This window comes from Dromiciops gliroides, chromosome X, assembly GCF_019393635.1.
Source record: "Dromiciops gliroides isolate mDroGli1 chromosome X, mDroGli1.pri, whole genome shotgun sequence".
Lineage (NCBI taxonomy): Eukaryota > Metazoa > Chordata > Mammalia > Microbiotheria > Microbiotheriidae > Dromiciops > Dromiciops gliroides.
Window position 1 is genome coordinate 58980874 of NC_057867.1, and position 72089 is coordinate 59052962.

A 72089-nucleotide genomic window follows, 5' to 3' on the forward strand; every position below is an offset into this window, starting at 1 on the left:
GGGGAGGTTGCCAAGGGAAAAGACTGGAAGAGAGAAGGCAGAAGAAAAGAGAGAGGAAGAGGAAGACAGAGAGAAGAGAGCACCTGACAGGATACAGTGAGCTAAGTCCGCAGGCCCTGGAGAGCTGTCCCAGGGTAGCATCCACCTCCCTAACACTGCTCCCATCTATCTCTATTTTTTTCCTCCACAGCCTTTACGTTCCTGCGGCCATTTCCTCCACTTGCCCTGCTCCCAGGACTGGTTGGTTGGACAGATAATGTAGTAGTGAAAATATGAGGTGATGGTGACAGGCAAAAAGGGGAGGGGAGGAGAGAGAGGGAGTGAGGAGAGGACTCAGGAATCAGTGAATTCAAGTCATCGACCAGCCCCAGGTGAAGACAACTTATTACTTTTGTGGCCTTGTGTAAGTCGTTTGTTAGAGGGGGAAGGAGTAGGAATAGAGAAAGATAACAATAAGGGGGGGGGAGAAGGAATGTGTGGGAGGGAGAGTACACAAGATACAGTGGCTGGAAGAGAGGGGCCAAAAGATGGGGAGAGGGTTGGGAAGAGAGACAGAGACAGAGAGAAACGCCTGACAAGACAGTGAGACATCAAGTCACCAGGCCTGGGGGGAGTTCCCTCTCAGGGAAGGTTCCACCTCCATAACAGCACCCAAGGATCCTCTCCTCTTTTCAGCAACAACCTTTACGATCCTGCTCCCCTTGCCTCCACTTTCCCTAGCTACAAGACTGACTAAAGTGGTGATAATGTAGTAGTGAAGATAAGAGGTGGTGGTGACCAAGTGAAGGTGGGAGATGAGAGGGAGGGAAAGGGAAGGAACTAGATGAAGGGGAGTGAAGAAGGGAAGAGGAGGGAAAGAGTCTAAGAGAGGTGAAGGAGACATGGGAAAGAGGGGGACAAAGAAAAGAAAGGGAAGAGGGAGGTGAAGAGAGAAGGGTTGGAGAGAGGGAGGGTGGAAGAGAGATAATGGAAGAGAAAGAGGGAGAGCAAAGGGCAATGCGTGGAAAAGAGAGGGAGAGGCAAAGAGGGGAAGAGACAGTAGAGAGAAGAGAGATTGGGGGAGAGAAAAGGAAAAGGGGAAATAGAAGAATGGGAAGAGGGAGAGAAAGAAGGAGGCATAGAAGAGAGAGTGGAGAAGCGGGGAAGTGATGGAGAAAAAGAGTTTGAAAAGGCTGTGGAAGAGACAGAGAGACAGACACAGAGAGATGTAGAATGAACACCTTACATGAATTAGGTTTCATGTCACCAGGTCTGGGTGAACTCCATCTCAACGGAGGTTCTGCCTCCCTGCCATGGCTCCCATGTCTCTCCTCTTTATTTTTGCCACAGCCTTTCTGTTTCTGCTCCCCTTTCCTCCACCTCCCCTGCCCACAGTACTGGCTCTAGTAGTGAAGATAGAAGGTATTGACAAAGAGACAGGGGGAAGATGGAGGAAGACAGAGAGGAAAGAGGCAAAGACAGAGTAGAAGAGAGATGGAGTGAGGTGGGAAGGGAGAGAGGGTCAAAGAGAAAGAGAGAATGGAAGATAGGAAGGAAAGAAAAGTAGGAAAGAGATGAGGGAAAAGTAGGAAAGGGATGGGGGGAAGAGAGACAGAGACAGATACAGAGACAGACAGGAAGAGAGAGGGTTGGGGGAGACAAGAGGATGAGAGAAAGAGAAGGACATTGCTCCTGACAAGATTCAATGAGTTCAATTGACCAGGGCTGGGTGAATTCCTTCTCAGGACAATGAGAAAATAGGCCAATTGGCCATCCCAGTCACCCTCATTGGGGGGGGGGGATGAAACAGGGAAACCCCCTGGTGAGTGGGAAAGGTGCCCTGGGCTAGAGTCCTGCCTGCAAATGGCCCATTTCCCCCAAAGGACTTGGAGAGGGCAGTGTCTGGACAGTATAAGCCAATGGGCTCCACTTCTCCCTGCCAACATTCTAGAACACATTCAAGGAGTTATGGAAAGTACTGGTCCCACCAGCAGGGTAAGCATACTTCTCTTCATTAAGCACAGGTCATGCCAGAGCATCCCTGGCCTCCCTGGCTTACTTCAAGTCCCTGCTTAACTCTTACCTTCTCCCAGGAAGCCTTTCTTCACTGTTTCTATCAGTCCCCAGTGCAACTTACTACCTTTTTGACCTTGTGTGAGTCACTTCTAAGAGACCTAGAGGAGGAAAGAGAGAGTGAGGGGGAATAGAGAGGTGAAGAGAGAGAGAAGATGAGAGGTGGGAAGAGGGGGAGAGAAAGGAAGGTAGGAGAGAATAGGAGGAGAAAGTCATAGGGAAGATTAGGGGAGAGTGAGATGGGGAAGTGAGAGAGGAAGAGTGTGAGGGAAAAGGAAAGGAGAGATAGGGTGGAAGGGAGAAAGGGGACAGAAGAGTCGGGGAAATTGAAGGGTAGAAAGGGTGAAGAGGGGAGAGCAGTAAGGAGAGAGAAGAGTAAAGGGAGAAAGTATAAGCGATAGAGGCAGAGAAGTAGGGTGGAGGAAGGAATAAATGAGGGGGAGAGATGGCAAAAGTGAGGTTCAAGGAAGAGGGGGATATGAAAGAAATGGCAGGGAAAGATGGGGAGAGAAACTCAGTGAATTCCTATCATCAGCCCCGAGGTAACTTCTCAGGATAATGAAAGAACAGACAGATGGTTACATCAGAGGCACTGCCAGTGAGGAATTGCTCAGTGGTTTCCCCTGGTCAATGAGAAAGGGGACACTGGGATCAAATATGGCTAATGAGTCATTTTTCCTAAAAGGGAGTAGACAGTTGAGGTTGGATGGTAAAAGTTAATGGCCTTGACTTTCCTCTCAAGATTGTAAAGCACATTAAAGGAATTATGGAAACTACTGGTCCCACAAGGAGGGTCAGCATAGTTAGCTTCATGTCAGAGTAGCTACCAGGGGCAGTGTAGTGGCACTGCTGTGGATAGAGTCACAGTAGCCTGGAGTCCGGAAGACCTGAGTTCATATGTGACCTCAGACACTAGCTGTGTGGCCCTAGCAAGTCACAACGCTGCTGGCCTCAGTTTCCTCATCTGTAAAATGAGCTGGAGAAGGAAAGGGCAAACCTCTCCAGTATCTCTGCCAAGAAATCCCCAAATGGGGTCACGAGGAGTCGGACATGAAACGACTGAACAACATGCCAGAGTAATCCGGCTTCCCTCCCTTGCTTCCTTCAAGTTCTAGCTAAAAAGGCATACTTCTAGGGGCGGCTAGGTGGCGCAGTGGATAAAGCACCGGCCCTGGATTCAGGAGTACCTCAGACACTTACTAGCTGTGTGACCCTGGGCAAGTCACTTAACCCCCATTGCCCCGCAAAAAAAAAGAAAAAAAAAGGCATACTTCTAGAGGAGACTCTTCATCAGTGCCATCATCAGTCTTCATTGTTATAATTTATGCAACTTACTACCTTTGTGACATTGTATGAGTCACTGAGGAGAGGGAGAGAGGGGAGAAGGGGAAAGAGTGGGAGGGATGGCTAGAAGAAGATTGAAGAGGGGGGCAGGGAGAAAGTGTGAGAGTAATGAGGAAGAACAATAGGCTGGGGGAAGAAAGATGGGAGGAGGTGTGAGGAGGTGAGAGAAATAGGAGTGTTAGTGAGGGTGTGAGAAGGAGAGTAGAAGATAGGAGAGGGAGGAGGGGAAGAGATTGGGAGAGGAAATAGAGAAAAAATGGTGGGAGACAGGAAAGAGGAGGGAGAGGGATGGGATGATCAGAAAGGAGGGGAGAGGAGAGAAGAGGAAGAGAGGAGAGCAAGGGAGTGGGAGAAAGGGAGAGGAAGAGAGAAGGTGTAGAAATGTGGGAAAGAGGAGAGATAGTAGGAAGGATGGAAGAGAGGTTTAGAAAAGGATGAAGAGAGAAATGGGGAGAGGGAGAAGAGAGATAATGGAGAGAAAGTCAGGGCTTGAGGGGAGAGGAGACCTGAAAAAAGGAAAGGAAGGAGTATCTGAAAGAGAGAGAGAGAGGCAGGGAGAGGAGGAACAAATGGGGGAGGGGGGAGAGAGAAGGGCGTGGGGAAGAGGGAGGTGTGGGGGAGAAAGGCCAAGGTAAGAGAGCTTCTGACAGGACTCAGTGAATTCAAGTCACCAGACCTGGGGGAACTCCTCAGTATAATCAAAGAACAGTCAGTTGGGACAGCTGAGTCACTACCAGTAAGGGATCAATCAGTGGACCGTTGAAGGGAAGGGAAAGGTGGCCCTGGGCTAGAATACTGAATGGCCCATTTTTCACGAAAGGGGTCATTGGTTAGAGTCTAGACATAACTCAGTGGGCTTGACTTCCCTCTTAGCCATGATTCTCTAATCCATTAAGGAGTTAGAGAAAACACTGGGGCTAAAGAGAGGGTGAGTATACTTAGCTTCATTAAGCACAGATCCTGCAAGGCTAATCCTGAGGGAGAGAGGAAGAGGACAAGGAGAAAGAATGGAGGAATAAAGAGGAAGAGACAGAGACTGAGACAGGGGAGAGAAAGAGATTGGAGACAGGAGAGAGATTGGAGACGGGAGAGAGACAAGAGACAAACAGAAAGGGGACAGAAACGGGAAAGACAGAGAGGAAAGAGAGGCTGAAACTGAGACACAGACACAGACACGGGAGAGAAAGGGGAGGGGATGCAGAAGAGCAAAATGGAGGAGAGACAGTGAGGAGAGATGGAGATTCAGAAAGGGAAGAGAGAGACAAAGGACACTGAGAAAGGAGAAACAAAGAGGAGAAAAGCGAGACAGAGACAGGAGAGAGAAGAGACAAAGGGGAGACTCAGGAGAGACAGCGATGGAAGTTAAAGATGGGAAACTGAGAGAGACAGAGGTGGGGGAGAGAGAGAGATTGAGAGACATACAGAAGAGGAAGGAGAGAACCTGCAGGACTCACATTACCAGGCCTGGGTGAACTCCCTACTCAGGTTAATGACAAAATAGGCAGATGGGACAGCCGAGTCACTGCCAGTGAGAGAGAGGTCAGCAAAATGCCCTGGTGCTTGGGAATGGGGACCCTGGACTAGGTTACTGCACTATGCATAGCCTGTGATACTATAGCCAGGCAAAGCTCACATTACCCCAGGGGCGTAGTGTCCTGAAACAGGATGATCAGACATCCCCCCCAAAGGCAAAGACAAATGAGGGGCGCTTCCAGGCCAGTAGGGATAGCTGGGGGCCGGGTAAAGGACTGCAAATGTTCAGACTTAAGAAGAAACCCTTGATATCTTCAAGTATTTGAAGGGCTGGGATGTGGTAAAGGATTAGGCAGTTCTGCTCTGCCTGAGAGGCCAGAACTAGGAGCAACGGGTCAGACATAGATAAATCTGTCACTTAATGCCAAGAGCAACTTCCTCCAATGTGCCAAGACACATTGTAACATGTCCAAAAGTTCATGGGCTGCTTGACTTGGGAACTAGCGAGTTCCTTCTCCGTGGTGGTCTTCAAGCAGAGCATGTGTAACCCTCTGTTCAAAATTCCTTTGAATTCCTAACATTGATTGGGGCTTGCTATGTGGCAGACACGGTATTAGGCAATGGAGAGAATATAGAAGGCATTTCTGTTCAGGTAGGCATCTTAAATTCTACGTGTCCAAAGCAGAATTTATTAGTCTTTTTTTCTTTAAGTTCTCTCCTCTTCCTACCTTCCCTGTATGACCCTGAGGGGCAGCTAGGTGGCGCAGTGGATAGAATACTGGCCCTGAAGTTGGGAGGACCTGAGTTCAAATGTCACCTTGGACACTTACTAGCTGTGTGACCCCAGGCAAGTCACTTAACCTTAATTGCCTTAAAATATATCCGAGGCCTCTCCAGTTGTCCTGATATCTATCTTGCCACTGGATCCAGATGGCTCTGGAGGAAAGAGTGAGGCTGGTGACTTTGCACAGTTATCCAGCCTCCCCAGCTGTCATCTTCTAACCCTAACTTGCTCACACCTCCCATTATCCAATCTGTCACTGTCACCTTGTCACCATCTCATGTATATACACCCATTTCTCTGACACAACCACCAGCCTGTGGCAGGCCCTCAGTACATCTTGACTGACTCAGTAGCCTTCTGGTTGATCTCCCTGTCTCAAATCTCTCCCCATTCCTCCTCACAGATGCCAAAGCATTTCCTAAAGCACAGTCCTGACTGGGTCAGCACCTCCAACCCTACCCTGCTCCCTAAACTCCAGTGGCTCCTTCTTACTACCTATATCAAATTAAAAAGCCTCTATTTGACATTTAGAGGGGTCTCCTTCCTTCTCACTCTCTACCATGTACTCCTCAACTCAGTTACATCTTCATGCTTGCTGTTTCTCCCACTTAATTTCACTCCTTCCTCCTGCAGAAGGTTTTTCCTAGTGTGTCTCCACCCCCATTCCCTTTCAGTGCCTTACATCTGAGATCACATCCTGTCTCCACTGTATGTATCTTGTACGGCCCTAGTTCTTTGGATGCTGTTTCTTCCTGAGGCAGGGACCATGTTTTGGCCTTTCTTTGTATCCCCAACACCTCAAAGAATGCCTGGCACATAGTAGGCACTTAAAGGCTTGTTGACTCACTGAAGTTAGGGTTCAACTAACTGGCCTTTGAGATCTCTTCCAGCGCTGGATTTCTGTGCTTAGTGAACAGAAAGACTGTTATAATAGTTAGATGTTGATTACAATGTAATTCTTTACATGTTATTAATTAAAAGGGTATCCTTGGTGCATAAGTGATGAAGAGAGGTCCAGAAATTGTTCCAGCCCCACAGTTACAATGGTACTTGCAATTTTCATTTTATGTATGATAGTCCTGACTTGAGTTATGAATTAATAACAAAGGAATTCATTTTTTAAGTGACAATTTTTTTTAAAATTTTTGGTGGGGCAATGAGGGTCAAGTGACTTGCCCAGGGTCACACAGCTAGTAAGTGTCAAGTGTCTGAGGCCGGATTTGAACTCAGGTCCTCCTGAATCCAGGGCTTGTGCTTTATCCACTGCGACACCTAGCTGCCCCCAACAAATTACTTTAATAATCAAAAAAATACCAAACATTTAGCTCTTTTTCCCCCCTTTCCTGCTCATTGGGTGCTGACTTTTCAACCTTTTCCACACTCTGCCAATATCTCTTATCTTCTCAGGGAGAAGGCAGTCAGTCTGCCCCCTTTACTGCCCCACTTGGGAAAAAGCAAGCAAAGGATGACCCTTCCCTTCCATCAATCTTGCCAAAGGCAAAGCCAACCCCTGTTTTGCCCTCTACTTGTCTTTTGCAGAATAATAAGCGTATATTGAGAGTCTCTGGGAAGACAAAGACAGAAACAAAACAATCCTTTCCCTCAAGAAACATACATTCTACTGGGAGAAAATAATGTGTATGCCAGCAATTGCATGTGTATGTGTGGATATAAATGCTAAATATGTGTATATATGTGTATATGCATGTATATCTATATTTGCATTCAAACATTCACATGCATGTGTATTAATAGTTGTATTATTGTATAAATATGGATGGGGAGAGAAATGTAAAATGTAATTTGGAAGGAGAACTTTGCAGGGTTCTACAAGGGGAGATGAAGAGCGAGAGCATTCTAGGCATGGAGGAGAGTGAAGACTGAATGCGATGTCTACAGAACAAGCAAATCAGTTTGGCTGTACTCTATACTTCTTTTTTTTTTTTGTGGGTCAATGGGGGTTAAGTGACTTGCCCAGGGTCACACAGCTAGTAAGTGTCAAGTGTCTGAGACCAGATTCGAACTCAGGTACTCCTGAATCAAGGGCCGGTGCTTTATCCACTGCACCACCTAGCTGCCCCTTGTACTCTAGACTTCTTGAAAGTCATCGAGATTGGTCAAGATATATAGGTTGGAGACAGGTTCTGAAGGGATTTAAATGCCAAATAGGAGTCAGTATCTATTTCTACTTGCTGGCCTTCCTGACCTCATTAACCACCTTGCAGTTCTGGCCCTTCTCCCCCTGACTCCCAATAGTGACTGCCTCTCTGTAACTACCATTTTGGGAAAGGCCTAACATCATTCTCTACTCTCTCCACATCTCCACACCACCACCTTGCTTCCCCATGCATACCTTTTCTTTCCTCCTCTTCCCACTAGTTCTGGAACCATGGACCATGATCCAAGAAATTCTGCCATTGGTTGTGGTTTGTGTATCAATCTACTCCTCTATGATCCCTCTCACCATTCCCGTAATTTTCTAGAGCAAAGTACTCCTCTCTAGGCACCACTCCCCTTCATGTGTTGTCTCCCCCAGTAGAATATTAGTTCTTTGAGGTCAGGAGTTCTCTTTGCATTTGCATTTGCATCTCCATTGTTTAGCATAATGCTTATAATAAATGCTTTTCCCTTCATTCATATTTTACAAGCAATATGGAGCCCATGAAGTTTCTGGAATAGGTGAGTGACATGGCCAGACCTGGTCTCCCATTCCATTTGTATTTATTTTTAAAGTTTTCTTCTTATGAATGCAACAAACATTTCAATATATAAAGTACAGGAAGAGTTTTATATGAAACTGCGAGTATCTTATAAATAGCTTATTTGAAGTGCATGTTAAATTTAACAATAGTATCAGCACAGTCTCCCTTGCTGATACCATCTTCTAAACTATTTTGAGTTCACATGTATATTTTCCAATATTTCACTAATACTTCTCTCTCTTGATTTTTCTTTCTGTTTTGTTTTTAAATTAAATTTTATTTTTCCCAATTGACAAGCATTTATTTTTTCTGCCTCCTACCTCCCTTGACCCAAAGGAAAACAAAACCCTTGTTTAAATTGTGTCTAGTCACATGAAATAGATCCCCACACTGGCCATGCCCCAAACCATGGGTGTGATTCTATATATTTATTCCGTCATTCTCCTCTATCATCAGTTCTCTCAAGTAACATTGGTATCTTATTTAAGTTGCTCTTTCTCTAGTTCTGTCCTCAGTGGAGATTATAACAGACAGGTCAGTCGTTTGCATTATAATAACCCTGTACCCAGGGAGACTTCAGGGTCACTCTGGCCAATCCCCATGCAGAGAATGTTCTCGCTCCTCACCTCGACCTTCCTTGGTTTCCTTCAAGACTCAGTACTAATCCCACTTTCTGCAAGAGGCCTTTCCTGATAGGTCATCTTCCCCATTCCTCCCACCAGGGCCTTTCCTCTGACATCTCCCTTTTCAAAATATATATCCCCTGTATGTATTTTGTGTGGACATAGTGGCTTGCACATTATCTCCCTTATTTGAATGTGAGCTCCTTGAGGGAAGGGGCTATACGTTTGCCTTTCTTTGTTATTTCCAGTGCTTAGCACAGTGCCTGGCACATAGTAGGTGATTAATAAATGCTTGATGACTGAGTGACTAGGACTGATTGAGGGTATATCCTCCACTATGGGTAGTATGGCTGGCCTTAAAGCCAGGAAGACCAGAATTCAGTCTTCTAACACTTTTTAGCTGTGTGGCCCTGGGCAACTCACTTGACCTCTCAGTGTGTAGGACAGATTTCAAATAGTATGAGTTATTGGCAGAGTCAATGATCAGCCTCAAGGGGGAGAGAATTTCCACACCAGGGGGTGTCCTGTATCAATAAAAATCACATCTAGACCAAAACCAAAACAAAACACCTTATAAAACCTGAAGCTAGCTATTAAACTTTTTAATCCAGGTTGGAATCTCAATGTTCACAGAGTCAGGATTTTAAAAGCAGTATCAACAGAAAGACCTTAATCATTGCAGGCATTTCAGAGTCTATAATGTTGTGATGGGGATCCTAATACAGTTATAGGGTTTATTTATGACCAGTCATCAGTGCTCAGCTTATATTGCATATTTGAGTTATCTTCACACATTACAAAACCATGTAGCCAATTATTTTTGTGCTATGTGGATTCTTCATGGGATGCAATCATCTTTCAATATCATGGATGCTGAGCATTAAAAGTCTAGCCGATATTTGGTACAAATATTGGCAACCGTGCTTTCCATTGGTGTATGCCAAAAGAAGTGTTCTGACATATTGTGTAATTAAATTTACAGATCCCAAGATTCAGAATGTTTAAAAGTAATACCATATTGTCTTGGTAACTTATCCCTTGCTCCTAAACAGGCCACTGCTTTTATTGAACAGTAAGATTGAACACAAGGTATACATATCTTTGGAGGTGACAGTTTAAAATATTGATTTGATGATAACCCAAGTTTAATTGTGCCTTGTGACCTTGTAAAATAAACCATTTTGAGCCTTAGAGAAAACATACTATGCTCCATGAGTAACTGTATGTTTCATATAGACCAAAATAACTTTTCTGTTTACTTATACAAGAAACTTGAAATAACAGTGCAAAATAGGACCAGTTCCCAGATCCATTTTCCTCTTGAGTCCAAGGGATAGAATGGAGTGATCAGAGACCTCTAAATTAATGGCAGAGAACAGGCCTCTAGAGTTAGGAAGACTTGAGTTCAAGTCCTTCTTCTGACATATTCTGGGTTTCATGATTATGCCACTTAACCCATCTAGTCTTCCTAAGAAGCTATGAGAATCTAAGTTGCTGATTGACATGGATTGAATGGAGTTTCCATCTAGATGTTCCCTCTGTGGATGAAATCAAAAGTCTAGGACAAAAAATCCCCAACAACCCCCCAAAAGATAACAGACAATTTGGAAAGAGTTTGTAGGGGAATCAAAATACTAACAACATTATTATTCGAAAAATAGTAGAAATAGGAGAAATGATACCTTAGATAGTGGTAAATCCTACCATGGAATGGAATGCTCTGAAAATTAGAATGACCAAACAGAAAATTTTAAAAGTATTAGACATAAAACATTAAAAACATTAGACAATAAATAATATTAAAACAAAATCAAAAGATTAAGTGGAAAAAATAACAAAATATAAGGAATATAACATAAAAACTGATATGGAAAACAGGTCAAGGAAAGATAATATAAGAATCATGGACGCCGGGGGCAGCTAGGTGGCACAGTGGAAAAAGCAATGGCCCTGGATTCAGGAGGACCTAAGTTCAAATCCAGTCTCAGACACTTGACACTAGCTGTGTGACCCTGGGCAAGTCACTTAACCCTCATTGCCCCCACAAAAAAACCAACCAAACAAACAACAACAACAACAACAAAAAACCCAATTCAAAAAGAATGATGGACTCCCTGAAAAGCATGCTCTCCTCCCCCCAATAAAGCTTAGATACTATATTACAAGGAATTATGAAAGATCTCTTATAACAAGAGGGCAAAGTAAAAATAGAAAGCATTCACTTATCACCTGAAAGAAATCACAAAATGTAAATTCCCAGGAACATCATAGCCCTAATCCAGAGCTTCCAATCACCTCCTGAAAGAGAACCCAAAATGAAAACTCCCAGGAATATCATAGCCAAATCCCAGAGCTCTCAGGTCAAGGAGAAAATATTGCAAGCAGCTAGAAAAAAACAATTCAAGGGGCAGCTAGGTGGCGCAGTGGATAGAGCACTGGCCCTGGAGTCAGGAGGACCTGAGTTCAAAGCCAGCCTCAGACGCTTAACACTTAGCTTTGTGACCTTGGGCAAGTCACTTAACCCCAATTGCCTCACCAAAAAAAAAAAAAAAAATCAAGTATTATGGAGCCATAGTCAGGATAAAACGAGATTTAGTAGCTTCTATATTAAAAGTTTGGAGGGATTTGAATATAATACTCCAGAAGGCGAAGGAACTAGGATTACAACCAAGAATAACCTTTCTAGCAAAACTAAGTATCATCCTTGGGGGTGGGGGGAGGAAATGAACATTTAATGAAAGATAGGACTTTCAAACATTCCTAATGAAAAGACCAGAGCTGAATGGAAAATCTGACTTTCAAATAGAAGACCCAAGAGAAGCATAAAAAGTAAACATGATGTATATCCAGCAGGTATGCAAAAGATATAAACATAACAGAACAGTGCATACTTGTCTTATTAAAAATACTGTAGTACCTTGTACACATTTTTGAATGTACAAAACTCACAAGTATATTTATATATTGTATAATGTGACACCTAATTTATGTAATCTGATGCATGAAGAATCAGAATTTTTATACTGCATACAAAAAGTATTGATTTACTATAGTTGATTAAAGTGTATAACCTTTAAAAAGTAAACATGAAAGAAAAATCAAAAGGGAATCAATAAGGTTAAAGTGTTTATATTCCTGTATGGGAAGATGATATGTGTAACTCCTAAGAACTTTATCATTATTAGGGAAATTAGAAGGAATATACATAGCAGAGGGCCCAGGTGTGAGTTGACCGTGATAGGATGACTTCAAAAAAAAAAAATTAAGGGGAGGAATGAGGGATGCACTAGGAGAAGGGGTAAGGGAGAGAAAGAATGGAGAAAATTATATCACATAAAAAAGGTACAAAAGGAAGAGCTTTTACAGTAGAAGGGAAAATGGGGATGGGTGGTGGCCAATGCTTGAACTTTACTCTCATTGGAATTCTCTCAAAGAGGGAATAACATCCACACTCAGTTGGGTATAGAAATATATCTTATCCTACAGGGAAGTAGGAAGGGAAGGGGATCAGAGAAGGGGGTGTTGAGGCTGGCATTACTGATAGAAGGGAGGGAGGATTAAGGGAGGCAATGGTCAAAAGCAAAACAGACTTTTGAGGAGGGACAGGGTGAAAAGAGAGAGAAGGATAAACAGGGAAGAACAGGATAGAGGGAATTACTCAATAATCATATCTATGAGTACGAATGGGATGAACTCACCCACAAGATAGAAGTAGATAGCAAAATGGATCAAAAATCAGAATCCAACAATATGTTGTCTATAAGAAACACACTTGAATCACAGTGCAACACAGAGAGTGAAAATAAGGGCCTGGAGCAGAATCTATAATGCTTCAGCTGAGGTTAAAAAAAACCAGTAAGGATAGCAGTCATGATCTCAGACAAAGAAAAAGCAAAAATAAACCTAATTAAAAGAGATAAACAAGGAAACTACATTTTTCTAAAAGGTACCACAGACAATGAAATAATATCAGTACCAAGTATATGCGCCAAATGGCATAGCATTCACATTCTTAAAGGAAAAGTTATATAACTTCCATGAGGAAACAGACTGTAAAACTATACTAGTGGGGGACCTCAACTTCCCCCTATCAGAACTAGATAAACTAGATAAATCTAACCATAAAATAAACAAAAAAGAAGTTAAGGAAATTAATAGAATTTTAGAAATTTAGATATGATAGAACTCTGGAGAAAATTGAATGGGAATAGAAAGGAATATACCTTTTCTCCTCAGCTGTACATGGAACCTTCACAAAAATTGAACATATGTTAGGGCATAAAAACCTCACAAACAAATGCAGAAAACCAGAAATATTAAATACATCCTTTTCAGACCACAATCCAATTAAAAATTACATTCAATAGAGGGCTGTGGAAACATAGGTTTAAAAACCAATTAAGGGGGCAGCTAGGTGGCGCAGTGGTGGGCAGCTAGGTGGTGCAGTGGTGGGCAGCTAGGTGGTGCAGTGGATAGAGCACCGGCCCAGGATTCAGGAGGACCTGAGTTCAAATCCGGCCTCTGAAACTTGACACTTACTAGCTGTGTAATCCTGGGCAAGTCACTTAAGCCCAATTGCCTCACTAAAAACAAACAAACAAACCAAAAAACAATTAAGGGGCAGCTAGGTAGTGCAGTGGATAAAGCACCGGCCCTGGATTCAGGAGGACTTGAGTTCAAATCCAGCTTCAGACACTTGACACTTACTAGCTGTGTGATCCTGGGCAAGTCACTTAACCCTCATTGCCCACTCTTCACACAAATACAGTCATATCTAAACAATTGAAGAAATATTAATTGCTTGTGGGTAGGCTGAGCCAGTATAATAAAAAATGACAATTCTACCTAAATTACTCATTCAGTGCCATACCAATAAAACTGCTAGAAAATATTTTATAGATCTAGAAACAATAACAAAATTAATCTAGAAGAACAAAAGTTTAAGAATATCAAGGGAATCACTGAAAAAAGTGAAAGAAGGTGGCCTGGCAGTTGTTCTTTGTCCTTTGTTCTCATAGAATACCTTGACAGATGTCATGACTTGCAATGAATTGGATTTAAGTGACGAAGGGCTGTGCAACATCACCAGCCTTACTCTCTCCTCCAGAGTCATCTGGGTCCAGTGGTAAGATATATTATCAGGATGACTGGAGATGACCCTGTATGTTTAAGGCAATTAGGGTTAAGTGACTTGCTCAGTTACATAGCTAGTAAGTGTCTGAGGTTAGATTTTAACTCAAGTACTCCTAACTTCAGGGCCAGTGCTCTATCCACTGGGCCACCTAGCTAGGCTTGGCAGTACCAGATATCCAAATGTATTACACAGCAGCAATCATCAAAACAATCTGGTACTGGCTAAGAAATAGAGCAGTGGATCAGTGGAATAAATTAGGTATACAATACACAGTCGTAAATGACCATGGTTATCTAGTGTTTGATAAACCCAAAGATCCCATCTTTTGGGGAAAGAACTCCCTATTTGATATTTAAATTACTGGGAAGACTGGAAAGCAGTTTGGAAGAAACTATAGACCAACATCTTGCACCATATACCAAGATAAGGTCAAAATACATTCATGATTTAGACATAAAGGATGATATCCATAAACAAATTATGGGAACATGGAAAATTTTACCTGTGAGATCTATGGATAAGGGAAGAATTTATGACCGAATGAGATAGAGCACATTGCAAGATATAAAATGGATAATTTTGATTATATTAAAAAGTTTTTTGCACAAAACCAATACAGTCAAGATTAGAAGGAAAGCAAGAAACTGGGAAACAAATTTATAAGCAAGTTTCTCTGATAAAGGACTAATTTCTCAATTATATATAGAACTGAGCCAAATTTATAATAATATATGCCATTCCCCAATTGATGGTCAAAGAATATGAACAGATAGTTTTCAGAAGAACAAATCTATCAGTATATAAAAATACTCTAACTTATTATTGATTAGAGAAATACAACTTAACACATCCCTGAGGTATCACCTTACACCTATCAAATTGGCTAATATGACAGGAAAGGAAAACAACAAATATTGGAGAAATGTCAAAAAGATAGGACACTAATGTACTCTTGGTGGAGTTATAAATGGATCCAACTATTTTGGAGAACAATCTGGAACTATACCCTAAGGGCTATAAAACTGTGCATACCCTTTGATCCAGCAATACCACTATTAGATCTGTATCCCAAAGAGATCAAAGGAAAGAGAAAAGAACCTATATGCACAAAAACATTCATAGAAGTTCTTGTTGTGGTAGTAAAGTATTGGAAATTGAAGGGATGCCCACTGATTGGAGAATAGCTGAACAAGTTGTGATATATGGTTGTGATGGAATAGTATTATGCTAGAAGAATGAGTAGTATTATTTTAGAAAATCTGGAAAAACAAATAAGCTGATGCAAAGCGAAGTGAACAGAACCAGACCATTGTATACAGTAACAGCAAAATTGTACTGTGATCAATGTTGAAAGACTTAGCTATTCTCAGCAATATAATGATCCAAGACAATTCTGAAAGACTTATGGTGAAAATTTCTATCCACCTCCAGAGAAAGAACTGATGGAGTCCGAATGCAGATCGAAGCATATGTTTTACTTTATTTTTCTTGTTTTTGTTTTATAGGGATTTTTGGTCAGTGTACTCTTTTGTAACATGGCTAATATGGAAATATGTTTTCAGTGAATTCACATATATAATTTATATTAAATTGCTTTCCTTTTCAAGTAGTGAGGAGGGGAGCAAGGGAGGGAGCTAATTAGAAACTCAATTTAAAAATATTAATTTTTTTACATATAACTGAGAAATATTTAATGAAATAAATAAAATATATTGGGAAAAATAAAATGCATTGTCCTGTCAAGAAAAGAAAAGAATCATCTGGTTCAACTCCCTGATTTCATAGATATGGAACTTGTGGCCCATAGAGAACAGGTGACTTGCCTGAGGTCATACTAGCTAAGTTAATGTCAGAATTGGGCCTGAGCCCTGTGAAAAAAAATGCAGCATGGCCCTAAGTGCAACCTGGGGAATCAAGTGACCATCATTCTGCTCCTGGCTGTGCTTTGAACTCACTGTGAGACTCTGGCAAGTCCTTTCCCTTCTCTAGGACTCAGTCTGCCCTGTCTGTCAAGGGGGAGGTGTAGACTACACAGTCTCTCAGACCCCTTCTATGGCTTTATGTGTCATTGCATAATAAGGTCAGTGTGAAGACAGTTGAGATGACCAGATTAGTCTTGTCCCAGACCAGTTTGCCAACTGAAAAATAGACCCAAGCTGTGCCTATGTGATGTCAAAACATCTAGTCAGCATGCTCATTTCTATTAAACAATGGCAGAAGCAGGTGAATCGGTAATCCTGTGTCTTGTAGACAACAAACATAGGTGGTTTTTACTACATTTTTCACTGGACCATTAGTTGTGTTCTCATGCTGTACCCAAAGCTATGTTCTGACTGGTTTGTCCAAGTCTGGGAGACAGAAAACCTGAGTTCTAACTCTAGCTCTGCCACTGCCCTACTGTGTACACTTGCTCAGGTAAGTTCGCCTGCAAAGGCAGTTGGACTAGATTACCCCTGAAGTCCTTTCTAGCTCTTTGATTCTATGAAATGATTTGGCAATACCTTACCTGTGATCTCTCCCATTCAGTCCTCAAGAGCTAAAAGCCATCAGGCCTGCTTTGCACTGATTGGTTTCATTGTTTCCGTGAACATTGAGCCCTAGACTATGTGGACTTTGGTCTCCCATCTGGTGTGACCCTCTGGGATTTATGCCCTCTGGATTCCTACTGCTCACTACCTTCTGACTTATTGTTGGCTCTGAGCCCCCACGTTTTTATATGGCCCTATTGGACTGACCTCTGGGGTTCCTTCTGCCTCATCTTGATCCCAACCTAATTCAGTCCTTCAAAAAAGCTATGATCTGATTGCACATGTATCAAATTGCTTACTGTCTCAGGAAGGGGGGAAAGGAGGGAAAGAATTTGGAACTCCAAATTTCAAAAAAACAAATGTTATAAATTATTTTACATATAATTGGGGAAAATTAAATATTATTCATTTGGGGAAAAATGTCATGATCTCCTTGCTATAGGTTTCCTGTTCACTCTATCTCCTTGCCTCATCTCTGTGGCCAAAGAAATCTCTAGGACATGAACCTCACTCATTTGAACTTCAGGAGGCAAATCAGTCAGCAAACTTTCAGTAAGCACTTAGCATGTGTGAGGCATTATACATATACAAAGAAAGGTAAAAACAGGAGCCTTGCCCTCAAGGAGCTCCCAGTCTAATGGAGGAGACAATATTCCCTTTTTGGTCTCCAGAAATCAAGGTATAGACAAATGACATGGTATTAGGCCCACAGTAAACAATGAGCAGATTTCTTATGTTTTGCTTATGTTGCATATGTTGGACATCAATTCTATTATCTCCCTGGCAAAATAAAGATGCTTTCTACACGAGCTAAGTGGTTCCACTATTCTCATTTAGTTCCTTTTACTTTGCAACCAGATTTGGAGTCTAAAATAGTCTTAAATAGGACCATTTGTGAAAAGGACAGACTTTGGGCCTTGGTTTTCAGAATCTCTCCTCCGTTTGCATAGGAGTTATGGCAAGACTTGGTGGAATGGGGGGAAGGCATTGCTTGTTATAGTCCATAACACTAAGCGGCAGGTCAAGAAGCAAGTATTAAGGCTTTGGAAGTCCTTTTGTCCCCACTACTCCATCACCCACCTCCACTGAAGGTTACCAGATTCATCACTTCAAACCTTTTCTCTTCAGTTGGAAGTAGCTAATAACCCAAGCAGAGTACTTTTGTGAGAAGAAATCAGCTCTCTTTCACAGAGATCAGCTGCTAATTTTTTTCATTTTTATAATCTTGAACAAGTTTCCCACCTCCAAAGATGAATGTTTTTGCTGACAACTTTTGGGGAAGATGCTATGTCATGCCTTGCAAAGTTCTAGCTCTGCCTATGACCCTCACTCAAAGTGTCAACTGAGATGAATTATTTCATCCCTCTAGGCCTCAGTTTACCAAACTGTAAAGTAAGTGAATTGATTAGATGAAGTCCAAGCTCCCTCCCCTACTGTACATTCTGTAGAATTTTTTTGCTATGTAATAATATTTAAGGCAGCTCATGTAGCAGTGGATAGAGCACTGTACCTGGAGTCAGGAAGACCTGAGTTCAAATCCTGTCTCAAACACTTACTTGCTCTGTGACCTGTTTGACTCAGTTTCCTCAATAGTGAAATGAAGATAATAATAGTACCTATTTCACAGAGTTAATATGAGAATCAAATGAGGTAATATAATATTTGTAAAAAGAAGGTAGCACCGTGCTTGGCACATAGGGAGAGCTTAATAATGATAATGATGATAATAATAATAATAATAACAATAACGATAATAAATAATAGCTAACATGTATATAGCACTTTGCGCCAGGCAATGTGCTACGTACTTTACAATTGTTATCTCATTTGATCTTTATGTCAACCTATATAAATAGCTATGCTAATACTTATTCCTCTTATTCTCCTTCCTGAATGTACTTTTGAGGGGGGTGGTTTTTTGTGTGTGAATTGAATTCGTTTTTCTTCTACTCAAGGTCTCCTTCTGGCATAGAGGTAGCTTTATGTTCTCAAAAGCTATGCCAGTAGAAATAAACTATAGAAAGGCTGCAATCTGCATCAGTGGAGGGACAATCCACTCATAAAATCACAGAGCTCTAAAATTATGAAATAAGCAATTTTTACCTGAGCCTTGAATTGCATTAACTATTAATTCTTAAAACTCTGTCTCCACACTGCCTATCCCTTTGTTTAGTTCACACTGGAATTGGGAATTCTATAGACTTCCCATTCACTCTGAGAAAGAGAACCCTTGATTTCTTTTAAGAATAGTGCTCCAGGGGCGGCTAGGTGGCGCAGTGGATAGAGCACCGGCCCTGGAGTCAGGAGTACCTGAGTTCAAATCCAGCCTCAGACACATAACACTTACTAGCTGTGTGACCCTGGGCAAGTCGCTTAATCCCAATTGCCTCACTAAAAAAAAAAAAAAAAAGCATAGTGCTCCAGGGGGCATCTAGGTGGCACAGTGGATAAAGCTCTGGATTCAGGAGGACCTGAGTTTAAATCACTTAACCCTTAACCCTCATTGTCCTGCAAAAAAAAAAAAAAGAATAATGCTCCATCCTCAGGTTATTTATTGATGCAAAGAAAGTGTGATTAGTTTTCAGGACACACACATCACCATCCAAGGGCAGCTCCTCACAAGGATTTTTTAATAAGGGCTGATCCTGGCTCCCCTCCAGTAAAGCTGAACTCCCTTCCATTGTTTCCCCACAGTCCTTTGCATCACCCCTGAAAAGTAAGAAATTGCCCTGGAATGGAACTGTACGAAAGAAGAGACACTACAAATTGCAGCCAATGTGGAAGAAAGTCCAGAGGCCTAAAGTGATGGAACAGGAGCCCGAAGAGACAAAGGTACCGTTACCCAGTCTACTCCAGTTTATGACTGAATCCTAGAACCAGTGACTAGTTCTGGTGGAATGAACCAATGGTGCCATCCATTCTAAGGGTTCTTAACTTGGTTGGTGTTCTAGACTCCTCTGGCAAGTGGATGATGCCTGTGGATCCCTTCTTGGAATAATGACATTAAATATCAAATATATGGGGTTACAAAGGAAGTCAAATATATGGAATTGTTATCATCAAAATATTTGTTTTTTAAAAATCACACACACACAAAAGAAGAAGAAACAATCACAATCCTAGGTTAAGAACCCCTGATCTAGTCTAAATTTTTTATTTTTCTTCTTTTTCTTCCTTCCTTCCTTCCTTCCTTCCTTTCTTTTTTTTTCAGGGCAATGAGGGTTAAGTGACTTGCCCAGGGTCTCACAGCTAGTAAGTGTCAAGTGTCTGAATCCAGATTTGAACTCAGGTCCTCCTGAATTCAGGGCCAGTGCTCTATCCACTGCGCCACCTAGCTGCCCTCTAACTTTTTCTTTTTATTTATTTATTTATTTATTTTTTTTAATGTATGAGGTATTTTATTTTTTCCATTACATGTAAAGATAGTTCTCAACTTTTGTTTATACAAGCTTTACAATTTCAGATTTTTCTCCCTCCCACCCCTCCCTCCCCCCCTCCCCTAGACAGCAGGTAATCTGATATAGGTTATATCTATATATCTCTATACATATACATATAGATATATACACATAATAACATTAATCCTATTTCTGCATTAATCCTGTTACAAGAGAAAGAATCAGAGCCGTGATGCAAAACCTCAAAATAGAAAGAAAAAAAAAAACAACAGCACCCAAAACAAAAGAAATAGTATGGTTCAATCAGCGTCTATACTCTACAGTTCTTTCTTTCTTTTTTTTTCTTGGATTTGGAGATCCTCTTCTATCATGAGTTCCCTGGAACTCTTCTGTACCATTGCATTGGTGAGAAGAATATAGTCCATCACAGTAGGTCAACACTCAATGTTGATAATACTGTGTACAATGTTCTTCTGGTTCTGCTCATCTCACTCATCATCAGCTCACGTAAGACCCTCCAGGTTTCTCTAAACTCTTCCTGCTCATCATTTCTTACAGCACAATAGTATTCCATTGTATTCATATACCACAACTTGTCCAGCCATTCCCCAATTGATGGGCACCCCCTCAACTTCCAATTCCTTGCTACCACGTAAAGAGCAGCTATAAATATTTTTGTACATGTGGGTCCCTTTCCCCCTTCCATGATTTCTTTGGGCAAAAGACCTAAAAGTGGGATTGCTGGGTCAAAGGGTATGCACAGCTTTATCGCCCTTTGGGCATAATTCCAAATTGCTCTCCAGAATGGTTGGATCAGCTCACAGCTCCACCAACAATGCATTAGTGTTCCAATTTTCCCACAGCCTCTCCAACATTTATTATCTTCCTTTTTTGTCATTTTAGCCAATCTGATAGGTGTCAGGTGGTACCTCAGAATTGTTTTAATTTGCATCTCTCTAATCATTAGAGATTTAGAGCATTTTTTCATATGGGAATAGATAGCTTTGGTTTCTTCATCAGAAAACTGCCTGTTCATATCCTTTGACCATTTCTCAATTGGGGAATGACTTGGATTCTTATAGATTTGATTTAATTCCCTATATATTTTAGAGATGAGGCCTTTATCAGAAGCACTGGCCTTAAAAATTGTTTCCCAGCTTTCTGCCTCCCTTCCAATTTTGGATGCATTGCTTCTGTTTGTACAAAAATTTTTTAATTTAATATAATCAAAATCATCCATTTTGCATTTTATAATATACTCTATCTCTTGTTTGGTCAAAAACTGTTCTCCTTTCCAAAGATCTGATAGGTACACTATTCCTTTCTCTCCTAATTTACCTATGGTATCACCTCTTATGTCTAAATCATGTATCCATTTTGACCTTATTTTAGTATAAGGTGTAAGATGTTGGTCTATGCCTAATTTCTGCCATACTATCTTCCAGTTTTCCCAGCAGTTTTTGTCAAATACTGAGTTCCTATCCCAGAAGCTGGAGTCTTTGGGTTTATCAAACACTACATTACTAGTGTCATTTACTACTGCATTTCCTGAGCCTAGCCTATTCCATTGATCTACCACTCTATTTTTTAGCCAGTACCAGATAGTTTTGATGACTGCAGCTTTATAGTAAAGCTCCAGGTTTGGTACCGCTAACCCACCTTCCTGTGAATTTTTTTTCATTATTTCCCTGGATATTCTTGATTTTTTGTTTTTCCAGATGAATTTTGTTATTATTTTTTCTAGCTGTATAAAATAATTTTTAGGTCGTCTGATTGGTATGGCACTGAATAAGTAAATTAATTTAGGCAGTATTGTCATTTTTACTATATTAGCTCTGCCTATCCATGAGCAATTGATATCTTTCCAATTATTTAGATCTGATTTGATTTGTGTGAAGAGTGTTTGGTAGTTGTGTTCATAGAGTTCCTGGGTTTGTCTTGGCAAGTAGACTCCCAAGTATTTTATATTATCTACCGTTACTTTAAATGGAATTTCTCTTTCTATCTCTTGCTGCTGGACTTTGTTGGTCATGTATAGAAATGCTGATGATTTATGTGGATTTATTTTATATCCTGCTACTTTGCTAAAGTTGTTAATTGTTTCAAGTAATTTTTGACTTGATTCTCGAGGATTCCTTAAGTATACCATCATATCATCTGCAAAGAGTGATAGTTTTGTTTCCTCCTTGCCTATTCTAATTCCTTTAATTCCCTTCTCTTCTCTGATTGCTAAAGCTAACATTTCTAGAACAATATTAAATAATAGGGGTGATAATGGACATCCCTGTTTCACCCCTGATCTTATTGGGAAGGCCTCTAATTTATCTCCATTGCATATAATACTTGCTGATGGCTTTAGGTAGATACTGTTTATTATTCTAAGGAAAGCTCCCCCTATTCCTAAACTCTCTAGTGTTTTTATTAGGAATGGGTGCTGTACTTTGTCAAAAGCTTTCTCTGCATCTGTTGAGATAATCATATGATTTTGGTTGGTTTTCTTATTGATGTGGTTGATTATGTTAATAGTTTTCCTAATGTTGAACCAGCCCTGCATTCCTGGTATAAATCCCACCTTGTCATAGTGTATTATCCTGGTGATCACTTGCTGTAATCTCCTTGCTAATATCTTATTTAAGATTTTAGCATCAATATTCATTAGGGAGATTGGTCTATAATTTTCTTTCTCTGTTTTTGCTTTGCCTGGTTTTGGTATCACCACCATATTTGTGTCATAAAACAAATTTGGTAGAACTCCTTCTTCACCTATTTTTCCAAATAATTTGTATAATATTGGAATTAATTGTTCTTTAAATGTTTGGTAAAATTCACCCGTAAACCCATCTGGCCCTGGGGATTTTTTCTTAGGGAGTTCATTAATAGCTTGTTCAATTTCTTTTTATGGGTTTATTTAAGGATTTTATTTCCTCTTCAGTTAACCTGGGCAGTTTGTATCTTTGTAAATATTCATCCATTTCATTTAGATTGTCAAATTTATTGGCATACAGTTGGGCAAAATATTTCCTAATTATTGCTTTAATTTCCACTTCATTGGTGGTAACATAACCCTTTTCATTTTTGATACTGGTAATTTGGTTTTCTTCTTTCTTTTTTTTAATCAAATTAACCAATATTTTATCTATTTTATTGGTTTTTTCATAAAACCAGCTCTTAGTTTTATTGATTAATTCTATAGTTTTTTTGCTTTCAATCTTATTAATTTCTCCATTAATTTTCAGGATCTCTAATTTAGTGTCTAATTGGGGATTTCTAATTTGTTCTTTTTCTAACTTTTTAAGTTGCATTCCCAATTCATTAATCTCCTCTTTCTCTTTTTTATTCATGTAAGCATTTAGAGCTATAAATTTTCCCCTAAGCACTGCTTTGGCTGCATCCCATAGATTTTGGTATGTTGTCTCATGATTGTCATTCTCTTGGATAAAGTTATTGATTGTTTCTATGATTTCTTGTTTGGCCCATTCATTCTTTAGAATGAAATTATTTAGTTTCCAATTGATTTTCATTCTACTTTTCCCTGGCTCTTTCTTACATGTAATTTTTATTGCATCATGATCTGAAAAGGATGCATTTACTATTTCTGCCTTTCTACATTTGACTATGATGTTTTTGTGCCCTAATACATGGTCAATTTTTGAAAATGTGCCATGTACTGCTGAGAAAAAGGTATATTCCTTTCTGTCCCCATTCAATTTTCTCCAGACATCTATCATGTCTAACTTTTCTAGTAATCTATTCACCTCTTTCACTTCTTTCTTATTTATTTTTTGGCTAGATTTATCTAATTCTGAGAGGGGGAGATTCAGATCCCCCACTAGTATAGTATTACTATCTAATTCCTCTTGTAACTCATTTAACTTCTCCTCTAAGAACTTGGATGCTATACCACTTGGCGCATACATATTTAATATTGATATTACTTCATTATCTATAGTACCTTTAAGTAAGATGTAATTTCCTTCCTTATCTCTTTTAATGAGATCTATTTTTGCCTGCACCTTGTCTGAGATAAGGATTGCTACCCCTGCCTTTTTTACTTTAGCTGAGGCATAATATATTCTGCTCCAGCCTTTTACCTTTACTCTGTGTGTATCTCTCTGCTTCAAATGTGTTTCTTGTAAACAGAATATTGTAGGGTTCTGGTTTTTAATCCACTCTGCAATTCGCTTCCGTTTTATAGCAGAGTTCATCCCATTCACATTCACAGTTATTATTACTGACTGTCTATTCCCCTCCATTCCATTTACCCCCTTTGTACTTTTCCCCCCTTCTTTCACCCTATTCCTCCTCACCGACGTTTTACTTCTTACCCCTGCCTCCCCCAATCTGCCCTCCCTTTTTATCACCCCCCTCTCTTTTCTTTACCCTTTTCTCCCTTGCTTTTGTCCTCCCTTCTATCAGTCCCCCCTTTCCCTTCCCCTTTTGTTTCCCTAAAGAATGAGTTAAGTTTCTTTATCCCAATGAACGTATATGTTATTCCCTCTTTGAGTCAAATCTAATGAGAATAGGGTTGAAACCATGTTCCCCCCTCCTTTCTTTCCCTCTATTGTAATAGGTTTTTTTCCACCTCTTCATATGATATAATTCATCCCATTCCACCTCCCCTTTCCTCTCCTCCCCATAGACTCCCTTTTTATCCCCTTAATTCTTTTGTATCATCACATCAAAGACAATTTATATTTATACCCTCTATATAAAGTCCTGCTCTCTGCCCAAATACATTTACAGTTCTTAAGAGTTATGAGTATTATCTTCCTGTATAGAGATATAAACAGTTTAACCTAATAGGGTAACTTTTTTTTTCCCTTCTGTTTACCTTTTTAAACTTCTCTTGAGTCTTGTATGTTGAGATCAAATTTTCTATTCAGTTCTGGTCTTTTCACCAGGAAAGATTGAAAGTCCCCAATGTCATTAAATGTCCATCTTTTCCCCTGACAGAAAATGCACATTTTTGCTGGGTAATAGATTCTCGGCTGCAATCCAAGCTCCTTTGCTTTCCGGAATATCATATTCCAAGCCTTGCGGTCCTTTAATGTTGAAGCTGCCAGGTCCTGAGCAATCCTGACTGTGGCTCCATGATATTTAAATTGCTTCTTTCTGGCTGCTTGGAGTATTTTCTCCTTCACCTGATAATTCTGGAATTTGGCTACAATATTCCTTGGAGTTTTCCTTTTGGGGTCTCTTTCAGGAGGTGATCGGTGGATTCTTTCAATGATGATTTTATCCTCTGATTCTATGATATCAGGGCAGTTCTCCTTAATAATTTCCTGGAATATGGTGTCTAGATTCTTTTTCTGGTCATGGCTTTCAGGCAGTCCAATGATTCTCAAATTGTCTCTCCTCGATCTGTTTTCCAGATCAGTTGTCTTTCCAATGAGGTATTTCACATTTTCTTCTATTTTTTTCATTTTTTTTTATTCTGCTTGACTGATTCTTGGTGTCTCATGGATTCCTTATCTTCCAACTGTCCCACTTTAATTTTTAAGGCATTGTTTTCTTCAGTGAGATTATGCACCTTTTTTTCCATTTGGCTAAGTGAATTTTTTAAGGTATTGTTTTCTTCAGTGAGATTATGCACCTTTTTTTCCATTTGGCCAAATGAATTTTTTAAGGTATTGTTTTTTTCAGTGAGATTATGCAGCTTTTTTTCCATTTGGCCAAATGAATTTTTTAAGGCTTTGTTTTCTTCAGCTTCCTTTTCCAAGCTGCTGATTCTTTTTTCATAGTTTTTTTGTTTTGCTTTCATTTCTCTCCCCATTTTTTCTTCTACCTCTTGCAATTGATTTTTAAAATCCTTTTTGAGCTCTTCCAGGAAGGCTTTTTGTTCTTGCGACCAATTCACCTTCCCTTGTGAGGCTTCAGATGTAGCCAATTTGAGGCTATTGTCCTCATCTGAGTTTGTGTTGGCTTCTTCCCTATTGATACAGAAGCTCTCAATGGAGAGGGCTCTTTTTTGCTTCTTACTCATTATTGCAGCCTATTTATTCTTTAAGTTGAGGTCTGCTCTGGGGGCACCAGGGTCCCTGTTTTGGGCTTCTTGTGCAGGTGTATAGGTGCTGTGTGACCGGGCTTTTACTCTGAGGCCTTTATGGTGTGTGGAGATCCCCCACCCTGCACTTCCTGTCTGATTGTGCTCGGCCAGCCAGGCGCCAGACCCCGGCGTCTGATCCCGCCGTTGGTGGCCCTCTCGGCCGGTGCAGGTAGGTTTTTCTACTGTCCTTCTTGGCCACCAGATTTTTGAACCAGGTTCCGGGAGCCTCAGTTGTTCGGCTGTGGCCCACAGCTCCTGCTGACTTGCCCCGACCCCCTCGGCGCTGGGTTGCTGCCCTGCGCTGGGCCTCCCTTTTGCCCGAGTCAGACCGACCTTTTCCTGAAGTCTTCTAAATTATCTCTGGTTGGAGGACTGTGTCTCTCTGTCTCTTTGCAGGTTCTGTAGTTTCAGAATCCGTCCAGAGGCTTGATTTAATGTTCGTTTTGAGGGAACAGAAGGAGAGCTCAGGCAGCTTGCAGCTTCCTCTCCGCCATCTTGGCTCTAACTTTTTCTTAATAGAAGAAGAAACTGGGGCCCAAGCTGATACCATTGAGCAAATGTCTGAACCAATAAAACTTTATCCTAGTTCCCATTCTGACTTGTTAGTGCTCCTGAAATGACCATGTTTTTCATTTAAACAGGCAAGTTGAGTGCAGTAACTCATAGAATCATAGGGTTAGAAACTGGACAGAGGGACCTTTGTTGCTGTTCAGTCATTTCAGTCGTGTCTGATTCTTGATAATCCCATTTGGGGTTTTCTTGGAAAAGATTCTTAAGTGGTTTGCTATCTTCTCCAGCTCATTTTACAAATGAGGAAACTGAGGCAAACAGGGTGAAGTGACTTGCCCAGGATCACACAGCTAGGAAGTGTCTGAGGCTAGATTTGAACTCAGGTCTTCCTGACTCTAGGCCTGGTGCCATCTAGCTGGGTCTTAGGGGGACCTTTTATGGATGAAGAATTTCAGGTCCATTAGACTGTGAGCATCTTGAGGGTAAGGACTGATTTTTCTTTCCTTTGTACCCCCAGCACTTATCTTTGTGCCTGACACATTGTAAACACTTAATAGATACTTGTTGACTGACTATTGGAAAATGACTCGTCTAAGATCACACAGGAATTAAGTGGCAGGACTGGAATTTTTAACCCAGTGCCTAGTATATAGTAGGTGCTTAATGTGTGGTTATTGAGTTGAACTGAATTGAGTTGAATTGAACACAGGTCTCCTGAATCCTCATTCTGCCTGATGTTCTTTCGATTGCTTAGGTATTTTTTTGAGATCTCCTGTAATCCTCTCTAAAAGGTGCCAAATAGGAAGGGTTAGTTTTAAGTTGATGAAAGTTGAGATGACTTGGCATCGGACACTACTACAAAATAGATCCCCCCACCTCCATTCCTTTCCATCAACCCCCTCAAATGCATCCTCGGAATTGAAATTTCTCTCAAGGTTGCCACGAGGGTAAATAAAATGCATAGAATACTGCGCTGGGGGTTTGCAATTTTACCTTTTTCTAGCATAAATCTTATACTCCGTCACATGAATTACATATGGCTCAGGGTTCCCTAATGGTGCCTTTGTTAGTGTTTCTCTCCCCCTTGACCTTGGGGAAAATATTGTTCCTCCAACAATAAGAACAATTTGTAGTATTATTCTTGTCATTACTGGCATCTATTTGTGATTGGACTGGGCAACGACTGTATTTCAAGTTTTCCAAAAGGCCCTGGATGAGAGAGAGAGACAGAGAGAGACAGAGATGGAGACAGAAAGAGACAAAGAAAGGGAGAAGGGATGAGAAGAAAAAGAAGAAGAAGAAGAAGAAGAAGAAGAAGAAGAAGAAGAAGAAGAAGAAGAAGAAGAAGAAGAAGAAAGAAGAGGAGGAGGAGGAAGAGAGGGAGGAGGGGGAGGAAGAGCAGGGAGGACCGAGAGGGGAAGGAGGAGGAGAGGGAGGAGGGCAGGGGAGGGGGAGGTTGAAGAGGAGGGGGGAAGGAGGAGAGGACTTTGAGCTCATTCTGTTCCGCCTTCTTGAGGTCATTTGTGATTCCATCCAGAATTGAAACTCCAGCCTCAGCACTCTGACACCCTCACCCTAAGCCACTTAGATTGTTTCCAAGCCCAGAGTTAATTTCCACTTGCATATTAGACGGTCTTTGCGGAACTTCGCTGTCAATAACGCTTTCGTATGCTAAAAGGCCTTCAGCCTCTGGATCACCCCTCCTTCTCCTGAGCCTGGCTTTTAAGGCCTCCTCTGGAGCTCCCCTAACTTCCCAAGAACCACAGAGATACCTCTTCAGGTCACCAGTGCATCAATTACCCTATCAAAGAGCGGGTGTTTCCTCTAAGCTCTCAGCAATTCTCCTTACTAGACCACACCTCCAGGGGCCAATGTGTGTTGGGAAATGTGGATTACTTACAATTGGCTATTCATCAGCATTGGCTGAGGCGAGGAGGATGGTTAGCTTTGCAGGAACCTTTAAAGGGCTATAGGCCAGGAAATGGCACTTAAGACCCTGGTTGGGGAACAAAGCTTGACAATTGCCTGAAGGAGCCTTAGAGCCAGTGGTCCAGGAAGAGCACTTTCTAACAAGCTGATGATAGTGTCTCAGTTGTGGTCAAGAGCATCCATTTGGAAGTTAGAGACCCTGAATTTGAACCCCAGCACTGAGTACCACGCCTAGCACTTAGTAGGCACTTAATAAATACTTATGGAATTGAATTGAATCCCATCTCTGGCATTTTACTTCTCTGTGTGACCTTGATTAACTCACTTCACTTTTTCCTGACTCAGTTTCTTGTTCTGAAAACTGAGGCAGTTGGACTAGATGACCTTGAAGATCTACATAGGATTGTTGATTTGGGGCTAGAAGGGACCTCAGAAAGCATCTGGTCCAACCCCCTCACTTTGCACATGAGTCATCTGATACCTAGAGAAGTTCAGTGACTTACCCAAGGTTACCCAGTCCGTAAGATCCAGATGTGGAATATAAACCCAGGTCATCAGACTCAAATGTCTTAAATCAAATGTTTTCTACCCACTAGCTCTGGGAGGGGAAGAGGACAAATACTTTTGTCTACATTTTACAGATTAGGGACCTGAGGTTCAGCGAAGTAGGACATGTCCAAGGTCACGGATCTAATAAATGGCAGAGTTGGTATTCGGACCCAGGTCTTTTGATTCCAAGGCCTTGGGAGAGTCACCGTGATGCAGGAAAAATGGTGGATGCAGAGCGAGACCATCTGGGTTAAAATCTCAACTCGTCTGTTTATTCCTTCTTTGACCTTGGGTATGTCACTTACCTCTGTGGGCCGCTGGTTCCTCATCCACAATATGAATGGGCTCATACGAGGTGAAATCTCAGCTCCCTTACAGTTCACAGTGGCCCAATCCTACAGCACGTGGCACAATAACATGACAGGTTTAGGAAAGTTTTCCATGCTGGACTAGGCCTTCCTTACCAGGCTGGCTGTGAAGGGAATTCTGATTCAGACATGGCCCTGACTAGAGGGCCTCTGAGAGATCCCTCCCTCCCAGCTCAGTGATTCTGTTGTCTGGCTCATCTCTTTCACTTCGAGACATAATCCAGAAAAAAATAGCTGTTGAGCTCTCAAATATTCCAGAGGGGCACCTCACTGGTGCAGCATTTCTGCGCCTCTCCACACTGACAGTAAATTCTCTGTAACGTCAGCCTTAAAAGAGAACTCCCTCCTGCAGCTCTGGCTCCGGCTCCTGGGCCGGGCTCGGGACGATATTGTCTGGCTTCTGTTCCCCTGCAGAATATGGGATCATTTGGGGCTGTTGGAGATGCTGCCCCGGGGAATTGGTTCTTGGACGTAACAAAAGTGCCTGATTTTCATTTTATTGACTTAGCTATACATAGTCACTGTCATTTATTTCTGTTGAATTCCTTGATTCTCACTTTTCTCTTCCTGAGTCTAATTCTCCCCCTGCCCTCCATTACCATTAGTCTTGTGTTGACTTCCAGCATTTCATAGCTTCCAGTCCCTTTTCCTCCTTCTGATCCACCCTCTATCCTTGTTGCCAGAATATGATTTCTAGATTCTCCTCCCTCCATGCTGTGTGATCCTAGGTAAGTGATTTCATGTCTCACAGCCTCAGTTTCCCCATCTCTAGAATGGGGAAAATAATGATAGCTAATTTTCACAGAATGGATGTGAGAATCAAATAAGATACTATATAGAAACCCCAGTTCCAGTGGCTCCCTATGGCCCATGTACAAATCACTTAGCTTGGCATTCAAGTGCATTACAAATATTATCTCATCTGATCCTCTGCAAGATAAGTGCCATTCATATATAATCTATAACAAATTGCTTACCTTCTTAGGAAGGGGAGAGGGAAGAGGGGGAGAGAAAAAAATTGGAAGTCAACATTTTATTTTAAAAAGAATGTTAAAATTGTTTTGTTTTTCAAAAAAAGGAGAAATGCTATTATTACTCCCATTTTACAGTTAAGGGAACTGAGACAAGCAGAGGCTAAATGACTTGCCGGGATCACACAGCTAGTAAGTGTTGGAGGTTGGACTTGAACTGAGGTCTTTTAGTCCCTGGTTCCATTGCAGCACCATCTAGTTACCTCTAGATGGCAGCCACATGGAGAATAGATTTAAAGAATGGAGAGGAAACAGGATTAGAAAACTATTACAATAGTCCTGGTGAGACGTGATAAGGGCCTGGACTAAGGTGCTGGCCATTTCAGTGCAGCAATGATGCTTTCTTTGCCTAGGCTATAGCTCATAATTTTGGATTTTGGTAAATTACCTGTATTCTACAATGTGATCGCGGGAGAAAACCAAATCTGGCGAATTGCTTAGTGTTTCTTAACTACTAGTAGCCATATCTCTTAGGATTATGTTTGCTTTTGAAATCCTTTTCTAGATCTAATGATACTTCTTAGCTCTGAAGTTCATCCTCATGGAAAACGCAGCCTAGGGGACAGAGGGCTGGACTTAGAGTCAGGAAGACTCAGATTCAAAGTTTGCTTCTGACGCTTGGCTGTTCGGTCCTACACAAGTCACTTAACCTCTCCTAATTTCACTTGCCTCATTTGTAAACTCTCACTATTGTAAACTATCTCTCTATTGTGAGGGTCAAATGCAGGTATGCCAAACATGCCTCAGTGGGTTGCATGGGACCTAGGACACTCCTAAAGTATGTCGCAAAAGTATGTCGCAAAGCAGATTAAAACCAAGTTGATATGTGGCCCGAGGGGATCTTTACGTACAGCCTAGTGGTCCCTGGTTCTATTTGAGTTTGACACTATCAATCTGGTGTATAGAAAGCACGTTGTAAACCTTAAAGAACCATGTAAATGTCCTTATTATTCTTGGTGTGTCATCATCATCACCACCTTCACAAGACTGTCTCAGCAGATCACAAAATGTTCTGTTCTCCAAGCATTGATTGTTCCCTTCAGTATCAGCCTCGTTTCATCTTTTGTGAAAAACTCTCTTTCAAACTAGACCATGATAGAAGCAAGGCCTGAAAGCCAGCCTCTGATGCCTGTGTTCAGCCCTGTGTCTTGATTAAAACGTGCATGTCTCCTTCCGTACTTGATATTCTGTATTGTCTCAGTACAAAGACCGAGCTGGTTATGTGGCCTCACTTGGGATTTCAGCCAAACCAAGGAGACTGCAGAAGTATACATGTTATCTACAAGAAAGAGCCCTGAATAAGAGGTCAGAAGAATGAAGGAAAAATATGTGGCAAGGGCTTTTTGGTGTACCAATGCCTGTGCTAAGCACTGGGCAGATGGATATAAAAAATAAGGCCCAGTCCCTACCTTCAGGTAGCTTACATTCTATTGCAGGAGGCAATACATCAGGGGAAAGGGAGTCCCTGAGAATATGAGTGGAACATTAGGGTTGTCCGTGTCTATTGACACTTTCCAGAGGTGCCGGTAGTGTTCATTTGATTACACTTCTCAATGTAATTTTTTTGGGGGGGAGAGAAGGGCAGAAAATAGAAAATAGAAAATAGAAAATAGAAAAGTGGGCCTGGGTGAAGATTAGGAAGAACTGAGTGACTTGGCTCTTCCCAGGTTGATCTCTTGGACAAATAATTTTATTTTTCCGAGGCTCAGTTTTCTCATCTCACATAATAGCTTCCTTTTAGACAATGCTTTGCAATGTATACAGTCAGGCAGCAAGCATTTATTAAGCACCTACTATATTCCAGACAGCGAGATGGTACAGTGGATAGTGTGAGGTCAAGTGTGGCTCAAGACACTAACTAACTGTGTGATCCTGGGCAAGTCACTTCACCCTGTTTGCCTCAGTTTCCTCATCTGTAAAATGAGCTGGAGAAGGAAATGGCAAACCACCCTAGTATCTGTGCCAAAAAAACCCCAAATAGGGTCACAGAGAATCAGATGGGACTTAAAGGACTGAACAATAGATAACTCCAGGCACCGTGATAAGCAAAGACAAAAGACAGTGAGGGAGAAGCTGCAAGTGATAGTGTACAAAGAGTCCTAGATTTAGAGTCAAAACACCTGTAGGTGGTAAATCACTACCTCCCTGGACTTCAGAAAGGATTACACTGGATGGACTCTAATGACCTGTCCAGTTCTAATCAATCAGTCAACCAAGTATTTATTAAGTGCTTACTATGTGCCAGGCACTGTGCTAAGCCTTGGATATATCAGTAAAAAGCAAAAATAGTGCCTGCCCTCAAAGACCTTAGATTCTAAGGAGGGAGACAAGAGGTAGAAGAATAGTTATGTAAATACACAATGCATGCAGAGTCGAAGGAAGATAACCCTAGAGGATACTATGATTCCCATTTTACAAATGAGATAACTGAGTCAGAGTAGATTATGAAAATAACTAATCTGACTTTGGAATCATAAGATCTGAGTTCAAATTCCACTTCTCAAACTTGCCACCTGTGTGGCTTTGGGCAAGTCACTTTATTTCCCTTGACCTCAGTTTCTTCATCTGTCAAATGCAGAGATGGGACTAGATGGATGATGAGGATCCTTCCAGTCCTACGAGCTGTGGTCCTGTAATCTTCAGTTCACAAATCTCATCCCCATTTAACAGAGGAGAAAACAGAGGCTTGAATGTGTAGCAGTGTTTTCTAGCTCCGAGTCCAGTTAGTGCAGACTTCACCATGGCAGGGAGGTACCCCTATAGTTACTATAGTGCTTCTTGGAGAAGATACTTATGAATGGATTCAATCCCTGACCTGGCTTGCCAGTTGACATGGACTTTGGCAGAGTTGTTTAGATGGTACAAAGTTGAGGTGAAGGTGAAATGTCTATTGAATCAACCCATTAAAGGTTTCATGCTTTAATGTCTTAAATGTCTATCTCCCAGGAGAGTATAATAGTAGTTATAAGTTTTATTCTATGTTTAAGTCTTTGTCAGGGCACATTTGTGAATGTTTTATGTTTTAAGAGTATATTTTGAGTGTAGGAAATAAATAGCTTTCCTATGCCTGATTTACATTGTTCTTGGATTACCATTCTCTTCTTCTTTTGGGGGATATGCTAAACATGAGTCAAATTTAAGTATCATTCTCCTTGGAGCTCTGGAGAGGGTGGGCTAAGGGGCAGCGAATTTGAGAAAAAGCCTGACTCCCCACTCTTTAGGGGCCAGCGTCCTCCAGTACTAAACCTGGTCCATACATGTCAGTCCAGAGAAAGGAGCTTCTTTAGAACAAGAGAGTGCTCCAGCCCCCTTGGGACCAGAATCCAAGACGTTGATCATGTCAGACAAGGCAGGAGTCTTTTTGCTTCTTAAGTCCACCATCTCTCTTCTGAAATTAGTGAGGAGTATACTTCAGCATTAGTCCTCTTGAGCCATATCTAGCTTCAGTCTTGATCACAGCCTTCTGCTATTTAGTGGCATTTCCCCTTATACTGGTGTGTCCACTTTCTAGGATGTTCTCCTGGTGCTGCACACTTTGCTCTTCATTATTTCCTGTAAGTCTTCCCAAGTTTCTCTCAATTTTTCACATTCAGAGATTTCTCACAGTGTGATAAGATTCCATTACATTCATACATGGCAATTTGTCAAGCCATCTTAAAAAGTGATGGACATGCATTTTGGTATCGTTTCTTTGCTAAACAAAAAGTGCTTCTATAAATATTTTTTGTATACAAGGACCCTTTCCCTCTGCTTTTTTTTTTACTTAATAAATGTTTATTGACTATTACCCTGTCAAAATTGCAGAATAAGCAGAGAGTGAAGTGGCCCCTTGGATGATATTTACATTGATTTTTTATTTTACATATAAGGTATTTTATTTTTTCCATTACATGTAAAGATGGTTCTCAACTTTTGTTTATACAAGCTTTACAATTTCAGGTTTTTCTCCTCCCTCTCCTCCCTCCCCCCTCCCCTAGACAGCAGGTAATCTGATATAGGTTATATCTATATATCTCTATACATATACATATACATATATACACACACATATATATACCCATAATAACATTAATCCTATTTCTGCATTAATCCTGTTACAAGAGAAAAAATCAGAGCAGTGATGCAAAACCTCAAAATAGAAAAAAAAATAACAGCACCCAAAACAAAAGAAATAGTATGGTTCAATCAGCATCTATACTCCACAGTTCTTTATTTCTTTTTTTTTCCTGGATTTGGAGATCCTCTTCTATCATGAGTTCCCTGGAACTCTTCTGTACCATTGCATTGGTGAGAAGAATATAGTCCATCACAGTAGGTCAACAATGTTGATGATACTGTGTACAATGTTCTGGTTCTGCTCATCTCACTCATCATCAGCCCACGCAAGACCCTCCAGGTTTCTCTGAACTCTTCCTGCTCATCATTTCTTACAGCACAATAGTATTCCATTGTATTCATATACCACAACTTGTCCAGCCATTCCCCAATGGATGGGCACTCCCTCAACTTCCAATTCCTTGCTACCACGTAAAGAGCAGCTATAAATATTTTTGTACATGTGGGTCCCTTTCCCCCTTCCATGATCCCTCTGCTTTTAATCTACGTGGCATTATTGGTGTTATTATTTGGTCAAAGGATATATTGATCAAAGGTGTTTGGTCAAAGTGACTTTTTCCAGAATGGCCCAACCAATTTACAGCTCCACCAATTGTTCATTGATCTGACTGTCTTCCCACAGTCCCTCCAACAACTGTCATTTTTCTCTTGTTATCTTTGCTGGTGGGTATGAGGTAGAACCTCAGAGTTGTTTTTATTTGTGTCAATGTATCCTGTTAGTAGGTACTCCATACTCAAGACTTTGTTTGAGCAAAGATAGCTCTGTAACAGGGAGGGACCTCAGAGGTCATCTAGTCTACCCCCCCATCATCTTACAGATGAGAAAATTAAAGACTGAAAAGGTGAAGTGACTTATTAAAAGCTACACAACTAGTAAAGTGGAAGAGTCAGTATTAGAACCCAAGTCCTCGGATGGCCACATAATCAGTCTTTTCTGCTGTACTATTCCAATGCCTTTACTGGAACTACATCCCCAATATAATAATAACGGTACTGATAACAATTAAAATACTAGGTACCATTTACATAGCAATTTTTTTTGTCAGGGAACTGAAGGTTAAGTGACTTGCCCAGGGTCACACAGCAAGTAAGTGTCAAGTGTCTGAAGCTGGATTTGAACTCAGGTCCTCCTGAATCCAAGGCTGGTGCCTTATCTACTGCACTGTCTAGCTGCCCCCTACATAGCACTTTAATGCTTGTAAAGCACTTTGTTTGTATTTTGTTTTTGTTTTTTTTTTTGGGGGGGGGGGTTCAAGGCAATGAGGGTTGAGTGACTTGCCCAGGGTCCCACAGCTAGTACAAGTCAAGTGTCTGAGGCCGAATTTGAACTCAGGTCCTCCTGAACCCAGGGCCGGTGCTTTATCCACTGTGCCACCTAGTTGCCCCCTGTAAAGCACTTTATATATGTTATCTCATTTGATTCTTACAATAACCTTGTGAGGTAGATGCTCTTATTTTTCTCATTTTAAAGATGAGAAAATTGAGGGTGAGAGAGGTCAAGTGACTTGCTCACCACAGAGAGTGAATCCCATAGCTAGTAAGTGTCTGATGCAGGAATGAAATTCAGGTCTTCCTGAATTCAGGTCCAACACTAGGGTCCATAGTGGTACCTCGTCTGAATATGATTGGCTGACAAATTAAGCTATCTACAAAGAAACCCAACACATGCATTCTGGTGTCCTAACACAGCCTATATATAATATATAATATGGAAATGTATATACATATGTAAATATATAAGTATAAATATATAAAAGTAATATGATTTATAATATATAAAAGTACATAATATATAATATACAATATATAATAGTAAGTAATATATGATAGTAAGCAAATAATTACATAGGATTTTAGTGTGAATTGAGATCCAGATTTGACAACAACCCTTTGAGGTGGGTTGTACAAGTATTCTTTTGTCCACTTTATAGATGAGTAAACTGAGGTCTAAAAGGCTAAATGATCTGCTCAAGGTCATCTGTCTGGAGCTCATTTTAGATATTTGAGATTCTACCTCTAGTGTCAGAGAAAGGCTGACCATGGCATTTGCCTAGATTCTCCAAGTTCTGTTCTCTATTAAGTGAGACCATTAGAAAGCTGAGGTTTGGGGCAGCTAGGTGGCACAGTGGATAGAGCACTGGCTCTGGAGTCAGGAGTACCTGAGTTCAAATCCGGCCTCAGACACTTAACACTTACTAGCTGTGTGACCCTGGGCAAGTCACTTAACCCCAATTGCCTCACTAAAAAAAATTAAATAAAAATTAAAATAAAAATAAGCTGAGGTTTCTGGGATACTTTCCCTCAGGTTCTGACTGAAATACTGGTGAGTTACATCAAGTAACCCTGCCTTTGGTAGGGGTTGATGGTTGAATCAATCAGGAGAATTGAGTTTTTGCATCGTAGGTGGAAGGACACTGGCCACTATGCTGTGCAGTGAATTTCTCAACTCACAAGAACAACACTTCTCTTTGCAGATGACTGTTTTCTGTCTTTTGTCAGACAATGAAAGCTATTGAGTTCATCCTCTTTCCCCATTGTCTTTGCTGCCAGGAAACATAGAGCAAAACCCAGTGGCCAAATCAGGCCCCCTATAATAGCTGCTTCCTCCAGCTAGCTCCTGCTTAGTTGATTTTCTCCCAGTATATCTCCTCTTGGAGTCTGCCTGAGATCATTTGGGAACTAGAGAGCCTAAAAACTTCAATCAGATAACATCATTGGCCTAGCTCTGTTCTTTCACTAATGACTTACTTCATCTATGCCCACCATAGATTTTGTCCATCCTAATTTACTCCAGCAATTACTTGATTTCCAAATTATGGAAATAGGCTATAGAATACCCAATTTTATGTTGAGAATGACTTAGCATTGGAGTGATCGCCAAGTGGAATGGACTGCGTCATTCCATAGCGAGTTTTCCATGCTGGAGGTTTTCAGAGGCTGAATGATATAGCGATGTGGTAGCAAATATTCATCCTTCAGGTCAGAGCTGAATAAAATGACATCTAAGTCTTTTCTAGCATTAGAATGTTATAGATTTCACCATTTTTATTTCTATTTGGACGCAGGTTCTATGTATGGCAATTTATTGATTTGTTCTTACCTGGTCAAATTCATATATCTATAATTCTGGGAGAAGCCAAAGACATGATAGATAATTATATATTTTTTTAAAATAATAATAAACATTTTAATTACAATTTTAGTTCCATGCCCAAAGGGCTGTAAAATTGTGCATACTCCTTGACCCAGCAATACCACTATTTGGTCTTTATCCCAAAGAGATCATACAAGAGGGAAAAGGATCCCCATATAGAAAAATATTTATAGCTGCTCTTTTTGTGGTGGCAACAAATTGGAAATTGAGGGGATGCCCATCAATTGGGGAATGGCTGAACAAGTTGTGGTATATGAATGTAATGAAATACTATTGTGCTGTAAGAAACGATGAGCAGGCAGATTTCAAAGAAACCTGGAAGGACTTGCATGAATTGATGCTGAGTGAGATGAGCAGTTGTACACAGTGTCAATAACATTATGCGTTGATCAACTGTGATAGACTTGACTCTTCTCAGCAATACAATGGTTCAAGATAATTCCAAAGGACTCATGATGGAAAATGCTCTCCAAATTCAGAAAAAAGAACTGTGGGATCTAGATGCAGATTAAACCATACTGTTTCTACTTTTTTTTTTGTTTCTCTTTTTTGAGGTTTTTCCCTTTTTTCCTTATTCTTCTCTCATAACATGACTAATGCATAAATATGTTTAATGTGATTGTACATATATAACCTATATCATATCGTTTGCTATCTTGGGGAAGCGGGAGGGAGAGAGAAAAATTTCAAACTAGAAATCTTATAAAAACAAATGTTGAAGGGGGCAGCTAGGTGGCGCAGTGGATAAAGCATTGGCCCTGGATTCAGGAGGACCTGAGTTCAAATTTGATCTCAGACACTTGCCACTTAATAGCTGTGTGACCCTGGGCAAGTCACTTAACTCTCAGTGCCCCGCCAAAAACAAAACAAAACAAAAACAAATGTTGAAAAAAAAATTTTGAGTTCCAAATTCCATCCCTCCTTCCCTCCCTCCCTTTCCTCTTCCCGCAGGTGGTAAGCAGATACAGGTTATATGTGTGCCATTATGCAAATCATTACCATATTAGTCATTTCATATAAGAAAGCTTGAATAAAAGAAAAAAACATGAAAGAAAGTGAAAAATAGCATGCTTCAGTCTGTTTTCAATCAATACCAGTTTTTTCTTTGGAGGTGGATAGTATGCTTCATCATTAGTCCTTTGAAATTATCTTGGATCATTGTATTACTGAGAATAGTTGAGTCAGTCACAGTTCTTCATCAAACAATACTGCTGTCACTGTGCACAATGTTCTCCTGGTTCTGCTCACTTCATTATACATCCGTTCATATAAGTCTCTCCAGGCCTTTCTGAAATCATCCAGTTGGCCATTTCTTATAGCACAGATTATCTTTTTGTTTTTTTGCTTTGTTTTCTGACCAAAAATTTTATTCCCAAATTATCTTTAACAAAGAACATCACTTCCTGATTCTGCATTGGTTTTATTTATCCACATTTCTTTACCAGCATACACATCTCTAAAATAAAATGTACTTCCTACAAGAATCTCTTGATTCATGGTGTCCACGCATTATTTTGAGCAGAGGTATAAGAAAGAATCACTGTGAATTCGTCTGCTGGCAGCTTTTTACACTCAAGAAAAACTATTTAGAACTATATAGGAAAGAAATGTATAATATGAAATATTGGGAGCATATTTAATAGAGGTTCTATTGTGTGGCTGGAAAGAGGCCCCAGCCAGTCCATCTGCTGTGCGCTAGAAATGCTACTGGTAACTGGGGACCTCCATCCATCTTTGTTTAAGGCAGTGATGTGTTATTGGCATTGAGCACCTCCAATGTGCTTTCCTCGCTTCAATGCCTAGAGTGTGAAGGGTAGCAGGGACCTGGTGGGATTGGAGGTTTTCATTGTGTGTTGATGGCAGAATCACAGGAGTCATTTAACTCTTTTGCAACCCATCCTCCAAGGATAGGCAATTAGTTTCTGTTGTGTAATTAATTATTAAAATAAGATGATGGAACTTTTTTTTAAAAGCCAGCAGAAACCCAATGGCAATGACTAGAATTTCCTTTCATCTGCAAAGGGTTTTATAAGAGCAGAAAAGGACCTCAGGGATGACTGAAGCTAACCTACCCATTTTGCCCAAGGAAAAAAAAGGGCTCTGGAGAGCGAAAGTGACTTATCCAAGGGCATGAAGCAGGTAACTATCAGAGCCATGATTCAAACTGAGGCCCTGTGACTCCAAATCCAGTGGCCTTTCCACAGTGCCGTGGTAATTCTGCATGGAGGGCTATTTCTATGGCATGAATAATATTTGTCCTACATGTAATGAAGATTGGATGAGGTTATTCAATGGGAATGTTAAAGTGATTTCCTCTAAGCCTGTCTCTTTGTGACTTATGACAATTTTGCAAGGATGTTGATAAGCTAAAAACTATCGAAAACTGTCCTCTTAATGTTGGCTGCTGGTGATTAGGTGGGCATTAGTTATACTGACATTTCCTGAAATGATCAAGACAACCAACACCACCAACATAAATCATCATTTTCAGGAGTTCTATAGGTTTGTAATAACGTATGCTTTTACCTGGGAGACCATCTGAGCCAAGTCTTTGAGGGTTTTTTTTTTTTGTTTGTTTTTAGTGAGGCAATTGGGGTTAAGTGACTTGCCCAGGGTCACACAGCTAGTAAGTATTAAGTGTCTGAGGCCGGATTTGAACTCAGGTACTCCTGATTCCAGGGCCGGTGCTCTATCCACTGCGCCATCTAGCTGCCCCTTTTGAGATTTTTATGATGTTGAAATGACCTTTTTTACAACTGGTCCTGAATTATGAACAGATGAATAGTTGAATGAAAACCTTTTTTGACTTGACCTATAAAATGAGAGTCTTGTATCAGACAACTTCTAGGGTCTTTTGAGTTAAAAAAATTTCTGTACTTCCTGATCTCCAGAATTCCCTAAGCAATGTCAGGAACATCACTACCCTATGTATGTATGATGTAAACAGGTGACTCAGTGGATAGAGAGCTGCACCAGGAGTCAAGAAGACCTGAGTTCAAATCCAGCTTTAGGCATTTGCTAGCTGTGTGGCCCTGGGCAAGTCATTTAACCTCTGTTTGCCTTAATCCATTGGGGCAGGAAATGGCAAACCACTTCAGTATCTTTGCGAAGAAAACTTCATGGACAGTATTGGCTTGATACGATCCAAGGGGTGATGAAGAGTCAGACACGATTGAATAACAACATTGTTGTTGTTTTGTCCTTTGTTCTCGGAGAGGACCATGACATCAGGGTGATGTCATGACTTGCAGTGAATTGGATTTAAGTGCGGGAGGGCTGTTCAAAGTCACCAACCTCACTGTCTCCTCCAGAAGCATCTGGGTCCAGTCGCAAGATCTACATCAGGATGACTGGAGACTGGCCTGAATGTTTAAGGTAATTGGAGTTAAGTGACTTGCCCAGGGTCACACAGCTAGTGTCTGAGGTGAGATTTAAACTCAGGTACTCTATCTATTGGGTCACCTAGGTAATTACTATATTTCAGACACATAAGAAAATAAGGAAATGAAAGCACCAAGAGGTTTAAATAACTTGCTGATGATCACACAGTAAATGACAAATGAGAATTCTAGCAGGATTTTCTTACCCAAATCCAGGGCTTCTTACACTGATCTACCTGGGACAAGCCAAGTAACTCCATAGTGCTTCCAGAAAAATCTTTAAGAATAAGAGCTGCCGGTCAGCCAGGTGGCGCAGTGAATAAAGCACCAGCCCTGGATTCAGGACCTGAGTTCAAATCCGGACTCAGACACTTGACACTAACTGTGTGACCCTGGGCAAGTCACTTAACCATCATTGCCCTGACACAAAAAAAAAAGAAAGAAAAAAGAAGAAAAAAAAGAATGAGTTGCCAATCTACACTAGTGAAAGGAGCTTCTCACCAGAAATTGATATGTTGTGTTTTTTTAATTGAAAACACTTACCTGATAAGAGTCTTACATGGATCGAATTAGATGATGTATAATAGGTGATGTATAATAGAGGTAATCATGAAACCTCCTCCCCTATCTAATAGATTGGGGCCTGTGCTCCATGCATCCCAGAAACATCATTCTCAGAAATGTAAAGCAGAAGGATCAAATAGAGACTTCACTTCCATATCAGGCTCATTGAGCTACACAAATGCTCTCAATACCATGAAATGCAGGCTCTGTTGTTGGCAAGATGTCATGAAGAAGAGGCTGCATGCGTTGCAAGTGACATGTTCCAAGGAGTGCATGAGAGAGAATGAGATGGCAAATTGTCTCCGCTGTTAAACCTACTAAATACGACCATACCTCTTTCTATTGCACTTTGTTTTCTTGTGCTTTGCAGATATTGTGGGGTGGCTTTGTTTTGTTTTGACTTTTAAAAATTGAAAGGTTGTAGCAACCCTGTGTCAAGCAACTCTATCTGTGCCATTTTCCAACAGCATTAACTCACATTGTTTCTCATTGTTACATTTTGATAATTTTTGCAATATTTAAAACTTTTTCTTCATCATCATCACCCTATATATTATTGTGATCTGTGATCAGTGATCTTTGATGTTACTATTGTAACTGTTTTGGGGTGCCACGAATCGTGCCCATATAAGACGGCGAAATTGATCGCTAAATGCTCCACTGACCAGCCTGCCATTTTGTCTCTCTCCCTCTCCTCAGGCCTTCCTATTCCCCAAGACACAACAATACTGAAATTACGCCAATGAAGAACCCTAAAATGGCCCTTAAGCGTTCAAATGAAAGGAAGAGCCAACCAATGCAGCAAACTTCCTTGTCTTATAAGCAATTGCTACAGCCACCCCAACCCTCGGCAGCCACCAGCTTGAGCAGTCAGCAGTCATCAACATCGACGCAGGACCCTCCACCAGCAAAAAGATTATGACTCACTGACAGCTCACAGGATGTTTGGCATTTTTTAGCTTTAAAGTATGTTTAATTGAGGTGTGTACATTTTTTAGACAGGATACTATTGCACACTTAATTGGCTACAGTATTTTATAAGCATAACTTTTACATGCACTGGGAAACCAAAAACTTCATGTGACTCGCTTTACTGTGGTGGTCTGGAATCAAAGCCACAATATCTCAGAGGTGTGCTGGGAGGTGGGTCTTCCTTCTCACTTGCCAATCATCCCTGACGTAGCTCCCTTTGACAAGTTTCAAGGGACCAACCAGCAGCCTCTGGCTGCATATGCCCTTTAACTAGGGCCAGAGTACATGGCACCAGAAGTGGCCTGATTTAGGGCCCCAAAAGAAGCAGCTCAGGATGGGGTCAGCTTGACATATGTTCCATGTTGCCACAGGCCCTAATCCAACAGATGGAGAGAAGTATGTATGTATGTGTGTGTGTGTGTGTGTGTGTGTCTGTCTGTCTGTGGGGGGGTGTTCTTATTACCTCCATCATAAAAGTACTACATAAATATGACCAATCATTATTTTATTAATCCTCATTATAACGGAAGTCCATCATAGTAAAATAAGATCATATAATGTTAGAACTAGAAAGGACCTCAAAGGCACCTAGTTCAGCTACCTCATTTAACAGAAGAGGAGAGTGAAGTGACTTACCCAAAGTCACACAGGATCAAAATCTTCTTTGGATCTCAGGCCCTCTGATTCCTAATTCTGGGCACTTTCCAAAATCCTGCTGCTTGGTTTACTGACTGTACCCTGTCACTGGTATTGAAGGTCACTTTATTCCCTCAACTTCTGTATAATTTGGGGGTGACTTGGTTTTGTTTTTTCTCCTTTACCAAAAGTCTCCTGTATATGAGAAACCTGAATATGAAAATTAACTGGACACTTACTCAGTGTGTTCTCAGCAGGGCTGTTGAATTTGTATTTGTTTGCTGCCTCAGATGCTTCCTAGCTGAGTGACTATAGGCGAATGTGGACCTCTCTGAGCCTCAGTTTGCTTACACATGCAGTGCCCACTGCACTGGGGCTGGTGTAAGGTCATGGGTGTGCTGTTCTTTGAAACCCTTCAGGTGCCTTGGAAACGCCAACCCACAAGCCATTGGCTTTTTTTCCTCCCAAGCTCCCCCTCTCTCAGTATAAGTTCCTTCCCTGAGAAAAGTGAGGTCATCTCTATTGAGATCTCCCATCATTCCTCCATAACTAGAAAACTAACCATCTACCCACCAGCTCTTCTCTCCCTCTTATTTCAGAGAAAAGGGGGGGGGCTCCTTTTCCCCAAGGTCAACCCCTCTACTTGTACACTTGAGCTAATCTTCTCTTTTATCCTTTGGGGCCTTGTTGCATGAAACGACCACCCCTTCTCTCTCATTTTTAAATCTCTGTCTGATTCCCCTTTCCTTCTCCCCCTCCCCTTTCCCTCTCTCCTCCTTTCTCCCCCTCATATTCTTCTCCTCTCTCTCCTCCCTCTTTTTCATTCTCCCCTTCTATTTCCCTCTTTCCTTCCCTTCTCTCTCCCTCTCTCCTTTTTTCTCTCCCCCTCCCTTCTATTCTCTTTCCCCTCCCTTCTCTTTTTCCTCCTTCCTCTCCTTCCCTTCTTTTCCCCTCACCCCTCCCCTGTGTCACCTTCTCCCCCTCCCTTTCTCCATCTCCCTCTCCCCTCCCTTTTCCTCTTTCTCCCTTCCATCTATTTCCATCCTCTTCCCCTCTCTCCTCTCCTCCTTTCCTCTCTCCCCTTCCTCTTTCTCTTTCTCTCCCTTCCTCTTCCTCTCATTCCCCCTCCCCTCCCTTCTCTCCCTTCTTTCCCCTTCCCTTCTCTCTCCTTCTTCCCTTCCTTTCTCTCTTCTCCCCTTCTCCCTCTCCCTTCTCCCCCTCCCTTCTCTCTCCTGCTCTCTTCCCTTTCTCTCTCCCCCTCCCTTCTTTCTCCTCCCTCCTCCCCCTCCCTTCTGTCTCCCTCTCCCCCTCCCTTCTTTCTTCTGCATTCTCTCCCTCCCTCCCTTCTCTTTTCCTCTCCCCCTCCCTTTTCTCCGCATTCTCTCCCTCTCCCCCTCCCTTCTGTTTTCTGCATTCCCTTTCTCTTCTCTTTCCCTCTCCCCCTCCCTTCTTTTTTCTGCATTAACTTTTTCCCTTCTCTTTTCCTCTCCCCCTCCCTTTTCTCCGCATTCTCTCCCTCTCCCCCTCCCTTCTTTTCTCTGCATTCCCCTTTTCCCTTCTCTTTCCCTCTCCCCCTCCCCTTTTTCTTTCTCCCTCAGCTTTCACTCTCTCTTTCATTCTTCTTTCTCCCCCTCCCTTATCTCTTCCCCTTCTCCCCCTCTCTCCTCTCTCCTCTTTTCCCTTCCCCTCCCGTTTCTCTTCTCTCTCCTTCCCTCTCCCCCTCCCTTCTTTTTTCTGCATTCTCTCCCTCCCTCCCTTCTCTTTTCCTCTCCCCCTCCCTTTTCTCCGCATTCTCTCCCTCTCCCCCTCCCTTCTGTTTTCTGCATTCCCTTTCTCTCTTCTCTCTCCCTCTCCCCCTCCCTTCTTTTTTTCTGCATTCACTTTTTCCCTTCTCTTTTCCTCTCCCCCTCCCTTTTCTCTGCATTCTCCCCCTCCCTTCTTTTTTCTGCATTCCCTTTTCCCTTTCTCTTTCCCTCTCCCCCTCCCTTATTTTTTGTATACCCTTCCTCTTTTTCCCTCCCCCTCCCCTTTTCCTTTCCCCCTCAGCTTTCACTGTCTCACTCTTCTGTCTCTCTCCCTCATCTCTTCCCCTTTCTCACCCTCTCTCCTGTCTCCTCTTTTCCCTTCCCCCTACCATTTCTCTTCTCTCTCCTTCCCTCTATTTCTCTCCTTCCCTCTCCCCCTCCCTTCTTCCCCCTGTCTCTATCCCCCCTTCTCTCTCTCTCTCTCTCTCTCTCTCTCTCTCTCTCTCTCTCTCTCTCTCTCTCTCTCTCTCACACACACACACACACACACACCCCACAGCTGGTAAATGAGATTTTTTTTTTAAAACAAAACTTTATTGGTAATGGATTTCAAATAATGTTCACAACAAAGCACACCATTATAGCGGAAGTCATTTCCGTGAAACAGATGTCTTCGAATCACACAGGTTGAATCTCTCAGGTATCCCCCACCCCTCCACCTGGCCTCTGAGCTCCTTCAAGGGTGGGGGAAATTTGAGAGAGGGACACACAAGCGAAGGGGGATGGAGAGAAGATGACTGCTCTCCATAGAGCTATTTGCTAGAGAGAGGGGAAGCAATTAGGATAATTCAGAAGCCTCAACAAGGGGCCAGTGAGAGGAGCGATGGATAGCTGTCAGTTAAGCCAGATGGAGGGGGCTTCTGGGGATGGGGAATAGTGGCGAGGCCACCAGGTGAATAAAATTGACATTCCCAGGGCAAAAGGAAGCTCTATACCTTAGAGCTATGCCACTTCCTGTTCCCTTGCTCCCAGCCCCCCCCCCTTCCCTACCCCCTCCTCCTCTCCCAACCCAGGGTGGGCTATCGCCTCCAACGAGCTTCTTCGGATTGACAATCCCAGCCAGAGTGGGAAATCAGCGTCTGAGGCTTAAAAATCTATAGATAAGAATGGCTAAATTGTAGGAGGTGTGGCCCAGGAATTTCTGGGAGACCTCTTTGGCAGGGATCAAAAACCAGTTAGCCTGGGTGGGGTGGGGTGGGGTGGGGGTGGGTAATGTTCTTTCTGGCGCCCCAGCCTCAGGGAGGCAAGACTGGGGAGTGGGGAAGGTCCCGAGGGAGGGAAATCATTGGGAGTTGGGGGTGGGGGGGTGAGGATAGGTAAGGCTCTTTCCAATTTGGCAGGATACCCCCAATGGGGCTCTGGCGATTGTTTTCACAAACCCCTGGATGAGATCAGCAGCAAGAAATCCCCGTCGGTAGGCCATAGCCCCAGTTCAAATCATCTGCTGAGAGAGATCCCAGAGGTTAAAAGCTCCGTGGCCTTTGACCTAGGCAAAACCAGACACGTTAAAATCTCTTTGGGACAGTTAGGGATGGTGGAAGGGAATAAGGGAGGGAGGGAGGGGTAAGTACAACCTAAATGATATTTAAAATTTTGTTTTCATATACAGGAGCCCCGATGCATTCCCTAAAGCTCTGCCTAGGTAGGATCTCTGTTTGTGGGGGGAACCAGTTAAGTCTGTCTGTCTTTTTTTGCCCATGGATTCGCTCCTAAGGTTATAGGGGAGGTTAGGCAGAGGATGAAGGAGAATGGGGAACTGCAGCAGTCTTAGGGATCGTAGGTTTTCCAACTTGGGGTCCCCCTGGCTCCCCTGCTCTAACTATCCAGCACCAATGGAATCTTCAGGAGCTCCCAAAGCAGGGGCCTGACCTGTGGAACAAATAGACCACCCAGGGGAGGGAGTCGGGGTGGAAAAAAGCTGCATCTCGGTTTGGTGACGATGGTAAGGCTTGGGCTGGAACACTGACTTACAACTTGCATGGAGTTGGGCATAGAGCAGAGGGAACCCAGCCATGGGGTCTACCTGTTGGGGTAAGCCAGCAGGGGAAAGCAGTGGGGGATAGTGGGAAGGAGAGGGAAAGGGGGGCCACCTGGTATTCGGATCTCCCTGGCGCCCTGCAAACCTCTCAGCTTTCTGATCTCCCTAGGGAAAAAAGAATATGCCAGGAAATCTGGGGCCCTCTGGCTGATCAATCCACCCCCCCACCCCCGCCCCCAAAAGGAAGCCACCAGGGGGCCACGCCTAGAACTCGGCAAACTCCTTGGCGCACTTCTCGGTGATGGAGACCCGGATCTCTTCTTCCTCGTAGTCTTCGAAGTTACTCGTGTCGCCAGGGCCTTTGCACTTGGGGATGAAGGGGGCTTCCACCTTCCTCTGGTAGATGGCGATCCAGTCGGTGGTGGAGAACCACTTGTGGTTCTTGATGTCGTTGACTCCGTTCTTGAGGTTGCCGTAGCGCTTGGTGAGGTCCACCTGGAGCAGGTTGCGAAGCAGGTCCTTGAGGTCGGAGCTGAAGTGGGAGGGGAAGCGGACCTTGCCGGAGACGATCTTCTCGTAGATCTGGATGGGCTGGTCAGCGAAGAAGGGGGGGTAGCCCGCGGCCATTTCGTAGATCAGGACTCCCAGGGCCCACCAGTCCACGGCCTTGTTGTAGCCCTTGCTGAGGATGATCTCGGGAGCCAGGTACTCGGGGGTCCCGCACAGGGTCCAGGTCCGGCCCTTGACGCGCTTGGCGAAACCAAAGTCCGTCACCTGGATGTAGCCATGCTGGTCGATGAGCAGGTTCTCGGGCTTCAGGTCCCGGTAGATCAGGTCCAGCGAGTGCAGGTACTCGAAGGTCAGGACGATCTGGGCAGCATAGAAGCGTGCGTGGGGCTCGCTGAAGCGGCCGATGCGCCGCAGGTGGGAGAACATCTCCCCGCCCAGCACGTACTCCATCACCATGTACAGGTTGGTGTTGTCCTTGAAGGAATACTCGAGCCGGACGAGGAAGGGGAAGTTGACCGCCTGCAGGATGCGCTTCTCGTTCAGGGTGTGCTCGATCTGCTTGAGCTTCACCACCTTCTGCTTGTCCAGGATCTTCATGGCAAAGTGGTTGCCAGTCTCCTTGTGCTTCACCAGCATCACGCGGCCGAACGAGCCCGTGCCCAGGGTCTTGATGCGGTCAAAGTGCTCGAGCTGGGCCGTGTTCTGCGCCGGGGCTTCCCATTTCTTGAGAAATTCCTCTTTGGCCTTGGCCAGGAATTCCTTCACGCTCTCCAGCTCGCTGCCCTTCTTGGCGGTGGCCGCGTTGCCCATCTCCGCGGCTCTGGCGCTGAGCGGCTCGGCTGGCTCCCGGGAGCCCGGACTGCGGCGGCGGCAGCGGCGGCGCTGGCGATCGGACGAGCCCTCAGCCCCGGGCGGGGACGGCTGCGGCAAAGACGACGGCGGCGGCGGGAGCTGGAGCAGCAGCACGAAGGGCAGCAGGAACGGCAGCAGGAGCTGGAGCAGCAGCCGGAGAGGCAGCGGCTGCGGCAGGAAAGGCAGAGGCTGCGGCCAGAGAGGAGAAGAAGAAGGAGGAGAAGGAGGAGGCGGAGGAGGCGGAGGAGGAGGAGGAGGAGGGAGAGGAGGAGGTGGCGGCGGCACAGGCTGCTGCGGCAGGAGAGAGGTGGTGGCGGGAGAGGCGGCGGCGGAGGAGGCTGCGGCTGCTGCAGGAGAGGCGGCGGCTGCGCCTAGAGAGGAGGCTGCGGCAGGGGCAGGGGCGGCGGCGGCGGCGGCGGCGGCGGCGGTCGCGACTCTGCTGGCTGCCGTAGCCCTGATGCCCCCCCTCCTCCTCCTCCTCCTCCTCCCTCCGTGGCCCCCCCTCGCCGCACCCCCTCCTCTTCCTCCTCCCTCCATGGTCCCCCTTCCTCCTCTTCTAGCCTCCTCGGGCCCCCCTCCTCCCCCCCCCTCCTCCTCCTCCTCCTCGCTCCGTCGCCCCCCCCAACAGCCCTCCTCCTTGCTCGGCCCCCCCCTCGCCGCCCCCCGCCTCCAGCCGCCGCTCGGCTTCTGGCTCCCCCGAGTTCTGCTGCGGAACCACAGCCCCGAGGCTGCGGCTGTTGCCCTGGGATTTGAACGCAGCCCTCCTCCCCTCGTTCGGCTCCCCCGATGAGCCGGCCTTTGGCTAGCCACTGGCACGCCCGGCCATCTGCAGCGACTTCGCTAGTCCAGGCCCTCAGCCATCACACCTGCCTCCAGCCTCCGGCCCCGCTGCCCACGGCTGCCACGACAACCCCTCTAAGGCCCACGGCTGACCGAGGCACTCCTGGGCTCCTCGACTTTCTGTGATTCGCCCATTGCTGAGAGTGTAACAAACACATAAGCATCTTTGCCCATCGCGGGCTCCCCCTCCCCTTTCCAGCCTTATGTCATAGCAACCCCCTTCAAGCCTTCTCCATCCCTACTCATCCCCTAGCTGTCACCCGCTGCCACTTGTTCCCTTCCTTCCAGGCCTGCCTCAGGTGCCACCTCCTCCCCAAGCCTTCCTTGATGGGTTTACAGAAGCGAGATTCGGAGGGGCAGAGGCCAGAGCCCCGACGGGCCGCTCACTCCCCCTGTGACCTAGGGCACATCTTCCTGAGCCCTTTATTAAGGGGGGGGAAAGGGGGGGGCCGGCCTTGAGGACTGGGAAGGCCCCATCCACTTTTAACATTCTGCCAGTTCTGCAATCTCAATGAGATCTTGAAGGGAAACAAGCTGCCTCCTTAATGCTCCCACTATTACATAAAGAGATCACGACTCCCTTTCCCCCAGTGTTAGCGTGGTGCCCTGGAAGGAAGCTTGCGTTTGGAGCCCACAGACCTGGGTTCAAATCGCAACCCTGCCATTTACTAGCTGGGTGACCTTGAGCAAAGTCACTTAAATTCACAGGGCCTCAGTTGCCTCCACTGTAAAGTCAGGGAGTGGAGCTGGGTGATCTCTGAAGCCCCCCCCCCCCCCACCTCTGAATCTGAGGGGCCAAGGCCCTAGGTAGATGTGCCATATGAAACCCCTTTGCAGTTCTACAGATCATATTTACAAATCAGACATACGGATGGAAACATCTGATTACCCCCAAGCTCCTCTGTGGCCAAGGACTAGCTTGTTTTCCACGTGGGGTTTCCCCACGGCCAAGCCCTGAGCTCTGCACCTAGTGGGAGCTTCCTAAATGCTTGTGGGCTTGAATGGAAACCAAAGCTGCTTGCAGTAAGTGGCAAACTCCAGGCCTGCCCACAGGATGCTACAGTCCACAACCCTTCAGCATGCAGCAACTAGATTAAAACAGCATTGGGAGATATTTAACAAAAGAAATAAAAATAGAATAAAATACAGATATATTCAAAACGAAGTCAATCTGTGGCCAGCAGGGATCCTTGCATAAGGATTATCAGCGGTTGAGTTTGATCCCACTGGCTTAGAGCATGGAGGGTGGAATGACTTGTCCAGGGTCACACAGCAAAGGTGGGATTGGAACCCAGGTTTTCCTGGCCTTGAAGCTGGCTCTCCATACGCTATGCTCTGTCTCTACTATTATTAAAAAGTGATTAAAAAGCTGCCACTGCTCTTTGAAAGCAGATTGCCACAGGCCAATGGCACGCTGCCCATTGTCCCTCATGCAGTCTAAAAAGCCAAGTGGTTTGTTTGTTTGTTTTCTGAGAACCTCAGGGTAGTACCATTTAAGAGACAGGAGGGACCTTGGGGATTTCCTAGTTCAACCTACTTATGTTAAAGATGAGAAAACGAAAGGTCTGAGAAGTTAAGCAATTTCCCCAAAGTCACAAAGCAATCAGAACTGGAATTCCAACTCATGTCTTATGACTACAGATGCCATGTTCTTTATACTACACCAAATTGTTCATATAATCACCATCCAGGAAGAAGTGCTACCACACAAGAAGTGGAGAGAACAGGTTTCCCTACCCTTCCACCACTTCCCACTTGCCCACCACTATCCACTATACTTTGAGGTTGACCTGTTTGATTCTGAGAGCAGAAAGGAAGGGGGTCAAAGGTAGTATGAGAAGGAGTTAGAGAGGCAGGTAAAATAGGCTCTGGGTTTTCCAAATGGTTGTTGTGGGGGCTTAACACTGCTCTGAAACTTGAGGCTGTAGGGATACACTTTATTTCTGCAGTGAAAGTTTGTCCCATACAACCCAACAGTACAAGGGTTTTTGTTTGTTTGTTTGTTTATTTGTTTGTGTGTGTGTGTGTTTGTTTTAAACAATACCAAAGACTCCTAAGGCACTGTGCCTGGTGCCAGGCATATATACAGACTGACAAAATGAAAAACAGACTCTGCCCTCTACAAGACGAAACAACAAAGAAATAAATCACTAAGGTGAACAGGAAATCTTCCCTGTAGAAGACGAACTGAGAGAAACCAGGGGATGATGGGTACTGGGAGTAAAGCAGAAGAGCTAACCTAGGCAAATACACAAAGGCCACGGGATGCTGTTTGAAGATGAAAGGAGTCACTTTGGCTCCATGGAAAGGACTAATGTGGAATAATATCTTGGGGTTTATGGGCTGGAATTCTTTTTGAAGGACCAGGCTTTAGACCCAAATCACTAGGCTTTTGTTGATTGGCCAACAATAGGTCTCAGCCTAAGCCTCACTTGGTCATTGTTTGGGCTCCAATGGCTCAGGGAAAGTGTAAATAGCAATTAATTTCTCTTTGGGCCAGAAACCCTGAGGTTCTTCCTCTCCCAGACTGATTTTTTTTTTAACTGGGTAAAAGAGGCCTTTCTTGGCCTCATTTCTTACCTAGCCTTAATTACTGAATGGGAGTTGACTTAGACAAACTGATACCTGGGAAAGACCTTAGCTTAAGTCACCCACTGCACCCCAGGCCATCTCCAGTTGTCCTGATCTATAACTTACCACTGGACCCAGATGGCTCCAGAGGAAAGAGTGAGCTTGGTGAGCTTGCACTTAAATCCAATTCGCTGCAAAGTCATGACATCACCCCAACGTCATGGTCCTCTTCAAGAATGAAAGATATACAACAACCACAACATGTAATAAGCAGGCTCAGGTCAGAGAGTGAAGGGCTTGAAATATTAAGTAGATGAATGTGTATTTTATCCTAGAAGCAATAAAAGGGGGCAGCAAGACATAGCAGATGGAGACAGAAGTGACCTCGGAGCCAGGAAGAGCCAGCTTCACATCCCACCTGGATCACATACTGGCTGTGTGTCTAATGGGTGAGTCCCTCAACCAACCTTTCAATGCTCTGGAGAGCAACACTCCACAGGTGAAAATGTAATCAGGAAATAATTAGCAAAATAAACACAAACACAATAAAACACAGATAATGTTAATATGTGGTTGTCTAAGTCAATGTGCTGCCTGAAGGGATACTTATGTCTGGTTTAGTGGCCCCCATTTCTATGTGAGTTTGAGCTCACTGCCCTGGACAACTCTTTAAGACTAAGACTAAGTTGAAGAGACTTTGGTAGAGGGAGGTTCCTCACTGGGCTTTTCCTATACTAATGAAATCACAGGTCCAGTCCCTCTCCTGGGAGGCAAAAAGAACCCAGTGTAGTTTCTTATGCTTTGTGAAGATGATGTTGGCAGATCTCTGAGGATGCATGGGAGAGGGGAATGGGCAGGGAAGAGCCTTTAGGAGCTGTCACAGATGTTGTTCCTTCAGAGGACCAATGACATCACGGGGTGATGTCTGGACTGGCTTGTGAATTGGATTCAAGTGAGGCAGAGTTGCACGGAGTCATGAGTCTCACTCTCTCTTCCAGAGACATCCAAGTCCAGCGGAAAGACAAAGGTCAGGATGATTGGTGATGACCCAGGATGCAGTGGGTGACCTTGGAGTCTTTGATGCCTGACCAAGCTCTAAGCATTCCACAGACCCTGGCTCAACTTTCTTCATGGTCACTGGAACAAACTGTTCTCACCCGCCCATTCTGCTGGGGGAAGTCTTCACATGCACAGATAAGGAGGAGAGAAAGGATGAGTATGATCCTTCTAGGATGAACAGGGGCCTGGGAAAAACATGTCCGTATTTCCTTGTAAATTAGGTTGGATTTAGATGGCCTCATACCCTGAACCGGCTCTTGTGGGAAGGAAATGGAAAGACCCTTGTTTGAAAGCTCCTTCCAGAATCATAGCTGCAGAATAATGAGCAACCTTAGGAGGCATCCGTGTAACTCACCCCACCCCCAGTTCGAGGATGAGAAAACTAAGGACCAGAGATGTTGAGGAGTGACTTGTCTAAGGTCACAACGCTAGTAGGTACATGCAATAGAATTTGATCCCTGGTCTTCTGACTCCATATATTGCATGCTTTCCAATGAGCCATGCTTCTTTGGGTGGGGAGAACAAATGGTTGGAAACAAAGAGTTCTGATAAAAAATGCAGTGGTTCTTGGAACCCCCTTACAATGCTCAACACTTTTGATTCCCCTTAGACCTTCAAACCAGGTCATGCTGGCCAAGGTGAACAGCCAGAATTCCTCAAGCTCACAGAGGACTACCTGAATCCCCAGAGAGGTTAAGGGACTTGCCCATGCCACTGTAAGTGACAGTGTGGTACGGTGGGTTGCTTCAAAAGCTCTAAAGTCTCTTCTAGTTTGAAAGACTCAAATCAGGGCAGCTAGGTGGTGCAGTGGATAAAGCACCAGCCTTGGATTCAGGAGGATCTGAGTTCAAATCTGACCTCAGACACTTACTAGCTGTGTGACCCTGGGCAAGTCACTTAACCCTCATTACCCTGCCCCCCCAAAAAAAAGACTCGAATCCAGGGAGTAGAAGGATGGGATTATACAGGGTGGGCCAAAGGTCACGAAGTCAGGAAGACGTTTTGATATTTAATAACTCCTTGATTTTTCTTTGTAATTTACAATACCATAGCATCATATATAATGTATAATATATATGAAATAAAGAAAACTAATTTTCCAAAAGTTATTAAAACATCAGACCCCTTTGTGGCTTTGGGCCCACCCTGGAGTATCTATCTGTGAATGTAGATGGACCTACCCCAAGACAGGGTTGTTTATAAGTGGGGGGACTATTCTCTACCTAGTGAGCACCCTTTTGAGCACCCCTTGTAAAACTAATAATAATGATAATAATTCACCTTTAGATAACAATTTCCCCTTACATGCATTATGTTATTTGATCCTCACAACACCCTGGAAAGTAAGTATGACAAGCCTTATAATGCTAATTTTATAGGTGAGAAAACTGAGGCTCTTGTCATTCTGCCATGATACTCCTCATCTTTGTCTTTGATGTTCTGTTATCTGAATTTCACAAAGATATCGTTTGGATAGGCAGAAGTTACCTCCTGGCCCCACGTGTTCGCTCAATGATTAACTTGGAAACAAAGGCCCTGGTGAGAAAACAACAGAACTAAAAACTCCCAAGGCCAATGCAGCCTAAGTGTTTTTCTGTTGTCTAAAAACTGCGTTGCCCTTGTCCTTGCTTACACTTTGGCCAGCTAGGTGGGTGACATTCCTTTGGCTCTCAGGATTATGTAACTTTCATCATCTCTTCTGGGGGTTTCAGTCCTAATTTATCCAGTCACTTATCTTGGTCACAGCATGAGGTCTCACAGCTGATCAAGCCTCCTTGGCACAGAGTCCAATATGCTGAGACCCTGGGCGGCCAATGGGAAACTTTTTGGCAGGAGGCCCGACTACCTCCAAGGCCGAACATGTGAAGCTGGTTAATCCTAGTCACTTAGATAGATGTTACCTATTTCCTGTCTTGATTGCTAAATGGACTAAGGACAGTTTGGCGACTCCTGAGCTTGTCATAGCAAGGAATGATCATTTCATTCATCTCACATGGGAAGAGCGTGTTTGGAGAGGATATTAGTGGCTTCAGTCGGATATTGGTCTTGTGGCCTTGGGGATAGTGAGGCAGGAGAGAGTTAGCTGTGTTTCTCCAGAGGCTAAATGATTTCAGTTAGCAGTTTAGCAGGATGTGAAGAGCTAGCTGGAATGGGAACAGTGAGAAAAACAATAACTGGGAGATGAAGAGTGAGGGTCTGGACCCTCAAAATATTCTTCCATAATTCAAGGATGCATCAATATTTCTTTTTTTTTCGGTGAGGCCATTGGGGTTAAGTGACTTGCCCAGGGTCACACAGCTAGTAAGTGTTAAGTGTCTGTGGTTGGATTTGAACTCACGTCCTTCTGAATCCAGGGCTGGTGCTCTATCCACTGCGCCACCTAGCTGTCCCATCAATATTTCAAATATGAATAGAATGGTATTTCCAGAATCAAGTCATTTCCAATAGAATGTAAACTTCTCAAGGGCAGGGATGGCCTTATTTTATGCTTTTGTTTCACCAGCACCAGGCACAGGGCTTAGCACATTTGTTGGTGTGAGCACCCCCTCCACTCACACTGATAACCAGTCCTGCTATTGCTTAATAGACCATCTTTGAGAACTGCTGTGGCCAAAATATTTCTCCTCGGGGACCAACCTGGTGATGAGATCCCCTGAATTCGGACAAAAGACTGTTATTGGGCTCACCATCACAGCCTCTCTAGTTTGGTAGAGCATAGGATTATAAATTTAGAACTAGAAGGGACCTCGTAGGTCATTTATTCCAACCTCTTCATTTTATAGATGAAAAATTTGAGGTCCAGAAAGGGGAAGAGACTTATATTTTGATAGCTTGTAAACAGTGTGTCCCAAAAGTCTTTGTGCAGTCATAAGCTCTAATAGCTGTGGGGGCACCCACACTCAGATAGAGATGGAGAGAGAGATAAAGATAGAGATAGAGACAGAAGTAGAGATAGAGATAGATACACACATATGCGTGTATATTGTTGTTCATCTTTTGTTTTCGAAGAGGACCAATGACATCATGAGGTGATGTCTTGAATTCTGAGTGAACTGGATCTAAGCGAGGGAGAGTCGCACAAAGTGGTCAGCCTCACTCTTTTCCCGAGTCATGGAAGTCCAGTGCAGTGGATGACCGGATGTGTGAGCAAGCTCAAAGCACTGCATAACGCCGATCCAGGCACGGAACGAATTGTTCTCACCTGCACATTCTGCTGGGTGAAGTCTCCACATGCTTGGGGCAGACATCCCCCTAACTCACCCATGGGTTTGAGGCCTGTCAGTTAACCTCAACCTGGTCTAGTCCATCTTCCAAGAAGGTTTTACTGGGGTGTGGCCAATGAGCACACTACAGCTTCTTGGAGCCACAGGTGAGAGTTGGGTAAACATGGACTCCAAAAGGGGATGAACAGCCCTGAAAAGGTGGGGTGCTGGTTCTCCCCAAACACCATATATTCACACACATATACATATAAATGATGTATAAGTATTTCTGTGTTCACTTGATATTTATTCCTGTATGTACTTATGAATATATTTGTTGCCTCCCCTATTAGAATGCAAACTCCCTGCAGGTAGGGATTTTGTTGTTGTTGTTTTGGTACCTGTGTCCGAGGTGCCTGGTGCATTTCCAGGGACATTGTACATCCTTAAGAAATACTGGTTTATTGACAGATGGACTTTGCCAGGACCACTGAGGCTTTAATTCCATTGCCAACAGCCTGCCCACGGAAATTAGGAGCCACTTTGTTTCATTTCTTATGTGCATATCAGCCAATCAGTAAGGATTTTAAAGGGCCTACTATGTGCTCACCACAGTGCTAGGATACAAATACAAAGAATGAAACAATCTCTGTTCACAAGGAGCTGGTGTTGGAGTGCAAGAGACAACATGTGCCTAAGTAAATATATCCAGCATAAATATAAAGTAAATAAATACTGATATGTACAAAGTAGCTGATGAATATGAGACAGTTTAGGAGAGAGGGCTCTAGCAACTGAGAGGGGTGGGGTATGGAATCAAAGCTTCAGGCCAGAGATGGTGCCTTAGCTGCATCTTAAAGGAACAGGTGAACTCTGAGGCTGTGTTAAAGAGGGAGCAAATTCTAGGCATGGGAAACAGTCATTTGCAAAGGCATGGAGATGGGAAATGAAGTGTTCAGTGTGAGGAACACAGAGAAGATTGGTTTGGTTGGACCATAGTATTCAGAATGGGGAATAATATACTAGACTGGAAAGATAAGTTGGGGACTGGAATGTGAAAGGTGTTTTAAGATTAAACAAATGGGGCAGCTAGGTGTCACACCTGCTCTGGAATCTAGGGCCCAAGTTCAGATACTTACTAGCTGTGTGACCCTGGACAAGTCACTTAACCGTTATTGCCTCCCCAAGAAACACCAAATAAAGGAATTTATATTTAATAATGGAGGCAACAAGGGAGCCACTGGAATTGGTTGAGTAGGGTAGTCAGATGCTCAGATCTGCATTTAGGGAAAATCTCTTTGGCAGATGCAGATAGGATGAACTGGAGTGGGAACATATATCTGAGGCAGGGAGGCCAATTAGAAGGCTGTGGCAAGCATCTACAGGAGAAGCGATAAAGGCCTGAATGAAGGTGAAAACTGTGAATAAAGAAAAAGGACAGAATGTGAGAGGTAGCAATGGCAAGAATGGCTAACTGATATGAGGGGAAGTGAGGAGTTGAGTATGACACAAAGGCCAAATCTGGGTGATTGGGATGATGGTGCCTTCTACAGAAACAGAGAAGTCTGGGAGAGGAGTCTGTATATCTGATCTAGTTATCTGTTATATTTGGTCAGTTTGCCTATTGTAGATGATCAGAACTATGTTTATAAAGCTATGTTTACAAAGAGGATAGCTGAAAATTTCATGTTAAATCTCACTGCTTTTGTAACGGTTTAGAGTTTTGGAAGTACAGGAGAGAAAGATAAGTTTAAATTAAAGAGGCGAACTTCCCAAAATCTTCCTCCTAGTTCTGCTAGCAAGTAATCTGACCTCTGTAGACATCACACCTGTAACTGGAGGTTTGTTTGAAAAGTCCATGAAAGGCAATAGGCCATAGTTCCTTCCATCTTGCCTTGATGGCAAGAAGACTTTGGTTCAAAGTCCTGCCTGAGGTTTGTAGATGTGGGGTTTGAGTTGTCTCTGGGACATCCTGTGCCCAATGTGCCACTGGTGATGTGAGAATTTCATACTCCCTTTTCTGTGTTCAGCATCTTCAATGTTTTGTTCCTTTCCTCTGCTTATAAATATGTACTATCTTTTGAAAATAAGTTTTTTATTCAATATTTTATTTCTGAATCACAGTCATTTCTGGATATTATCCTTGCCCCCCAACCAAACAAACACAAAATGAGCCCTATCTTGCATCAAAGAAAAGCAATTAGGCAAAATCACACTGACATTGTATGAAACATTCTGGACTGGCAGCACACTGCCCTTTACTAAAGGGAGGGATGTGCTTTCTCTTCTGCGGGGCCAAAAGGGATATTATAATTAGTGGACATGTGGCTTGTACCAACTACATTCAGTTCCAACCTTTGGTACCCTCAATTTCCTTCAATTTTGTTTATGACCTAAAAATCTATGGAAACATCTCATGCTGATTTCTGTTTTGTTATCATTTGGATAAATGAATTTCTTTGCTTAAAAAAAAGTCAACAGGCAGCTTTAGTATAGTGGAAAGATACGAATTTAGAGTTAGGAGACCTGGACTCCAATTCTAGTTCTTTTGAAAATGAGTTATATCCTTGGCTGAGTCACCTCACCTGTTGAGGTCTCAGTTTCCTTCTCCCTAAAATGGGTATCAATTCTACTTCTGCTTTCTGTGGGAGAAGGAACAAGAGGGAAGAAAGAGAGACTGCCATGGAATAAAGAGGAGAAGAAACTCATGTAGGTGAATTGGAAGGATTTGGACGAGTAAGGGAGGTCGGAGGTTAAGTTTTGGGAAAGGAATCAGTGCTGAAATATGGGAGAAATTAAGTAAAACTTGAAGGAGAATAAACTCTTCACCCAAAGACAAATAAGAAGGATATACAAGGATTAAGGAAGATCAAGAAGGCTTCTATAACTCAACTAGAACCAAGATTTGAGAAAGAAAAAGAAAAGGTATTAGGCAAGTCAGTGCAAGATAAGTAAGGAAAGATAAGTGGAACAATTCCACAGTAAGCAAATTGATAGAGGAGATTGATGGGTAGGGCAAACTGGTGAAATGGATGGAAGGGTGGTGCAAGGCTGAAGGGGAGATGGGTGTGGGAGCAAAGTTGTCAAGATCAGGAAAGTAAGTTCAGAGGAGTTCTCAAGTAATTAAGAGGTGATAATTGGCTGTAAAATTTTTAACCAGGTGCTTAGGGTTGAGGTGTAAAAACAAACAAGTCTGCAAAAAAAAAGGAGAATGAAAATCTCTACCAGTATAGGGAGTAGGGAAGATGTACAGTGCCTTACAGCGAGTGAGTTGATGTTTGCATTCTTACCATAGCCCAGGGACTATTATCAATATTCCAGGGAAGGCTGATCTCCCTCCTGAAGGAGAAGATAATGGTAAAGGTGAAGAGGATGGAAACCCGTCCATACTGTTTGTAGTAAGAATGATGCAGTCAGAAGAGAAAGAGACTAAGTGGCGCTTCAATGGGATATAAGGGGATTTGTGGAAGAGGCGGGTAAGTCTGTTGCTTGTTACGATGTTGGAGAGAAAAGTGGTAGTCAGAGGAGAAAAAAAAAGCTTTTCAAACCTGGTTTGAGACCCTTCCTGAAGAGGAGGAAGCTAGGTGCTCTGGGAAATGAGAGGTCACTTGTCCTGTAGAGCCTGATTGTTGTTTGTCCTCCATTCTCTCTTTTGTTGTTGTTGTTTTTGGGCTTTTTGCAGGGCATTGAGGGTTAAATGACTTGCCCAGGGACACACAGCTAGTAAGTGTCAAGTGTCCAAGGCCCGATTTGAACTTAGGTCCTCCTGAATCCAGGGCTGGTGCTCTATCCACTGTACCACCGAGATGCTCACCACTGTGCTACCTAGCTGCCCCCTTTTGTCCTTCATTCTCAAAGAGAACCATGACATTGGGGTGCTGTCATGACTTGCACTGTGGCAAGATAAACATCAGGACGACTGGACATGGCCTAGAATTTAAACATCAATGCAATTGGTGACTTGCCCAGGTTCACATAGCAAGTAAGTGTCTGAGGTGAGATTTGAATTCAGATTCTCCTGACTTCAAGGCCAGCGTTCTAACTACTGTGCCACCTAGTTGCCTGATGCAATAGAGCTAGAGATGCCATCAGGTAAGAAATAGATAGCATGGGCCCCTAAGGGGCAGAGGAAAACGGGAAGAGTAGAAGGAGTCAGTAATTACTCCTCAGGGGGTTCTGGGGCTGTGGGTTTTATAATGTTTCTTTTTAAATTAATTTTTATAATTAGGTATTGATTTTCCCTCCTACTCTTCTTCCCCATCTCAAATAAAAAACAACAAGGACAAGAACAGAAAAAATGTTCATGACAAGTATGCATAGTCAAGCAATACAAATTCCACCACTGGCCACATCCAAACCTGCCTATCTCATTCTGCACCTTGAATCCCTTATCTCTCTTTCTAGAGGTAGGCAGCCTGCTTCATCATGAGTCCCCTGGAATTGTGGTTGGCCATTGCATTGATCAGAGTTCTTAAGTCTTTCAAAGTTGTTTTCCTTATGTTAGTGCTATCATATCCACTGTTCTCTTGTTTATGCTTACTTCACTTTATATCAGTTCAGTTTTTTTTTAAACTTATAATGTCGTATCAGCACGGCCCATTCTATTTGACCTCTTCTTGCTTCTTGGGGTGCGGGTGGGGGTAGGGGCTGTCTCTATTCGGGGCAGTTAGGTGATTCAATGGATAGAGCCGAGACCTGGAGTTAAATCCAGCCTTCAGATACTTCTGAGTTGTGTGACTTTGAGCAAGTCATTGAACCTCACTTTCCTAATCTGTAAAATTGAAATAATAACAGCACCTACCTTCTAGGGTAATTGTGAGGATCGAGTGTAAGGATAATAATTGTTAAATGCTTAGCACAGTACCCGACCCATGGTAAGCCATATATAAATATTAGTAGTAGTAGTTATTATTATTATCATCATTATCATTATTATCCATTTACATTATTGTACTAATTGCACGTGTAGTTTTTAAAAAATATTTTTTTAAAATAACAAGTTTTTCAAAATTAATATACCACTTCAACTACTCCCCTCTCTATTGAGCAGTTTTAAAAAATCCTCAATACATATCTGCATAGTCTAGCAAAAATAAAATCCACATTGACTAAGTCTAAAAATAAATGTTTCTTTCTGCATTTTAAGTACATGCCATGGCATGTTTCATCTTCAATCTTTTGGATTGGTCGTTTATCATTATACTAATCAGAGTTCTAAAGTTTTCCAAAGTTGTTTTCTCTATATCATCATTGTTTAAATTATCTTCATTCTCCTCACTTAGTTCTATATCAGTTCATGCCTTTCCAGTTTTCTTTGGCACAATAATATTCTCCTATATTCATATACCACAATTTGTTTAGCCATTCCCCAAGAGGAAGATATCCCCTTAAGATCTGCTATGAATAATTTCATAGGTAGAGATCCCCTTACTTTTTCTTTGAATTTTTTGAGGCATAGCTAAGTCTAGTGCTGGTACAGCTGGGTCAAAGGGTAGGTATGCACAGTTTTGTTACTTTCTGGGCATAGTTTCAAAATTGCTTTCCAGAAATGCGTAAGCAATGCTGGATCAATTCACATCTCCACCAACAGTTTACTAGTGTATCTGTTTCCCATAGTCCCTCCAACATTTGTTATTTTCCTCTTTTGTCATTCTTCCAAGTCTGATAAGTGTGAAGTGGGATCTCAAAGTTGCTTTAATTTGCATTTCTCTAATTATTAGAATTTAGAGCATTTTTTCATATGATTGTTGATAGCTTGAATTTCTTCTTTTGAAAACTATCTCATTATGTCCTTTGAACATTTATCTATTGTTAATAGCTTTAGGCCTTACAAATTCAAATTAGTTCCTTATATATCTTGGAAATTCAACTTTAAAAAAAAGAAACTTGTTGCAAAGAATTTTTCTCAGTAAGCCATTTACTTTCTATTTTCTACTACATAAGTAGAAAACTGTGCAAAATCTTTTAAATTTTATGTAATCAAAATTATTTATTTTATCTTGTGTCATTTATGTGGCTCTTTCCCAGTTTTCTTGGAAATTGTCCATTTCATAATTTCTTATCTTGCAATAATATTCCATTACATTCATATATCATAATTTGTTTAGTCATTCTTCAATTGATGGGCATTCCCTTAGTTTCTAGTTCTTTTTTACAACCAAAAGTGTGTGCATACACACATATATGTATATATAAATACATCTACACATATACTCTTTTGGTTTTACATATATATCCCATATGCACCTTTTTCCTCTTTCTTTGATCTGTTTAGGGTATATGTCTTGTAGTGATATTGCTAGGTCAAAAGGTATACACAGCTTAATAACTTTTAGATATAGTTCCTTACTGTTTTCCAGAATGGCTGGACCAGTTCACAGCTCTGCCAACAGTGCATCAATATGCCCGTTTTCCCTAATCATCTCCAGCATTTGTCAGTTTCCTTTTGGTCATTTTTGCCAGTCTTATGGATGTGAGGTAGAACTTGCTTTAATTTGCATTTCTTTCTTAGTGATTTCAAAAAGTTTTTTTCTGGTTGTTGATAGCTTGGATTTCTTCCCTTACAGTTTGCCTTTTCATACACACACACACACACACACACACACACACACACACACACACACACACACGACTATCTACTAGGAAAATGGCTTTTTCAAAAATTTTGAATTGGTTTCTTTATACAACCCCCCCTTACCTGTTTCCCTTCTAATTTAACTGCATTTGGTTTTATATGTGCATAATCTTTTAAATTTTATGTACTCAAAATGACCCTTTTATCCTCACTGATCTACTGTATCCCTTGCTTGATCATGAACTCTTTCCCTGTCCATAGATTTGAAAGTTAATTTTTATCTTGCTCCTCTAATTTGTTAATGATGTCATTTACCCTTCTGCCTATTTTGTGTGTCCATTTGCAGCTTCTCTCAGTATATGCTATGAGATGTTGTTGGATACCTAGTTTCTGTGAGGCAGCTATTTGTCAACCACATGACAAGAGAGAGGCTTGCTGTCATCCTAGGGCATGTAGCCAAGATGTAAAAGAGAAGCTCTCCAGACTTCTCAAAATGGATGACAAGTACCTGCTTCTGGTAATTCAGATGGGCCCAAATGATATTGCCAGAAGGAACCTAAAAAGTGTTGTCGACTACCATGAACTCTTAGGGAAATAATGAAAGGCCATGGAGCATTGGCTGTTTTCCTCCCAGTTACCCGTTGAAGACAAAAGATTCAGAAGAAAGCAATTAATTTGGGAAGTGAACAGCTGGCTAAGAAAGCAGTATCTGAGAATGGGATTTGGATTTCTGGTCCATGGCTTCAAATATAGAAATGACAGATTCCTGGCCAAAGATGGAATACACCTAATAAAAACTGGTAACTATCTAATCCAAAGGGCTTTAAACTAAAAAGTATGGGAGAGGGAGAAGTATATTTCCCAAATTCGATACAATAGAGAATATGTACAATGAAAGAAGAACAACAGAAGGTACCGGAGAAGAAACTCAAGAAACAAGCCACTGGCAAAATCTAAGGTCTCCAATATCTATACACAAAGGCCCAAAATTTAGGCAGCAAACGGTCGTAACACAAGGAGGCAAACTTTGAAAGAGAGTAAATCTGGGAATAGTCTGACACATCCCCTTGATCTGGAGACAGCAGCTAACAATGGGTTTAGAGAAAAGATAAGTATGTTTCCACGGATTAGAATTTTATGAGGGAAGTCAGCCCAGGAGGGATGCTAGATGCTGAAGAATGAAATTCTGTAGACACAAAGGATACCTACACAACAGACACAAATAATATTGTTGGAAGGGAAAAAATAGAATTTGTTTAAAGAGGCAGATATGGATGAACAGAGAGTTTACTGGTTTACTTAGACTTTTCAAACAAGTATACAGAAAATGGAAGTAAGGTCATTTAATGGGAGATGAAGAGAAGAATATGGTATGCTTTTATAAAAATAATACTAGGAATTCTAAAGCTCAAAGTGACCTGAGACTGGGAGGAAGTCTATGAGGCTAACTCAAAGGACTTTGAAAGTTACATTAGGTGGAAAAGAAGGATCTAAGAAGCCAGAAGACTTTTGCTTTCGGTGGATGGGAAAATGGTAACTGACAATACAGAGAAGATCCAGCTGATCAACTCTGATTTTGCCTCTGTTTCCTCTTTGTCAAGGAGAATGACTTCTTCACTGGAAGGAACTGAACATTCTTAACTTAGAGGGTATAGCTGCCTAAGATAAGTAAAGAGATGGTGACACAACACCTAGATACCCTTGGTGAAAGCCCATCCTGTGTCTCAGGTGCAATCCACCTGGTTATTGCTGCTTCTTAGCACTTGATATGACAGGATTTTCGTACTGAAGAATACTTTGGTTGGGAAGCTTGTTGTGAATTTTCCCTGGAAGTAGAGCTTCACATGTCCCAAGGGCTGCTATGAGTTTGAAGGATTGGACTTTGTGATTTGGAGCAGGAACAGGGACAATGGATGGAAGCCCCCTAAAAAGGCTAGTTCTAGGGTGGATGTCAGAAAAAAGTTCCTAACATTTTGATCTGTCCCTAAGTGCAATGGGTTGCTTGGTGGTAGACAGTGGGTTCCCACTCCTTGGACATCTCCAAGTAGAGGCTTAGTGATCACTTGTCAATGTCAACAACAACCAATATTTATTAAGCACCTACGGAATCTGGGTGGTACAGTGGATAGAGTGCTGGGCCTGGAGTCAGGAGGACCTGAGTTTGAATCCGGGCCTCTGACACTTATTAGCTGTGTGAACCTGGGCAAGTCACAACCCCATTTGCCTCAGTGCCTCATCTGGAAAATGATCTGGAAAATGAAATAGTCAACCACTCCTGTATCTTTGCCAAGAAAACCCAAATGGGATCACAGAAATGCTATTAATGGACAAAAAAAGCCCAGGGACTGTGCTAAGTACAGAGGATACAAAGAAAGGCAAAACAATCCCTTCCATCAAAGAGCTTACAATCTAATAGGAGGGGGGAAGAAAAGGAGGCTAAAAGGGGGGGGAAAGGAAGGAAGGATTGGGGACGGGAAGGGCAGAGAGCATGGGAGGATGTTTTTCCTTGAAGTGGAAGCTAACCAGAGAACCTGATATATAATGGAATTACCGAGAATCTTGGGAGCCCTTTATAAAGGAAGGCTTTGGGAGGGCCTTAGTACTTGGTCCTCCAACCCTTCAATCAGGGTGGAGCAGAGGCTGAGGGGGAATGGAGAAGGTGTAGAGTATCCAAACCTGAGTCATGCTTAATGGTGATCAGATTTCAGGAGATCAGCTTCATCACGTGGGAGGAGCTGGGGCGGGGAAAGGGCAAAGACTAGTGGATAGTAGCGTAAGCACATGGGAAATGCTCAGACAAATTTGGAGACTGGGGCAAAGTTTGTTTCCTCTGTCCTCTTTTATCCCCACTGCCAGGCTTGGGTTCTTGCAGCCCAGCCAGGTGTGGCTGGTGTCAGCAGCAGGCCGGGGCAGAAGTTCTATGATTCCTCGAAGGTTTTGATACTTCCTCCTCCTCCCTTCCAAATCACTGCCTAGAAAAAAAACTGAAAGTAGATGGTGATAGCCCTTGAACGGTGCATACTAATGGTACAGTCTCTTTGGCCTTCAGTACCAGAGGAACTGAAATGTGGGACTAACTCCACAGAGAAGATGTTGAAACTTTCTAATCCTGTTTTTTAAAGTGAGTGCATAGCTTCAAAATTATGTAATCATTATTGCCAAACGAATTTGCTAATGTTGAAAGGGGAGATCTGGAGGGAGAGGGAGTGTGGCTTCCTGGAAGCAGCACTGAGCCCCTTCTAGAAACCTGGGTCCTGTACTTGGCTCTGCCAATACTACGCTGCATGACTCGGGGCAAGCCATTGCCTTTCTCTGGGCCTCAATTTCCCCCCTCTGTCAAATGAGGGTGTTTACCTAGATCATCTCATCAAAGCCAGGTGTGTTTGACTTTCAGCTGCATCTGATTCTAATTAGAAGTATTGGGCTCTGTAACCTCAGATGCATTGGCGGAGTGGAGTTGTCCTCCCTGGCTCAGAAAGTGGCCAAACTTAAAAGAAGGTATAATAATGGAGCATCTGGCATCCTCTGGGAAGACAGCTAGTACTTACTTTGATGAATTGAACAATTAAAATAAAGTTGAAAGTTGTCATGTGACACACCAACTGCTAGTCTTCTAGCAAGAAGAGTTTTTAAAGCCTTTTTTTGTGGCAGATAAGGAAGGAAATGCACAATTCTTAAGATTTGATGGAAATTACCAATTTCCTACCACTTATTGGATCATTGAACTGTGTAATCATCCTGTGTAAATACTGGTTGGCTCAAGGACAGTTTCCTTGAACTGTGACTAGCCCTCTTTGTATCCTTGGCATGGACCATGAGTGCCATCATCTCAAAATTACTGCCCTGACCGATGCCACCTATAACTGTACCTCCTGTCTTTCATGTACAGGAGACCTGAGCCAGCAGACAGTCTGGGTAAGACAGGAGAGTCAAGTCCATGATCGGATGGTAGATCTAGAGCTGGAAGAAATCTCAAGCCATCTAGTCCAATCCCATTTTACAGAGGAGGAAACTGAGGCCCAAGGAACTAAGTGACTTGCCCAGGGTCACCCAGGTAAGTGGTAAAGGCAGAATTTAAACTCAAGCTGTCTACCTGCAGAGTCAGTGTTTTTTCCACTGTACTACATCATTATCATCAGCAAGGAATGAAGGCAACCACTAGAATTTCTGTAGACCTTTAAGGTTTGCTAAGTATTTTACAAATGTTATCTTACTTCAGCCTTGTAACATTCCTTGAGTTGGAGGCACTATTATTACCCACATTTTACACATTAGGAAACTGAAGCAAACAGAGGTTAAGTTAGTTGTCTAAGGTCACACAGCTGGTCAGTGTCTGAGTTGATTTTGAACACGGGACTTCCTGACTCCAGGCCCAGCATTCTATATACTTAGCCATCTAGTTGCTTATCAAGGTTGAGGGTAACCTGTTGGTGAGTTAGAGGAGTGTCTACCCTTAGCATGTAAAGACTTCCCCTGGTAGAATGGGCAGATGAGAACAATTTGTTCCAAAGGCCAAGGAGGCCGCTGAAGCAGGCTCCATGAGTTCTAAGAGCTTGATCAAACATCAAAGACGCCAAGGTCACCCACTGTATCCTGGGGCCATCACCAGTCGCCACTGGACTTCAATGACTCAGGAAGAGAGAGTGAGGCTGATGACTTTGTGTATCTCTGCCTCATTTAAATGCAATTCACAAGCAAGTCAAGACACTGATGCCATTGGTCCCCTTCAAAAACAAAGGATGAACAACAATTTAGTCCTATAACTTACGTTTACATCCTGCTTTATCTCGCTTCATTCTCCCAACAGCCCTGTTGGGTAGGGCTATTATTTTTATTTTCATTTTGAAGATATGAAAAGTGAGAGTCATAGAGATAAAGTGACAGTCAGTACGTGTTGGAGACTGTATCTATATCCAGATCTTCCAGTCTCCAAGTCCAACACTTTATGTATTCGGTTAATATATATTGACCACCTATGTACAGAGCACCATGCTGGAAGACTAACAAAAGTATAGGTAAGATGTGGTCCACGTAGAGCTTAATGACACCATCACCTATCACACAGACCTTTACACTGATAAATGCATTCCATTGTTGCAAACTGCTATTGGTCCTGGTGGGAGGGCTGTAACCAACTGGGAGGAGCAGGGCAGACTTCATGGAAAAGGTAGAATTTGAACTGAGCTTTAAAAGATGGGTAGGAATTCAAAAGGCCAAGAGAAAAAGAGGGTATAGTGATGGGATAGCAAATGGAATGAGTAAAAGCACAGAGATGTAAGAGACACAGGGGACACTTAATGGGTACAGGGTAGACCAGTCTGCCTGGAGCATTGTGGGATTAGATGGAAACAAAAGGAGATGAGGCTGGAAAGATAAGGCTGCATCAGACTGTAGAATTCCTAAGCAAAGGAGTTTGAACTTTATTTTAGTCAGTTGGCAATAGTGGGTGGCAGTAAGTCGGGCATAGGTCAGGAGGCAATGTTCAGAGGTTGGCTCCATGCTCTGTGCCCCTTTCCAAAGTGGGTTATGAACAGTGTCCCTATGATAGACTGGACCTATCAAAACCCTGAAACCACTTTGTGCATTCAGACAAGGCTGAATTCCCATTGGCTATGACTTTGCTTTGTGACTATGAATGACGTTACTTATTAGCGATGAAGTAGCTACTTGTTGTTTCACCAACTCAGAGGCTTAAGAGCTAATTAATCAATTTGTGAGATGGAAAAAGATAATGCTGTACCTCTTTAAGTGCTTAACTGCTACTTTTTCATGGCTGCCAGAGGGCCAGGTAAATTTGTAAATGACTTGTTTAAACAGGATGTTTTTAGTCTTTAAAGGCTGTGAATTGGATTACCATTTTACTGGAAGCCAGTCTGGTGCCCTGGAAACCTTGCTCCACTAGGCATCATGGGATCATAGATGTAGGGCTAAAAGGGACCTCAGAGGCCATCCAGTCCCACCTCTTCTTTTCTATATCGGTGGGGAAACTGAGGCTCAGAAAGTTATGCCTTGCCCAAGGTAATAAGGTATCAGAGATGGGATCAGTAACCAGGTCCTTTCCTCTTATACCATTCTTACCTGGCCTCTTACTACCTTCGGGGCTTCAGGCAAGCTACCCCCACCCCACCCATCCACTTCCCCACCATGGAACTTACATTTTTCTTCTATAAAATGAATCATATCTCTGGGCTACATTTTTCACAGGTTATGAAGATGAAAATGGCACATGAAGTAGCGTGGTATGGGGACGAGAGACCATTTCAGGAGCCAAGAATAAGAAATAGACAGAACATTGGCCTCATGGATTCAGGTACCACCAGCGTGTCCCGGGCAAATCTTTCCCCCACTCTGGGGAGGGAGAGATTTCTGTTTGATGCCCCACCCGCATCCCCATCCCCATATGATAGTACTGGGACAAGATACTAGGTATTATTTGTAATAGAAGAAAGGAACAAGGCTACAGGATCATAGGTTAAGGGCTGGAAGGGACCTCAGAAGCTGTCTAGTCTACCTGGTGCTCATTTTACAGAGGTGCAAACTAAGGCTTAGGTTGATTAAGCAACTTTCCCATGATTCCATTTTTAATAGCATTTATTTATTGGGACAGAAAGACATGGGTTCAGATCCTGCCTTAGATAGTTGTGTGACCCTGGGCAAATCACTTAACCTCTGTCTGCCTCAGTTGCATCTTCTATAGAATGGGGATAATGATAGCACGTGGGGTCACAAAGTGTCTGAAACAACTCAACAACAACGAAAACCACCACAGAGCAATTTCAAGGTTCAAATCTGATAGTGTATATTTAGTTGAAATTAAACACTACTGGGCCCACGGGGACTAGGATATTAAACCACTCCCTTATCCATTAAGGGGGCCCTCTGCTCAGGACCTAGTCACATGATCTGGACCAGGTTGTGTCCTAGACAGCCTGGTCTCTAATGAGAAGTGTTTGGCTCCCCTTTCTCACCATTTTGTGCTTGTTAAGTTAAGCACTTCCCCAGAATCCCTGAGGTGGAGGGGAGAGATTATTTGTAGCTTAGATAGCTCATAGGAAGGGTTTTCTCAAAAAGGGGGAATAAAAAGACATTCACTGCAGACTGTGAATTAGTTATGAGATCAGTGCTTATTTATACACACAAAGTAATAAATGCTAAATATTGTATTGGGGTACAAATATGAGGGGAGGTACCAACTTAGGGTAGGGCACAGGGTTCCTTGTCCAGTCAATGGATTCACAGCATCAGGCTTGCCCACACAAATAGTCCCAGCCTGGTGCTCTCAATTAATGGCTTAAGGGAAGGAAGGTGAAAGGGGGTCCTGGGTTGGGTGAGGGTGAATAAGGCTGGTGTTGACTACTCACTGGGAAAGATCCTACAAGCAGCGATTGAGGAGTAATGCAGCAATCACAATTTTAAAAGGCACAAAGGCTACTGAGATACATGGTTCCCTCAGAGAATTTGGTAGTAGAGGGAGGCAGAGTGGGGAAAAGGCAGAGGCGGGGGAGAGGGACACATAGACTCACTTATGTAGCTGGCATGTGAGTTGAGAGCACTTAGACAGCATGGACCTGTGGCAGGTGGCAGAATACTCAAGGTGCAGGGTTTTGAGGTCCTTTTCCTCTAGGGTTCTGGTGGGGAGGGATGGTTTAATTCTTATGCAGACTATCTTGTGGTTTGCTCATTAACATATTAGTAATATCTCAAATTTATCAGTACCAGTTTAGGGATCCCTTATTAGGCTATCCCATTATTAGCATGACAGTTCTCTGGTTTTACTGTACATGTCTGGAGCTTATCTGCATCTTACAAACTGAGAGATCGTTTATAGGGACTGAAAGGCCATTATATTGAGGTCTAACTGGCTTCTCTTAATTGAACACATAGTCTCTGGATGTGGCCTTAATTAATTTAGGGCGGTTTTTGCAAGTGGATTCTATGTTCCCTTTTATACTCTTAATTCCTATTTACTGTTACTTTACACTGGTTACTTGTATACCTACTTACTAACTAGTATGGTAGAGACACCATAAGAAGATACAGTTTCAACCCAATAGACATAAAAAACTCACAGTATGCAGTAACAGAACAACTTACAAGAGGATTTAGTAAGAATTTATTACCGATATAGTCTTCTTGGAGGCCAATACTTAAACCTCATCAGAACGCAAAGCAATTTGCAGGACTGTTGACTGGGCATTTTACATTTCACCTTGGCTCTGCACTGTCTAAACAATTCTTGGTGCATATTTGCTAGTAAAATAATATAAGCTTGGGCCTAGCCTCTTCTTGTTGGTGGTCTTCAGTGATGAAGAAAATGTCCTCGCAGCCAGGTAGTTTTACTCAGTGGACTTGGGATTTCTGGCCCTCTCAAACTCACAGGGCTACCTCCAAACCTGGCCATAGCCAGCTTAAAAGTGGTGCTAGGTTGCCGTCTCAGGAAAGGAAATATAAAGGAGAAAATGCAGCCATGGTTTCAGGTCCAAGCAAGCTCCCCTAAGTTTGCTATAATCTGTGTGAGAGGAATGGCAAGGAAGAAGGGATCCCTTCCCTTCTCTCCTCCCTTTTCCCACCACAAGAAGTCAAGAGATAGACCATGCTGCTTGCTACACAAATCAAAGCAAAAGTACAGTGCTCGAGGCTGTCTCTTCTTTTAACTGAGAAACACCTTCTGTCCATGCCCGCCTCACCCTTTTTACGGTCACTGGACAGGCTAAGGACCGACGGATCACTCAGGGTTTGCCTCCTCAAACTAAAACCCTATGTATCAGCACTGGGTCACCACATGACTGGGTGCAGTTCCCAAAATACCCATGCAGTAGATCAGAACCAAGAAGGGCAGCTCTGAGCCTGCTTCACTAGATGGCCCCTATAAGTCAATTTTCAAACCTTAAGGCATTATTATATAAATGTCCCATTTGTGTTTAAATTACTTTGTGAACTCCAAAGGGCCGTAAGGGTAATCTTCTCTATACTAGTTCCCCCTTAGGGTTGTTATGAAGAAAGCATTTTGTACTCCACAAAGTGCTTTGGAAATGAGAGCTCTTGTTATTATTAGTATTCTTTGTTATTCTTTTCCAAACACTAAGTGCTTTGTGAATTAAAAATCTATTACATGGAAGCAGGAATGTGACAAGCTAGGCAAGGCCATTTTGAAAAATCAATTTAACATATTTAATTAGAACACAATTAGATCATACAATCTACTTAATTTGAAAGTTGGAATAGTATTCAATAAATTGATTAATTGATGGTTTTTAAAGCCCACACGAGGGGGAAAAAACCCTTTACAGCTATATCAGGCTTAGAGGAAATGAGCCATGTACCCAGTAGAAAGAGAAAAGAGCAATGCATTTGAAGGCAGAACAGTGAAGTTCAAGTCTTCTTTCTGACACTTACCTCCTTGT

General features: G+C 42.7%; 1 protein-coding gene and 1 long non-coding RNA gene across 2 annotated transcripts; one reads left to right on the plus strand and one right to left on the minus strand.

Moving 5' to 3' along the window:
- Positions 1 to 6575: 6575 nt before the first annotated feature.
- On the plus strand, positions 6576 to 42600 carry LOC122733428. Its single transcript, XR_006353842.1, has 3 exons — positions 6576 to 6699; positions 19335 to 19472; positions 42385 to 42600. It is a non-coding gene; the product is annotated as an uncharacterized LOC122733428 (long non-coding RNA).
- A 3005-nt stretch (positions 42601 to 45605) lies between these two features.
- On the minus strand, positions 45606 to 48788 carry LOC122733568 (cAMP-dependent protein kinase catalytic subunit alpha). Its single transcript, XM_043974084.1, has one exon. The coding sequence runs from the start codon at positions 48394 to 48396 to the stop codon at positions 47341 to 47343; it is 1056 nt and encodes a 351-aa protein (XP_043830019.1). The 5' UTR covers positions 48397 to 48788; the 3' UTR covers positions 45606 to 47340.
- Between the last annotated feature and the right edge of the window lie 23301 nt (positions 48789 to 72089).

Excerpts from the sequence above, each read along its gene's own strand:
- LOC122733568 (XM_043974084.1), bottom strand. The coding sequence starts at position 48,396 with ATGGGCAACGCGGCCACCGCCAAGAAGGGCAGCGAGCTGGAGAGCGTG.